This window comes from Salvia miltiorrhiza, chromosome 3 (genome assembly GCF_028751815.1).
Source record: "Salvia miltiorrhiza cultivar Shanhuang (shh) chromosome 3, IMPLAD_Smil_shh, whole genome shotgun sequence".
NCBI lineage: Eukaryota > Viridiplantae > Streptophyta > Magnoliopsida > Lamiales > Lamiaceae > Salvia > Salvia miltiorrhiza.
Genome location: NC_080389.1, coordinates 47,532,205 through 47,603,896, shown reverse-complemented (window position 1 = coordinate 47,603,896; position 71,692 = coordinate 47,532,205). Strand labels below are relative to the sequence as shown.

The 71,692-nt window shown below is 37.4% G+C and overlaps 6 protein-coding genes across 7 annotated transcripts; all 6 read right to left on the bottom strand.

The window, feature by feature from the left end:
- Positions 1-133: 133 nt before the first annotated feature.
- Positions 134-3,312, bottom strand: LOC131018908 (uncharacterized). The gene is made up of 5 exons (XM_057947597.1): positions 3,302-3,312; positions 2,776-3,189; positions 2,530-2,692; positions 1,161-2,141; positions 134-1,081 (listed from the first exon to the last, which is right to left on the bottom strand). The coding sequence occupies exons 1-5, from the start codon at positions 3,310-3,312 to the stop codon at positions 134-136; spliced, it is 2,517 nt and encodes an 838-aa protein (XP_057803580.1).
- An 11,495-nt stretch (positions 3,313-14,807) lies between these two features.
- LOC131016211 (F-box protein At2g27310-like) lies at positions 14,808-19,529 on the bottom strand. The gene is made up of 2 exons (XM_057944851.1): positions 18,022-19,529; positions 14,808-16,251 (listed from the first exon to the last, which is right to left on the bottom strand). The coding sequence occupies exon 2, from the start codon at positions 16,229-16,231 to the stop codon at positions 15,110-15,112; it is 1,122 nt and encodes a 373-aa protein (XP_057800834.1). The 5' UTR covers positions 16,232-16,251; positions 18,022-19,529; the 3' UTR covers positions 14,808-15,109.
- Positions 19,530-20,222: 693 nt separating this feature from the next.
- LOC131016212 (small nuclear ribonucleoprotein SmD1a-like) lies at positions 20,223-22,059 on the bottom strand. Its single transcript, XM_057944852.1, has 4 exons — positions 21,867-22,059; positions 21,692-21,768; positions 20,576-20,767; positions 20,223-20,453 (listed from the first exon to the last, which is right to left on the bottom strand). Exons 1-4 carry the CDS (start codon positions 21,878-21,880, stop codon positions 20,392-20,394), a joined length of 345 nt encoding a protein of 114 aa, XP_057800835.1. The 5' UTR covers positions 21,881-22,059; the 3' UTR covers positions 20,223-20,391.
- An 8,224-nt stretch (positions 22,060-30,283) lies between these two features.
- Positions 30,284-33,058, bottom strand: LOC131016210 (uncharacterized). Its single transcript, XM_057944850.1, has 6 exons — positions 32,863-33,058; positions 32,559-32,756; positions 31,559-31,879; positions 31,190-31,351; positions 30,642-30,725; positions 30,284-30,558 (listed from the first exon to the last, which is right to left on the bottom strand). Exons 1-6 carry the CDS (start codon positions 32,890-32,892, stop codon positions 30,451-30,453), a joined length of 903 nt encoding a protein of 300 aa, XP_057800833.1. The 5' UTR covers positions 32,893-33,058; the 3' UTR covers positions 30,284-30,450.
- Positions 33,059-44,189: 11,131 nt separating this feature from the next.
- Positions 44,190-45,825, bottom strand: LOC131016207 (uncharacterized). Its single transcript, XM_057944847.1, has 6 exons — positions 45,552-45,825; positions 45,280-45,462; positions 44,890-45,168; positions 44,661-44,822; positions 44,502-44,585; positions 44,190-44,436 (listed from the first exon to the last, which is right to left on the bottom strand). Exons 1-6 carry the CDS (start codon positions 45,579-45,581, stop codon positions 44,329-44,331), a joined length of 846 nt encoding a protein of 281 aa, XP_057800830.1. The 5' UTR covers positions 45,582-45,825; the 3' UTR covers positions 44,190-44,328.
- Positions 45,826-60,709: 14,884 nt separating this feature from the next.
- LOC131016209 (uncharacterized) lies at positions 60,710-64,299 on the bottom strand. 2 transcript variants are annotated; one of them, XM_057944849.1, is made up of 7 exons: positions 63,908-64,299; positions 63,680-63,750; positions 63,111-63,219; positions 62,826-62,908; positions 61,807-61,965; positions 61,440-61,541; positions 60,710-61,099 (listed from the first exon to the last, which is right to left on the bottom strand). In XM_057944849.1, exons 1-7 carry the CDS (start codon positions 63,972-63,974, stop codon positions 60,944-60,946), a joined length of 747 nt encoding a protein of 248 aa, XP_057800832.1. In that variant the 5' UTR covers positions 63,975-64,299; the 3' UTR covers positions 60,710-60,943. The 2 variants fall into 2 exon arrangements, with proteins under 2 accessions (XP_057800832.1, XP_057800831.1); XM_057944848.1 differs by having other exon boundaries at positions 60,710-61,541; positions 63,908-64,187.
- Positions 64,300-71,692: the final 7,393 nt, after the last annotated feature.

The following is a 71,692-nucleotide window of genomic DNA, read 5'->3' as shown; positions in this document are numbered from 1 at the left end:
TGATATAGAGTCCAGCACCCCTCATTGCAAATGTCTTCTCCATGGCAATCTACTTTTGCTCTGCCTTTGACATCATAGGCATCTTCCCCTTGTCCTTTGCTGTAGCCTCATTCTTCTTAGGCCTCCCATTTGCTCATTTTTCTTTTGTTGGCTTCTCGACCTTCTCCTTTTTACAGCTCCTTGTGTTATGACCACGCTCACCACAGTTACCACAAGTCATTACTAGCCCTTTTCTTTTAAACCTATTAGGGTTTTTGGGATCAACCTCATGGGGATCCCTAATCCTATTCTTCTTAGGCCTCCCAGGCATGTTCTTCACTGTTGGAGGCTTAATCACACTACCCTCACACTGTGGCCAATGCAATGGACCATTCAGTGGCTCCAATGCATATTTATAAGGTTGCAAATACTTGGAAACTGTGTAATACTCATGCACAAAATCAGATGCATCATCATTCAAGTACTTAATGACAGCCAAACCATGTGTGCAAGGTATACCAGTAAGGTCCCATACTCTGCATGTACATGTCCTCACAGGAATATTGACAACATATTTTTCACCCTCATCATCTACCTCAAACTTATCCCCAAGTGTAGGTATAGTGTTCATGTTCCTAGACTGAAACTTCATTTTCTCAAGTTTCTTGTTGATCATAGGACAAAGCCTATCAGAAACCACTGCCATATCATGTAACTTTTTCATTTGCCTCATCATAAGGGTTGTTCTTATTTCTTCCAAATAGTGTGTCAAGTGTTTTCCCCTAGCACTAAGTATCCAGCCATTGAAAGTCTCACTTATATTATTGTCTACCATGTCCGAACAAGGGTTGAGAGATAGAAAGGCCTTACAGAATTTTGAAGTGTCCCTCTCAATGAAGCTCTGGTAAGCTCCAACACTCTCAGCCTTCATCTCCTCAAACACCTTCTTGTATTGTTGTTCAGTTGTAGCTCTTACAGCCTTCCAAAATATAGTCTTGAGTGTTGCTCCTTTATTTTCTTTCGTCCAATTCATGTAGATGTGGCGGGCACAATTCCTATGCTCTGCCCTTGGAGCATAATTGCTCACAGCATTCATAAGCCCCTGTTATTTGAAAAATACAAGTGTGAATGCATATTACAAGTTGAATGCATAAGCAAAATTAGGTTGAAAGATTGCTTACTTTCTGTTGATCGCTGATGAAGGTGTAGTTTTCACCACTGCCTATCTCTAGATCATCTACCAGATGCTTGACAAACCAACTCCAATTCACCTCGTTCTCAACACTGACCACTCCCCATGCTATTGGGAACATCTGATTGTTCCCATCCTTTCCAACAGCACACATCAAGATCCCACCCAAGTAAGTCTTTAAAAAACATCCATCTAAGCCTATCAATGGTCTACAACTCTCTTTAAAACCTTTCATCAATGCAGAATGACATATGTACATGCCCTTGAATACCCCATCACTGCCCACAACAACATCAAATGTGCCCTCTCCATCTACTCTTTTCAGTTCAGCTATGTATCTCCTAAGATATGCATAGTGCTCTTCAACCGACCCTCTGACAATATTTAATGCATGTTTCCTTGCTTTATGTAACCTATCCCTGCTAACATTGACTGCAAATCTATCAGCTATGTCTCTCCTCAATTCACTAACATCCCAATTAGGTTTTACTCTGAACACTGGCAGGTACTTATTAGCTATCCATTTAGAACTTAGTAACTTGTTCTTTGTAGCCCTCTTACAGGTATGTTCTCCCTTAAGTGACTTAATCATGAATGCCTTATCCTTAGACACAACAAAGGCATACACCCTCCACAGACATGGTGGCTTGCAGATAGCCTCACATTGGTCTTTAGACACTCTTCTAAATCTAATGAACCAACCATTAGCTATTGCCCAACTTGTTAAAGCTGTCTTACATTGCTTTCCATCTTCAAATCTAAGGCCTAGCTTAAGGTCTAGGTCTTTGTCATCTGCCTTTGGATCATACTTACTTTTTTTTTGCTTAGGCTGGCCTTCACCATCACTCTCAGATGAATTAATCTCATCACCAGATTCCTTATAATCCGACTTGTTTTCTTCCTCATTAATAGGATTACATTTTTTAAGTAAATCCTCTACCCATGAGCTAGGACCTGGACCTGTTTCCCTCTGTTTTTTCTTAGAGCATCCGCATTGGGGGTTCCTTGATAGCCTACTTGATAGTGTTTGTGTTATTGAGTAGGTAGTGCTGCATTGGGGTTCCTTGATAGCCTACTTGATAATATTAGTTTTGATTTTATGTTTTTCATTTAAATTTAATTGCTCAAATTTAAATAACACAATTTATTTCAAATTTAAATTGCATTAATTATAAAATCCTAAATATTACATAAAACTTTAATAAAATAAAAAAAATTAAAAAAAAAAACAAAATAAAAACAGCCATTGAAAATTAAAATATATTTTTTTTTATTTGAGGCTCGAGTACTACCCGATTACTCGAGTAGTACTCGAGGAGACATTAGTTGCAACGCCATGCTCGAGGATGGTACATTACTCGAGTGATGCTCGAGGAGCCCGCGATGCGGGTGCTCTTAACAGCCACATACTCTTCATCATCTAAACCCTCCCTGTTATCATCATCATCTGCATCATCACTTTCTTCAGCATTAGAGGGAAGATACTCTTTCTCTGAGTCAGTTGTTAATCCTCCATCATACCTTTCAAGCACCCAATCCCCTCCACTTAAATCTATAGTGGGCAAGTCTGACAATTAGTCCTTAAGAGAAGGCTCATATGTAACCTCTTCAGCCTCATCATCTTCCCCATCATCTCCATGATCATCTTCCCCAGCATCTCCCAGATCAACTGCCCCAGCATCACCCTCGTCAACTGCCCCAACATCACTCTTCCTAATCCCCCCCCCCCCTCCACAAAAACACTAACAACTTTATTAACATCTGTAAGGAAACCCAACATATCCATCACCTCTTTATCAGTTTTGATTACCCTATATATATATGATTTAGGCTCGACATAGACTAACTTAGCCCATCCAGAATAACCCAAACTCTCCACTAAATCCTTCAAATCAAAAAAACCAAACTTATCTACACCAAGGTCATGAAACCCTATCTTTTTACCCCCAGCATAAGCATTAAAGCTCTGAACTTCACGAAACTCTCCACCATGATGAATGAATAGTGAGAAGTTATCACTGCAATATAAAAGCGAAAAAAATTCCTTTTCAAAATCCTAAACGATTGCGAAATACAAAAATTAAGAACTATCTAATATCACACTTGAAATTCACGATTTTACGAACATACCTTCCACCCATGTTATCACACTCTGAAATCCACCTTCTATCTTCCTTCGATTTCAGACGTGCTCTTCAAACATCCTTCGATTTCAGACGTGCTCTTCAAACGTATCTCTTTGCCTTCGTAGCTTGTTCGTTGTCGAAATAGTTGAAGAAATTGCTTGGATTTTTCTTTGATTTGCCTCAAACCCCTTCGACGTTCTATTTCCCTCCAAATTCAACTGTAAGTGTAAAAGGTGGTGCTTGAAAGGAGATGAAAGGTGGTGTTAGAAAAAACGACGACGTTTTCTACACGTATTTTGACAGCGTGTATAATTAGCCACGTACTATGCCATGTAATGTCCACATAGTCACCAGTCAAACTTGGCTCTGATCGGAAATCTCGTCGGGTGAAAATCGCGATTAAATTAAAAGGTCATGTATTCTGAGGCATTTTTGAAGGTCATGTGCAATTTGCAAATTTTGTGAAAGTTCGTGTATTTTTTTGCTATTAACCCAATAATTTAATACTATTAATATAATACTAAATAATAATAATTGTAAAAATAAGAAAATTATAAATAATAATAGAAAAAATAATAAAATAATTTTAATAATAATAATAATAAATAATGATATTAATATAATAAATAATAATTGCAAAAATAATAAAAACAACTTTAGTAATAATATAATATAATAAAATAATAATAATAATAATAATAATAATAATAATATAAATAATAATAATAATAATATAAATAATAATTGTAAAAATAATAAAACAACTTTAGTAATAATAATAATAATAATAATAGTAAAAATAATAAAATAATTTTAATAATAAATAAATAAATAATACTCCCTCCGTCCATGAAAGAACTTCCTAGGAGGGAGTGGCACAGGTTTTAAGAAAAAATATTGTTGAGTATATTGAGAGTGGATAAAAGGTAGTTGCGTGTATTGGGAGTGGTGAAAAAGTGTTATAATTAATATTGAGAGTTGTGAAAAGTGAAAAGTAAGAGGATTATAAGTGGTGGGGTATAGTCCAAAAATAGGTAGGAAGTTCTTTTGTGGACGTCCCAAAAAGGAAAGATAGGAAGTTCTTTTGTGGACGGAGGGAGTATATAGTAAAATAATAAATGATGTTAGATCCGGAGGGTCTCGAATAGATGTATGGGGGGGGAATACACCTATAGGCTATTTTCGATCTTTACAAGAGATCAAAATGAAACTTCAAACACAAACTCTGACACCTGTTTACTAAAAAGAGTTTTGACCAAAACAGGGTTGACGACTGATACTGAATACTCTTCAGTAAGGAGTTATCAGTTAAGCCAAAAGAACTTAACTGATGCACGTAAGGCTTCAGTCGAGTTTGATAAACAGAGATGTTATTAATCTTACTGACTATCAGAGGATAGATCAGTCAAACTGATAACACACGCAGCGGAAAACTTTTGTTTCGCAATAGCCTATGAGTTGAGCACGTTGTTAGTCTTAAGTTTCTCTTTGCAATTAGTCAGTTTTCAGTTTACAAAAGGAAGAGCACAATTAAGAACGTAAATACTGAAAGCTGTAAATAACACATAGATTTTTACGTGGTTCGAAAACACTTCCTACATCCACGGTCGGTTGATCATACCAACAACTTCACTCTGCAAGTGCTTACTGGTGCACTGCAAACCTGGACATGTGCTTACGGGTGCACACAACCGAAACAACTGAAGATCCAATCTTCAGTATCAACACACCTTGTTGGATTTCTCACTCCTAGCACGCTCTGGGCACTAAGATCTCATGGAGACAGAGTACCTTTCTGAACTCCTTTACAATACAAACACTCGATTCACTCGGTTGAAGGGAGGTTTGAAAACTTGCCAACTAAACTTCAAAGAACAAGTTCTTTGCAGTTAATTTGACCTAGGCTTTGGATAAACAAGGTTTGCCTAAGGTCTAAGAGAATTTATGTAATCAGCAGTGACTGATTTTTGGCTTTGGGATTCTCTTCTTCGATTCAAACTTTGGAGAGTTTGGGCTTTAGCTGAGAAACAATTTCGACAGAGTTTCAGCTTATGTCGTTGAATCGGTGAAGATTGAAGTGATCCTCAAGCGCTATTTATAGGAGAAGTCTCGAACAGATCCGTTGGCGGTGAAGGTCTTCAAGATTTCTTCCGTTAGAGAGTAATTTGCACTTGGGCTGAGGCTTCAATCTTCGAGGTTCCTTGTTTGGTAAGAACGGCTATCTTGAAGAGCATGAGATGCGACATCTCTGAAAAGGTACTCACCAAAGAGGAGTTACCTCTGCAGAGAAATGATGATCCTAAGATCTCTGCATTTAATGTGTATGCGGTTGTACTTCTGGAGTGCGTGGTTTCCTTTGAACGTTGGAGGTTCAGTCCGAGCAAGAATGTTTAACTGATACTTAACTTTAGTATCAGTCCGCTGATTCTACGTGGCACACATTAAGTAATCAGTCAAAACTGATTCTTCGACTGATGCTTCAGTCTGCAACTTCAGTCTTCAGTCTTCAGAACAGCAAGCTAAACTAGAAAAAGAACTCTAACACTTGAGTTCGAGCAGTTCTAGTCTATTACAAAAGAAACCTAATGATTTTGGTATCATCAAAATAAGGATTAGGATATTTCATTAAGTTCCCAACAAATGATAATAATAGTAAAACAACAACAACAACAACAACAACAACAACAACAACAACAACAACAACAACAACAACAACAACAATAATAATAATAATAATAATAATAATAATAATAATAATAATAATAATAATAATAATAATAATAATAATAATAATAATAATAATAAAATGTAACTAATAATAATTAATAATTATAAAATAATACTAATAATAATAATAATAATAACAACAACACAATAATAATAACAATAATAATAATAATAATTTAATATTATTATTATTGTGTTAATTTTATTTCATTTCTATCCATTCATTCCTTGTAAATACCAACCATAGGAATCATATATTTCATTCCATTCCATTCCTATTATCATTCAATTCCAAAATCCATTCCATTCTCTTGTAATTACATTCCTGCATACCAACCATCACCTTAGTTCTTAAACATTATCCACATACTATTAGGCCAACATACACACACGATTGTAACTCTATTTCACATTCTTGTTATAACACTAAAGACTAGTATTTCCCCGTGCCCCGTGCTTTCGCACGGGTAATACTATTTTATTTTAATTTTATATTTTTGAAATTAGAAATTGGTAAAATAATTTAAACATTTAAGTGTATTGTAAGAAACAATAATTTACTGAATTTATATTTTAAAATAAATATATGCATCAAAAGTTTTATGTCCTACTATTTACAAATTAGCAAACTTCTAATTTAAATCTAATTAAAATTACATTAAATTATTATATTGTACTATTTGTATCATTAAATTCATATGGCTATTACTTATAGTAAAAGATATGACTCATTACAAACCATTCATAATATATTGTAATTTAATGGTAGGTTCTAGTGAGATTGTTATTTTTCGTGAGACGGAGATTAATGAATAAGACAGTAGTATAAAGTGTTGAATAAGACAATATATAGTGTTCAATAACGATATTCAAAAAATTAGTAAAATTTTTGCTCATTCCAAAATTCGAATCAAGGTAAAATTTCCCTCATTCTAGATAAATATCAACCATATGATACACTAAATCAAGTAATCAACGCCTACAAATCAATCTAAGATCTCACCATATATAAACGATCTCACTGAAATCATTTCCTATGTATAAATTATTTATATATTTTTATAAAGTTAAGTTGTTAAATTTGAGCAAAAGTATAGTTTAATTTAAAAACATAAGTTGGTCTTATGTGAGGCTAAATGTATGGAAAAGACGGATCGAGTCAGGGCTGGGAGCGCGGGTCAGATCAGGTTGGGCGTTGGCTGGGCAGGCTAGGCGTGGGGTGAAAAATAATTATTGTTATGGTGAAAAGTAATAATCAACTTGAAGAAATGTAATGTTTCGAAATATTACATTTCTTAATATCAATGATTATTTTTTCTTACGATAATAATAATTGACCAACTAACTAAAAAATGATGGCGTTTTTTTTCTTTTTCTTTTTTCCTAGAATTTTATTTATTTTATTATATTTATTTATACTTTTGTAAGAACACTACATTTCTTTTCTTTTATTCCATCTCTTTTTTTTATTGGGTTTTTAAATTTTTTTTCTTTTTTTATCTATTTATTTCTGCTTTTGTAAGAACATTACATTTCTTCATATCAATGGTTACTTTTTTTCACGACAATAATTACTTGACTAAATAACTAAACTAAAGTTCAAATTTTCGCAAGTAAAAATAACAATTATCGTAAAAAAAGTAATAGTTTCGAAATACAACATTTCTTCATATCAATAATTACATTTTCTACGACAATAATTACTTAACCAAATAGTTAAAGGTACAAGTTCCCGCGAGTAAAAATAATATTTTACTCCTTCCGCCCACAAAGATTGTGTGTTTATTACTATTTTCGTCCGTGCACAAAGATTGTGTGTTTTCCTTTTTTGGAAACCTACTTTATACTTTAAACTTAATTCACACTCAATATTTACATAATACTCACCCTTTACTTTTACAATTTGGTGGGCTCTATACTACTCTTTAACAATAAAATCACATCTTTCAATTTTTTTATTACTCCCTCCGTCCCACTGTATCTAAGACTCTTTCTATTTGGGCGTCCCACTGTAAGTGAGACTCTTTCCTTTTTGGGTAAAAGTTTTTCCCTTTAAACACCTTTTCACTTTTTCACCTACACACAAAATACAACTTTCTTAATTCCCGTGCCAAAAAAAAAGGTCTCACTTACAGTGGGACGGAGGGAGTAAAACTTGTGTCATCCACTCCACCACACACTCTTTGTGGACAAAGTATTTCTCTTCATATCAATAATTACTTCTTTTTTTACAATAATAATTATTTGATCAAATATTTAAAAATATAAATTCTCATGAGTAAAAGTAACAATTATCGTGAACAAATAAATAAATTTGAAACATTACTTTGCTTCACATCAATAATTACTTTTTATTACGATAATGATTATTTGACCAAATAACTAAAAGTAACATATTTTTTCGAGAACTCGTGCTTTTAATTATTTGGTCAAGTAATTATTATCGTAAGAAAGAAATAAACATTGATATTAAAAAAATGTAATATTTCAGAGAACAAAAAAGAAACTGAAAAGAACGAAAAAAAACGCACAAAACATTGAAAAAAATACTCTCTCCGTCCGCGATATCGTTTCCACATTTTGGACGGCGCATGTTTTAAGAAAATTGGTGGATAGTAGTAGATAGTAATAAATATCGTAGTGAGTGGAGTTTGAGTCCCACTATTATTGTGAGTGGAAGTTTATAGACCCTCCGTCTATAAATGGAAGTAGAAACGATATTGCGGACGGACCGAAATGGTAAATGTTGAAACAATATCGCGGACGGAGGGAGTATAATGTTTCACAAAATATTGAAAAAACAAAAAACAAAAAAAAATATAAATGAAACAGAAGAAAAAAGGCATGCACAAAAAGATTGAAAAAAAAAACACATAAATGTTTTGCAAAACATTGAAAAAGAAAAAAGAGGAGAAAAAACATAAATGAAAAAGGGCAAAAAAAAAAAAAAAAAAAGGCACGCACAAAAAGAGAAGAAAAAAACGCACAAAAAAAAACATAGTGGAAAAAAAAATGTAATGGATGGTTTCAAACCATGGTGAAAGAGTTACTTATAGGGGCGCACAGCACAACCATTGCATCACTCTCTTCATTTATCAATTAATAATAAAACGGTTCTTATATAATGTATTATGGGTCAGGTCAAGAAGGGTCAAACCCATCTTACATATTCATTTAGTCTCACATGAGATTTTGCCTAAAAACTTAATAAGTTATCAAAATGATGTATTGTGTATATTTTTTTTATGAAATTAATTATTATTGAATAAAGTCAAGACAAAGTATAATAAACTATAGTATAAACGAAATAAAATTATAACTACCAACGAAATATAAGAAAATTCGTATTTTTATTGAATTCAAAATTTAAAAAAATTATAATTTACATGTACAAATAAATTTACAGTATTGAATAAGTAAACTAAACTTACTACACTAAAGTTTCTAAATTATTACTCTCCATGTCCCTCGTAAATATGCATAGTTGACCATGACATGAGTTATAATAAAAAGTTGTTTAGAGTATGAATAGTGGAGAAATGGTCTCACATTGATGATATTGTTAAGTAGATTGTGGGTAAATAGTGTAAGTTACAAGGGTAAAATTTTAAAAATTATGTGTGGGTAGTGTCCAAAAATAGAGTGTGCATAAATTTGAGGGACATACCAAAAATATATATATATATATATATATATATATATATATATATATGCGTAAATAGAAGGGATAGATGAAGTAATACTAACAACTAATTCTAAAATAAACCTACTACACTAATAAAATGACAAGGTGGAAAAAAAAATTAACAAAGGGCTTGAGCTCAATTTTTATATAAATATTAAATTGAGTGGCCTACGTATCTTCATTGAATAATGAAGAATGAACTCCGACATAGTTCTCTTACCTTACCTAACCTAATCATTAGACCCATCGGCGTCACATCTGTAGAAGTCGATGACTTCATCATTTGGGCTCTTGTCGGCTTGATCTCATTGGTTCTCTTGAGCTCTTATGTCGGTTTTGGATTAATTATCAAGTAACATGGTGGCCTTCATGTTTGAAATATCCATGTTGCTTCTTCTTTCGTCCAATACAAGCTTACCAATGCTAAATGCTTTGCCATAATTGAGAGAATGGGAAAGTCTTTCACCATGTGCATTGACAGTGTGCCATAAGCTCCACCTGCCGTCCATTTGTAACTACTTGAGCAATAGTTACAATACGTAGTAATTTTTCTAGGGCATTAGGACCTTTATTTGGATCTCTTGGTCTACTCACTTTCCTGAAATGTTTGACAAATATATTAGATGTAAGTGATTTGATACCCTTATCCTCACCTTTAGTGGTGGTTTTCTCCATATCATGTTGTGCTTGATCGGCCTCTTCGCCTTGTAAACTACGTGCAAATTATTCATCCTCATCTTCTTGCAAACGTTGAGTATGTTGTTCACCTATGAGTTCGGCAGTCTCACGGCATGACGATGGAGCCCTTCTCCTTAATGATGGCGAATGAGGAGGAGGATAGGTTGGAATGCTACCAAACATCTTCTCCCTCATAGTCGAGGTTGATAGACTTGCCACGATTAACATGAGACATAATGATAAATATAAGAAATGCAATAGTAGGACATGTAGAGAGTAATTTAGCAAGAGCAAGAGAGAAATTTAACAACTAACAAGAGTAAAAGCACATAAAAGAAAAATGAAGGAGAAATAAAAAGTAAAGAAAAAAGAAATTGTAAAATTGTTAACTAAAATATGATGAATTTGAAGATGGGAGGCCAGGGGTATTTAAAGATAGAACTGAGTGGAAATTTTTTTATTTTTGAATTTGAATTTGAATTTTTTTTAAAAATATATAAAAAAAACGCTGATTTTCAGCGGTTAATTGACAATTTTCAGCCAAAACCTCCGGTTAATCGCCCAAAACCATCGATTTTCTACCTTGATTGCCGCCCCCTGCTACCCGAGCCCGCCCTTACCCCCTTCCAACTTACAAGCCTGGCAATTCAACTCGGTAGTTAATCGCCAATTTTCAATTCAAAATTTCGGGCACATAATTGGATCGACATTTTTGTCAGTTTCAGCCCATGATCAATGATTTCAAGCCCGAACAATTGACCATGGATCCCTTCCGGACCGATTCACCCTATTTCGATTAGCCTTGAACGTCACTAATACACATCATTTATGTCTTCAATTTACTTAACTAAAAAATTATATACGTAAAAAAATTTACTTTGTCGTCTTTACGAAAATGCATGAATTTTTCTTTAGGAAAATACATGAATGTCTTCAATTTTCTTCACGAAAATACATGGAATTTTATTATGGAATGCTTGGAAACAAAATTTATATATTAACTATTAAAAAGCATTACAAATACCAATTCATGATCCTCCAAATTTAATTAAATAACACGGAAAACATTATATAATCATTGAGCAATAACTTAATGAACTCTTAAAAAAAAAATCAACCAATAAGGTAGAAATTAGAAAGAAACAAACATCTTATTAAATTTACAATTCCAATTATAAGTAATTAACTTTACAAAATAAGCCCAGTAGAGGAAACAGTTGAAGAAGTTTATTCGCAATCGTATAAATCTATCATTTTCTTAAGAAACAATAGGGCCGGATGGCCCTATTGGTGATTGAAACTTAAATTTTGTCCACAAAATTTGAAATATCAATATTTGATCATCTTTTATGTGCTCTACCTAATCTACCCTTTAATCCAATAGATCCAACAACTTCCTTTGACCCGGATCCAGATTTAGGGATTAACCCACGCAGCAGCACATACACATGATTCAGCTTTCATCCTCTCTCTCTCTCTCTATCTCGCCTGCGACGTGAACTTTCATCCGGCCAATTCTCCTCTCCGCCTGTTTCATAAGTTGCGACGATGTGAATGAAGCTAATTCTCCTCTCCGCCTGTATCTCGCTCTCGCCAGCACCGACGAAGAGATTAGAGAGACGATTATCCTCTTCTCCTCCTCTATCTCACCGCGATCGACGTAACTGCAATCTCTCTCTGATTGTCCTCTCCGCCTCTATCTCTCTCTCGCAGGCGCCGACGAAGAGACTAGGCGGTGGATCTGATCTGATCGTTGCGGCGCCGCCTCCTCCATCGGCAGATCTGATCTCCGCCTCCTTCGATTTCAGCCATCGACAGATCTGATCTGATCTGTGCTGCACGTATGGCACTTATGGCACTATTAGTGCCATAAGTGCCATAAGTGCACACTTCCCCCTAGGGTTTAGATATTCCATTTAGGGTTTAGATTATCCATTTGGGATTTAGATGTTCCATTTAGGGTTTAGATTATCCATTTAGGGTTTAAATGTTCCATTTAGGGTTTAAATGATGTTGTTGTGTAATAGTGCCATAAGTGCCAACGGAAATCCAAAATAAAACCAAGTAAAATGGTCATTTTGGCACTTATGGCACTAATAGTGCCATAAGTGCCAACGGAAATCCAAAATAAAATCAAAGTAAAATCTTGGCACTTATGGCACTAATAGTGCCATAAGAGCCTAACCCGACCCGGCACGCGACCCGCGTGCCTGATCCTACCCGGTCCGCCTCATTAAGGGTAAAAACGTCCAAATCAATAAAAATGGCCAAATTTTGTGTTTTTTCAATGTGTGGCCATAAATTGTGTTTTATGCTTCATTTTGGCTACTTCAAAATTTTACTCTTTTCTTAAACCACACAAATTAACTGTATCTATCAAATATTATCGCACACAAAATTATATGTCTATGACAGAGTAAACAATGTCTTGTCTAACACAAATATATGTGATGCAATAACTACATAATTTTTTTGTCCTAGCAAAATTATGCATCGATTTTTAAACTAGTTACTTCTTTATTTTCTTAGTTTTTTTAATCAAAAGATTATATCAATTTATATCAACACATTCCAAAATTTTTATTGGTGTAAAATATTTACCATAAAACGAACATAGTCAAGGTATATACAAAAGACAATAACATGCAGTCGCGCGTTGAGCACGTAGCGAACTATTCTTTCGCCTTTTATTAAAAAAAATGACAACAACATTAATCATAAAACACCATATAAATAAATTTGAAAAAAAAGAAGAAGATAAAGTCAGACGAAAATAGTTGCACGATCTTACTATCCGCACTGCTTTGTGCCCTCGATTTGTACCGCAAACATCATATAACTCACGCATTACAAATCAATAAATCTTTTCCAAATCCTCTCAAATTAGAACTCCAAATTTCAAAACAATAGGTTACCTTGTTTGCAAGACACTATTTTTTTCTATAGCATCGTCGTTGAATGACTGATAATGGCAGCCACTTAGTCGTCTATTGAATCAATAAATATTTTATAATCTGCAAATTTGCGACGTTATTGTAGCCAATTTGTAGTAGATTGAAGGCCGCACTACATCAAAGCCACCATTTGTGACCGTTTTTAACGTTCGGCGTGGATGGAACGTCGATTAACCTAAATTTTGGTCGTCCTTTTGGCTTGCACACGAACTATGTAAAGTACTAGACTTTTTTCTTTTACTGATGAAACAGTAGTTATAGTAAATTCAAGAAAAAAATTGCATGAAAATACATAAACTTTGTTCAAAATTCATATTTGATGCGAAGTTAGGATTTTACAATTAAATACACCAAGTTTATAAGTTGTTCAATTTTGACGCCGATTTCATTTCCGTTGATCGGAAAAAATGACGTGGCGCCTACGTGTCAAGCAAATTATCCTGCATGGAAATAAAACGATCACGTTTTATTAGAGCGAAACAAAACGACGGCGTTTTAAACAAGACAAAACGACGTCGTTTTCTTAATTAGATTCAAATTGGGTAATTAAGCATTTTATTCTTTACTGTTCCTTCTTTTCTCTCATGCAACGTTTCCTCTCCTATGCTATTCTCTTCCAACCCTCTCCTCCAATCACCCCTTTTGGTAATCTTCCATATGTTGCTTCTGAATTACATTCACTCATAGGAAGAAATTACACTGACAAGGAAAATCGAGAATTAAGGGGATAATAAAAAATTGAAGGGGAAAATCGAAAATTAAGCTCATAAAGATTCTAACCTCTTGCCGCTGACAACAATAGAACATTTGACCGAAATTTTTTGGGGTTCTTGAGGTCTCCACTTTCGCAGGTTTGTTGCACCGGCATGTAATCCCGTTGCCTTCGGATCCAAATGAAAACGATGCAGAAGATGACATGACGTATAAGTTAAGTTTCTACAGTTGCACAATTGAATTGAATAGCTAAATTTCCCATTCTTGAGAGGGAACAAGAGCTCGACGTATTATTGAAGATAAGGAATGTAAAATTAGGGTTCATGTGAATTATTAAAATGATTATAAAACGGCACCGTTTCATGTAAAAGAAAACATCGCTTTGTTATTTGTCCGACGAACTAAAAGGCTTGTGCCGGCGAATCACATAAGAGCCACGTCATTTTAAAATTTGGGAAAAATAAAATCGAAATCAAAATTTAACAACTTATAAAGTTGGTATATTTAATTTTAAAATCCAAACATATACCGTGTGTGTGTGTGTGTGTTGCCATTAAAATTCGATTATTTCGGTTTCTGGAGAGTTTTACTATGATTATCCTATTCATCAAGAATCTCTATAATCTCATGGGCAGTTTTTCTCTTCTATACACCGTCGATGCTACACCAAGTTCAATTATCAAAAAGCACGTAGAATGTGTGTGACTGTGTGTGCAATCTCAATAACATCAACGTACAAAAACCCAAAAACATTTGCAAGAATTAACAAAGATATAGATAGATAGATGATCAAAACCAAGAACACTATAACGTAGCAGATAAACAGTTACTGCACAATCACAAGCCCTATTGAAGACAATGCCAACTTTAGCAACATTTGATCAACTCTTTGACCTATGTAAGGTAGTTAAAAGATAATTTACTCATCGCCTTACTATACAAGCAACGTAGAAGAACCATCGCGTGCTAAGGTAAGATAAACATACAAACTATATGTGCAAAAACCAAAACTGCGTCGCATAACAAACAAGCCGTAGGGAGATTTGAGGGATTTTCACAAACAGTATAAACAAAATGTGGCGCAAGCAGCAATACTTCCTAAAATCCAAAGTGTATCCAACCTGTTTTCATATCTCATCTTCTCCTCCTTGAGCTCGCTCTGGACTTTTGAGTACAAGTGACAGGACTCGAGGGCCTCGCTGTAATTCTTGCTCCTAGGGCAGTTGAGTGCTTCTTTTAGAACGAGCAAACTGTTTCTCCCGTTGACATGAGAACCTTCCATGTCTCCGAGCTGCATGCTTAGTTCCGACAATTTGATAGTGGTATGGGAGCCTCCATCTTCGGCAACGACCACTTTGAACTTCATGATAAGGATGCACTCCACTACTTGACATGGAAGGATACCTTTAGCAGGGAGAATAGAACCGAATCGTATCAAGAAATCCTTGTCGGTAGGCCAATGTCTCTGCCCTCCTATAGAACTCCAACTTGAGAGATTAGCAGCCTTTTTTGTTTTGATGTTAACTAGAATCCAACTAAGCCTGATTCCATCACGAAGCTCGTGCCAAAGCTTCCCATCTTTTCTTTCTCTTTCAATCGACCAACTTGGAGGCAGGCCATCAGATACTGAGAGCACAACCTCATCTGCTTGCTCGTCATCTCTAGCAGCGTTGGCAAGAAGATCAATTCGAAAAGGACAATTGTAAAACCAACCACTTGAACCATTTGCGTAGGGAATACCCCAGAGGACTTTAGAACAAATTGTTTTCTCTCTAAATCTGATATCCACAATAGACACGAAATCTGATGGTGAAATATTTTCTACTTCATCCTCGTCACCATAATAGTCGGCTTCAGTCCATTCTTGAGGATAATCATAGTAGTCATTGCAGTGAAATTCAGGAACCTCCTTGTTTACTATGAGGGGGAAACAATCAGCATAAAACTTTTTAAATCCACCGACTGAAGAGATCAAAGTTTTGACATCATTGCTGTTCGTTGAAGGCCACATGGAAGAGCATACATTTTCCCACAGCTTCTCTTCTTTTGAGATAGAAGAAAATGCGGCACAAGTACAGGCTGCAATGGCCAAATTAGCACCATCAAGACGCCTTAGTATGTCATAGCAAAGATCGCTGCTTAATGATGCCATACTATCAACTGATGAAACCGACATTTTCAAAGTTCTTTTACCATCTGAAAAAGGTAAGGCAAATTATGGATGAAGGCAAACAAGCGGAGATAATGTATTGTAAATAGCACAAAAGAAATTACTTCAGTGAGTATGCAGGCATTCGACTGTTGTGTTTCATAAGCAATATTATAGAACCTTAACTGAGGTGCAGGGGCATACCCAAGTGGAGCAAAGAGGGGGCTAAAGCCTCCACCAAACATTTTTTTAAGTTTTATTATTTTAAAATCGTCAAATTATCGCCATTTTTGTGTGAATCATTGTATAATAGCCCCCATGGCCATTACCAAATCAAATCGTAAGACAATTATCTTGTAGAAATCTAAAACTCAGTTTAGAAAATATAGTCCCCACCGGAGATTTTTTTTTGCGTCCACCCCTGCTGAGTTATAATTTGGCACCGTGGCAAAGGCCCCACTCGATGCCCCTGTCTCACTTCATACTCCAATAAACAAGTGACTAATGAAGCTATAAAACAGTTTGTTGTTCTAAATTTATTAATGATTAGATAAATATCTTATGTTAATGCATGTTAGGTAGTGACAGTAGTGTTGCAGTTTTTGCTGCATGAAGCCCAAAAAGACCTTCCACAACCATTACCATCTCTTGTTTTGATATGGATAATCAACTCAAAAAATCCTTTAGATTAATCATCTTCAGGTGATAAATTGTTCCTGGGTGATTTTCAATAGCAATCACTCCTAACAGAAAAATCATAGTATAATATTAGGGATCTTCCAGCACCTAGATATTTAAAAATCTCCAGTTGTACAAGAACTACGATGAATCCTGATGTGCATTCATTCAAAGTCTTATACCCCTCGTTCCATCAACAAACTAGCTCAGAGAACAAGTTTTTTGACCTATACATGACTGACTCAGCTTCAGTATTCAAAGCTTCCCTAGAATTCCCGTCACCTATATAACATCACTATAAACTAATAACCCATTATATTATCCTTCAGAGATCTAAAATGAGGGTAGGATTCTCCGTGAAACTTATTATGCACTCTGCTGATTAATACAGGATCAGAAAAGCTACTTTTACATACAAAAACCAAGCCAGAATACCAAGATTTTGAATAATATGTTCATAACTGACCAATCACCAAAAACTTCTCAACTTCCCTAGTAAACTAAGATCATTTTTATTCAAGAAAGAAGCAAATTCTAGCTAGTATTCTGCTCCTCCAGGTAAAGCAATTTAGGGAACAGGTAAGCATCAGAAACCAATCTACAAGAATTCCCATTTTGCCCTCATACATATAACATATGACAGAAAGATTTATACGAAGATAGGAGCAATTTTTTTCACACAGCTACACAAAATCTTAGGGCTTTATCTTGAATCATGACATGTAAATAGTTTGGAAAGCTGTATCCATATTCTTGGCTTAACACCAAATTCCATTATTCTACCAAAACGCAGTATCTTTTAGAGCAAATCATGGAAGTTTGAAAAAGTCTAAGCAAATAAATAGCAACAATTCTAAAAGGGCATAGCTCTTGCAACTTCCTGATTCCGAAACAAAAGGGTTCCTATGTAATACATAGAAAATAGGTCAAAATTCCACTCACCTAACAAACACGATTCTAATGTACAAAATTGGGCCACTTAAAATACTTGTAAAAACACATTTGCGCAATGCCAATAAAACAAGGGAAGCATTGAACTTGGAACATAACCCATAAGAAAATGGAAAATACAATCCAATTAAGAAAAACCCAAAGGAAACATGTGGCTTAGAGAAAGAGGGGCTAAATGAGAAACGCACCTGAAATAGATTAAAACCCTAATTCCGAAATCGCCGTTTACTACTCCTCACGGACAGGTGAGGTAATTGTATGAGCAAGAAATCGGAGAAAGGGGGTTGTATAATATGCGTAGAGGAAGGGTCACTCTCTAAGTCTCCATTACTTTTCTGCAAAAGATCTGATGCTTTGTCGGGTCCCAGATTGATTGTTTCGGATATTGATTTTTGTAATTCTATCCCTCTCTTGCGAGTGTAATTAAAAAACGTTGGAATTGAGAAGATATCTGCTTCTCATCTTAACACGTAAGGCTTCCAGAAGTGGACCCCACGACGACTTTTACTATGCTTCTCCCGCTTTGTCTCGGCGATATTTTTGTGCAACTAGTTGTGTTAGTATTGTCTATCAATGCGCATTCAACCATTTCTTCATGACTCGACAAAATTAAAACCGAATACAGCTGAACAAGTTCACCATATCAAAATTTTAAAATCTTCATTATTTATACTCATAAACTAAACTGATGGAAAGGGAGGCCTGATTGAATTTTCACTACAGTGACAAATTTTTCCATAAAAGGTAGATCACTGAAAGTTCAATTTTATTTTATTTTTATAATCTGCAATTCTTTTAAAATTTTATTATATTGAGTTGGCCTGCAAATTTTCTAATATCAAGCGATAATTATTAAAATGTAAAATGTTGAGGGGGGTTATGGTCAGAAACTATATGAACTTTGAAAAAAAATTACTATAATTTTCACCCAAACTTTCTATTAAGCCAAAAAAATACATAAATTTATAATTCTATTACAATTTTCACTTAAATTTGACTTTCGACAAAATTAAAGCTTAATTAGCAATCAAAATCAAATCAAATATATAAATTTCAATTTGGAGACTACTAACTCTTTGTGATTTCAATTATATTATAAATGTATTCATTTACTTTTAAACTATTAGTGATTTGGTCCCCCTGAGACTCGGTTGTAAAAAACCTAAAAAATTATACTACTATCAGAAATAATGAAGTTACATTTTGGCTCTTGATTAGAAATCTCAAAAGTCAACGTATATCAAAGGATAAATAGCTTAGTTTAACGCAAATAAAAGAGCACAAACTCATTTTGTTTTCTAGAAAGGATAAGGATGCAATAATAGTATGTATATGTTGATCTAATAATAGAATGGTTAGTCCTTTCAAAAAATAGTAGAATGGGTTAGCATCTAACGCAAAAAATCTCATGTTGGAGTCCACCATTCATTACGCAATCATTTGTTTAGTAAAAAAAAAAACAAGCATAACTTTCCTTTAAATGAATTGAATCCAACACACTGGCTTAGATTCCTAACAAAATATCAAGCAAGAAATACGTCAATAAAGAATGTTCAGACAATATCCAAAACCGTCTTACATCTTCCATTCTCCGATCATTTAATAACAAGAAAAGATCTCCAAATGCAAGTTGGGCATGGGCCATGGCAAAGGATAAAGCGTAGGCCTTATCCAAAGCACCGAGAGCATTAATGATGAGACGGTATCATTTTGAAATCCAAAACAAACATATAATCCTAAACAAAGTGTGATGGCTACTCTTGACCAAACAAGAATATCATCATATGATTGACTTACGCATACAACCTGGTCACATCTTACAGCTCACCTACTTTACAATTACACCTCCCTCAAAATTATCTTCGTCCAAATCGCCATATAAATACAATTACACAAAACACATGTGCATCCACTCTAATTGAATCTAATTAGGATTCATTAATCCCTACTTAAGGTTTAATAGTAGTTCTCAACTTAGGGTTTACTAATCCCAACTTAGGATACAATTACACAAAACACATGCGCATCTAGATGTACCAAAGTTTGCCACATACAATTAAAGAGAAGATATCAAATATGTGAACAGAATACGTTCATCTGCTACTAATGCCCTAATTATACTCGGTCAACATGGAATCATATAATTTAGAAATCTAAAAAAATATCACAGAAGACTAGAGTAGCATATGTTCTTCCTACATCTTAGTAGAATGAAATGCTGGCAGCAACAGGCATTTTGGAGCAGTTAGGGAAGAAGGCATTAGACACTCGTGTTGATGGAAGTTGGGGAATTTAAATGGTTATGGGACCAGGACATATAAAATTACGATAAGGATGTGGTAGACATCAAATTATGGAAACAGGAGTCATGAAAAGCAAAAGACATACATGATCTCAATTGGGCCAAACCTGGAATAGGTCAGGTCATTAAGATTGAAATGATCTTTACCTGTAAACAACGCACCGATCATATTCAAGTCATTTAAGCTAGTTCAGTTCTTAATACAGATGTTTACATAACAAAAGGCCAGCAAAAAATTAGATGATGGGAACAATACTTAGCGGCCTCTACCACGCCCGCGCCCACGACCACGGCCTCTACCACGTCCCACAGCTCTTCCTGAAATCACAAAGAATAGAAGATTCAATACACTAGAATAAGAGAAAAACATTGAATATACTAGTAGTAGAATAGAAGATCAACTACAATTGCAAAGAGAGCTTCAATGAGTATGTTCATACCTGCAGTGGGCTTCTTGGGCTTGACCCTAGGAGTCTCTTCCACAAGCAACGTCTCGAGATTCAAGCTATCAGGAAGGATGTAATAACGAATATTATTACCCCTCACACTCAAGTGATCCATAGTCACAGGATTCTTTCCCTTCAAAGTAAGCTTTACTGTCTTTAAGTGAGTATTCATACTGATGTCAACGCCTATAAAAAGTAAAAATTAGAGTCAGAAACTGCAGTTAAATTTCTGTATTTTCTAAACCTGTAGAGCAAGCTTGCATCTGCTGAAAGCCTGAAAATCATTTTTATCTAAACTATCTTCTGTGCAGTGCAGATAAGTCTAATAACTGATATAATGTCTCGCTTCACACAAATACCCAACAACAAAGCATTTCATCAAATGATAATTACATCCCAACTACAACCAATAAAGAGTTCAAGAATGCATAAAAAGATGAACAACTAAGAACATGAAAGGCAATAGAGGCGCGAACAAAATTTGCCAGTGGAACAGCACTGACTTAAATTTGTGATCACTTGACACATCAAATGCGACTACTACTAATGCACTTCTCATACCAGTAACTCAATATATTTTCTACATCAAACATGAGTCATTTCATAAATTTAAAACTAAAGATGTCGCTAAAAGCATTTGGCAACAGTAAGGCAAGTAAGAAAGTACGGCCTATTTGAAATGCTCCCATTTTAGATTAGCCTGCCATCCTTTTACTTCTTCTAAAACCAATTTCTCAGTATTCAAGTTGGTTTAACAGATCACACTACTATCGTACTAAACACAAGAACATGACTCCCACACAAACTACTGAACTTCACTCTAGTCATCTTGCATTTCAACATCAGATACAAAAATTACTAGAACTTTAACACATTAAGACCTACATTTCATTATTGACAAGTTGACCCGAAAACAAAAAGGACCGGTTATTTTGATTTTATAGAGAAAGAAACCGAGAAATCAGTTACAGGAAAAATTACACAACAAATAAAAAATTAGGAACAAACGTAATTTAAAAAAAAGTCTCGACGACGCCATTTTTGAATCAATGACGTAAAAAGAAAAAGAAAAAAAAAAGGAATAATCGAGATACAGAAAAAATGACGAACCAATGATAGTTCCGTGCACAACGGTGCCATTTTTTAGCTCAATCGACACGGTCTCGTTGTTCAATTTCATCAAAAACCTGCTCGAATCATAGCAGTAAGTCATAGATTTCCCATAACTCGACCGTAAAAGAACAAATCAAAGCGTCTTAGCAGAGTATGAGGAAGAAAAACTCACCTGACGAGCTTCATCCTAGCGAGTAAAACGTCGCCGGAGAATTAGGGTTTTGTTCAAAAAAAGTGAGCGCCTTCGTCAGAAGGGGGAGGGTTTTCGCAGTGGTGGCGCCTATACTAAAATCTTGAAGATCGATTGGAATTTGGGTGAAATGGGCCCTCACTCATATATTGGCCCGACTTACTAAGGTTTCCATATTGGGTCAGAATTCTACAGTATTGGGCTTTATTCGTTTCAGCATGCTCTGTTGCATTCACACTAATTAAAATTTAGTTATAATTAATACTCCCTCCCTCCCATGAATCTTGATGCATTTGTTTTGGGCACGGAAATTAAAGAATTGTAGATTAGTGTTTTAAGTGTGCAGGTAATAAAATAAAAAAGTGATTAGGTAATTAGACTTATTTTTTTAATACTCTTTTAATTTCTTTTTCAAAATTATTTTTAATTAATTGAATATAATTTGAATTAAATTTTTGTTTTTCATTTATTTAATACATATATTTTTTGATAGGGTTAAATATCAAATAAGCTCCTATTATTGTGGCCCTTATCACGTTTAGCTCCTTATAGTCGAAGTTGGGCCAACTAAACCCTCATACTACCTAAAATCAAACAATCGGGCCCTCTGCCCTAACGGGAAGTTAACGTCGTCTGTTTTAAAAAGAAAAAATCTTTAATTTTAATCCTCTCTCCCTACCGACCGACCCTAACTAGCAGCTTCAGCACCCAAAACAGCCCCTGCACAAGAATGCACAATCCGACGAACGCTGACCCTCTCCTCCAGCGTGGGTCGCCGCCTTGGGCCGGAGCTCCTCTATCCCATCTCAGTCTTTTGCGGAGCACCCAATCGAGCCCTAATTTCTCTCTCCCTTATTCCCTTTCTCAATTTCAGATTTCAGGGAACATGCATTTTAAACCGAGCCCTAGCCCCATTTTTGGAATCGCCACCGCCGCCGCCGAGCTTTGGGTCTCGGTTGTCGCCGTGCTTATGACTCAGCGGCGAGACGCCGTCCAACCTTTTTGATTCGACAGAGGAATCATCTTGCATCTGCTAGGGGCTTGGCCGTCAGAGGACAGAGAGAGCGGCAACAGCGGCTGGGTTTTTCAGGTGTGACCTAGGTTGTTGGGCGAACGGTGGTCGGAGTGTTGGATTTGTATACTGAAAGCAAGAACTTTATGCCTGTATACAATGATTCCTGTTTTCACTGTTCTTATCTCCTATCTGATTGTGTTCATGATTACATATGCATGTTCTTTATCTCTGTATAAGTAGATTATATGGTGTGTTGTAGATCACAGAAGACCATATAATTGGAATAACCTTAAGAGATATAATATGATCACAGCCGAAATAACTCTAGGACAAGTTATTGGTTTAGGCTGCAGTATAGATGGAAGTAGTTTGTCTTGGCTACTTGTCTATACTGGTACGTCATTACGTATTGATAGGACCACAAGTTTGAGATGTATTCTTCTATCTGACTTAAGTGAAGAATAAAGATCTCGGTGACTTATAAATCTTAATACTAATAAGTATTCAGATATATATATTAATTCGTATATCACTTTGACTTACTATGGGTGAAAGTTATATACTAACTCGAGTACTCTGTATCTTGGGTGATAGCGGTTAATATATGATATTTGATTATCTGTATTAGTACCCGTATCCGGTATAGGATAATGACATCCCCTTAAGGAGCTCAATAAGGTTTATTACGCTAAACCCTGCAGGTTGATTAAGTTCAGGCGTAATAATAAAGTTTGAGTGGTACTGCTTAAGGAATTATTAAGAGATTAATTAATTTAAGCTGTCAGAGCTCTAATTAATTAATGGATGTCGGATATTTTAAATACGGAGATTTAATAAGTCTAAATACAAGCCCCGACTCATCACCGGCAATAAAGGGGTAAGTCAGTATTGGTTCTCTAGTGGAATGAACTGATATTTATAAATTAATTATGGTCTGGGCTGACCATAGATAAATTAATTTATTTGAGGCCCATCTTTATTCCTTGTATCTGGTCCCTGGGCTGGCCCAATGTCTCCTAGCCCAAGAAGACAGATTTTCGGCCCTCACATAGAGATTGGCGCCTCCTCCTCTTTTCTGTATTATTAAATACAGCTGTCAGCTCTCAGGAAAATATACTGATAAAAAAAAAATTAGGGTTTTGAGAGCAGAGGGAGGCGCAGAAAACGTGTGTGGCCATTCTGTCTTGGGAATTTCCATAGCTCGTTGTCCATCCAACGTTGGGAATTGAGCGGGATACAGTCGAGAAGATCAGAGCTGGAGTCAGATTCTTTCGACGCGATCATCAACAGTTTGTGCATCCGATTCTCAAGTAAGTTTTCCTAACACCTATGTGCAGCTGTTAAATTCATAGGAGCATGTTAGGATTTAATCGTTGTATGATGAATTAATAATAATCCAAGAAACGATCATCGGGCAATCGAGTATTAATTCAATTTAATATTCCTTCACGGAGGCCATGCCTTTCGCCGGTTATTCGAGGGAGGAGAAGTAGGGGTTGGTCTGATTTGGGTTTTGTTCGAGAGATCTGACCAAGTGTGGCGATGGCTTCGCCGCCACCACGGAAGGGGACGGCGCTGCGTGGGGCAGCGGCACAACCTAGAGCTGAGAAATGAGGCAATTTGGGAGATATGGCTTTGCAGAGGGCGGCGCCGCTGCTTGAGAAGCGGTCGGCGGTTGGCTGCAGAAATGGGAGTTCTACTTCATCCCCACGCATTATTGAAGGTTGCTGGCGAGTTTCCAGCGAAAAATTAACTGTGTTAAAACCCACGGTATGTTTCCGGCGAGAAATTAACTATGTTAAAAAAAATAGTTAACGGCCGTTAAGTCGTCATTAGGGCAGAGGGCCTGATTGTTCGATTTTAGGTAGTATGAGGGTTTAGTTGGCCCAACTTCGACTATAGGGAGCTAAACGTGATAAGGGCCATTATGACAGGGGCTTATTTGATACTTAACCCTTTTTATATACTCCATCCGTCTCACAAAAACATGAACAAAGAGAAATGCACAGGTTTTAAGAAATGTTAGTTGAGAGTTAAAGTAAGTGGAAAATAGGTCCCACTTTGAAAGGTGTTGTGAGAGTAATGAATTAATTAAGGAAAAGTAGTGGTGGGCCATGATATACTAAAATGGAAAGGTTCATGTTTTTGTGAGACACCCCAAAATGGAAAAACGTTCATATTTTTGTGAGACGGAGGGAGTATATTTCAGCAAACATAAAAAAAAATATAGCCAAAAAATTAAAAAGTGGAGGAGGCGGCAGAGAGCAATATTCCCAATAAAATCTTCATTTCATTAAAAGTCATGTCTGCCAAATTACAAAAAAGGCTCCAAACTTAAAAAAAAATTGGACTCCCACCAAAACTGAGAGCCCTATGCTATAAATACAACAACAGCCGTCAGTTACCATTCTTAAATACATCAACAAAAAAGCAGCAAGAAAATAAAAATGGTGGTGATCAAGGATCTATCCACCTCAAAAAGAAATCAAATAGTGCAATATCTCTTCTCGAAGGATGTGTGAATGGGAAGCCAATTCATGGGAAGAGCAAGGCTGCCACCGAGAAGTTCTCCATCTCCCGGGCCACTATTCACCGCCTATAGAAAGCTGCAAAAAAACAACGACAAGAGGGTGAAGTGATTCATCTTCAAAGTGGAAAGCTAAGTTTTAAAAGGAAAAAGGTGGTGATTCTTGACACTAATTTACTTACCACTTTGGAGTTATTAAAGAGAAGTAGTATAAGAACTTTAGCAAAAGGTTTAGGACAAAGCAAGAGTACAGTGGGCAGATGGGTGCGCACTGGAGCAATTCGAACTCACACATCGGTCATAAAACCCAACTTAACAGTCCCCAACAAGCTGTTAAGGTTCAAGTTTGCCCTTGGAAATCACACAACCACCATTTATTATACATAAATGCAGCACACCATTTAGCCACATAAATGCAACACACCATGTAGGCCACATAAATGCATCATAGAACTCATAAATGGTTATATATGTTCACATAATTGTCTTAATTTCAGATTTTGCCAACCATCATGGATATATGGCCAGCGGGAGCAAGTAAAGACATAAAAATCCAACAAGACAATGCTAGACCGCATATCAATGACAATGATGAAGAGTTCAGGGCTGCTGCAAGCGTGCAACCCAAAATGGGTTCAATATCAGATTAGTACAGTAGCCACCCAATTCCCCTTACTGTAATGTTAATGATTTAGGATGGTTTAGGGTCATCCAATCATTACAAGTGGAGACAACAACTAATTATGTTTTTCAACAGTGATTAACTCTTTCAACAAGCATGAAGCTAACACATTGAATAATGTTTTTTCTAAGTTTGCAGGGATGCATGGTTGAAATCATGAAGATAAGAGGACAAAACTCCTATAAAATCCCACATATGGGACAGGGAGCATTGATTAGAGCATATCAACTACCCAAGAATTTGGAGGTACCAATGGAATTGGTGATTCAATTCATTGATTACCTTAAAGAAGTTGGATGCAACGAAGAGATGGTTGAAATTATGACTATTCTAGGTTTGTAAACAAGTTTTAGGGAGAAAATGAGAGTCTTTTTGTAAAGTCCAGTGAACCTTGGCATATATATATATAGAGGAGAGATCATATAGTACCCTTCCCTTAGATATAATATTTTTTTTATATTTGCATAATGTTAAACACAAAACTACATATGTAAATTCAAAATTGCATAGATGCATTAACATTACTAAATATATACATGTAATGTAATTTTCAAAAAATGCATAATTATATATACAAGATTAGATTGCTTTATACATAAAAATACATGAGCATTAAGGTTAGGGGTGAGCCGTCGGTCCGGACCGGACCGAACCGACGGAGAAATATTTTATGGACCGAACCGAACGAACTGAAACCCTAGGACCGAAACCACCATCGGTTCTCGGTCCGATTCGGTCCAAAACCAACTATTTTCGGCAATTTGCGAAATAAACAAAAAAAAATCACATTTTTAAACATATTTTTTTATCATGTTTAACAATAATAATTCAATACAACAAAAATCTATAAAATAAAATCCATAAACTAACTCCAATAAAAAGCTACAAAATCCATAATCAAGTTAAAACAACCACACAAAGTCTCAAAATCCACAAACAAAAATATTAGAAATTAATTAAAATATTAATAAAAATATTAAATATATTATATATATATATATATATATATATATATATATATATATGGTTCGGTCCGATTTTCGTCGGTTTTGGCCTCCCCGGGACCAAAACCAAACCGAAATATTTTCGGTCCAAGAAAATAGGACCGGACCAGACCAATACATGGACCAAAACCGGCTCGGACCGAAAAATTTGATCGGTTCGATCCGATTCGTCGGTTTTGGTCCGATTTTGCTCACCCCTAATTACGGTATTACCTAAGAAAATGGTATTATCTGATGTTAAACCTATACGAATCATCAATTGTGACCAAGTTAAACAGCATTGAGCATGTTGAACCATACATACACTTTTCACCTGTTGTAAATTCGATTTATCACAATGAGTAAACGCCATATATTAGTATACTTGAAACTGGAATGAATAAGAAGCGTAGAGCTTTGCTTACTAAACAGAATTAAATCATCAACAATTTGCAACAAGCTAGTTTAACATGTGAACAAGCAAGATTGATCAACGAAAGTGTGTGTATGTGTTGGCCTAGTGATATGAGGTTAATGTCCAAGACCTAAGGTCATGGGTTCGAGTCCTCCATATATTGATCAACAAAAGAAATTACAAGCATTGATTGTATACTCCTCAAAGAGTTTGTCTTTATTCCTTTTCACTAAACCCAACCAATGAAAAGTACATCGTCATAACCAACAATTTCGCACAAAATTACACACATTTATGTTTGGGAGATTCACATTTTTTTTGAAGGGTTGGAAAATTACATTGTTAGTCTTTAATTTATTTATTTTCAGCTAGATTTTGCATGTTACATTCAGAAAAAAATTGAAAAAAAAATCGCGTGACACTGCAAGTTGAAAGAGATCGAGGCGGCACTTCACGTTAAGCTTAAGCTAGATGGGTTTCAATTTAGGTGTTAACTAGTATTATACCCGTGCTACGCACGATCCAATTATTCATACGTATTTATCATATAATAACATTAATATATAGAATTGTAAAAAGCAAAAAAAAAAAAAATGATACAAAACATATCAGTGCTTCGCACAACATATATAATAAGAGTAACATACCCGCGCTTCGCACGACGTGAATATTGATACGTATTTGTGAAGTATTGTAATGGTACTATAGAATTGTAAAAAGAAAAACAAAAGTGATACAAAACATAGTAGAAAGTGGTTAAACAAAACTAATCATGTACATTACATAATTCAAAAAATAGGAATAAGAATAATAAATAACTTTCATATCATACAGTTCATATTAAAAGATAGTACAACACAAATATAATGATAGTACGACACAAATATATATTTAGAATTATATTTCGTTACTTATATTACTACATAAAATGATATATGTAAGCACTTTGACTCTACAAAATGATATACAGAAAAACTTTGATATTGTATCGAATATATTCTTTTATAAATATAAAGCATTAAATAATTAAAGGGGTAATTGCATGTAAATCCATAACGTTTACTCGGAATTGGTTTTTGCTCCCATTTTCGAAGGTGTGGCCCCTAAATACATAACCTTTTATTTTGTCTCGTTTTTCTCTTGTCACCGGTTTTTTCTTACGCCGGCGCCGGAAATTACACCGTGGCAGCCGGAATTGACAAGGTGGCTGCCGGAAATTGACACATGGACATATTATTAACATGTGGAATAAAATTTAAAAAAAAAAAAAACAAAATTCTCCCAACTCCATCATCTTCTTCCCCTTCCTCCCCTCCCCCCACCCTCTGCCAGCCCCTCTGCCGCCTGCGACGGCGCCAGCCACCCCCCTCCTCACCTCGGCTCAGCGGCGACTTGGCGGCGACGTGGTGGTTATTTCGCTGGAGGGGAGCCAAGGCAAACGCGCGGCGGCGGCGGCGAACCTAGGCGTCAACCTCACCAAGTTTCGTCAGCCCTTCCCGCCACCACCACCACCAAATTCCGTCAGCCCTTCCCACCATCAAATCCGCCATTTTCGCCTCATTTCCGAGAAAGAGAGCTTCACCCAATTCCCCTTCCGCCATTTCCTTCCAGACCTTGAATCTTCCCCAGATCTAAACCCTTAAATCCGAAGCCCTAAATCCCCAAATCCGGTCTCCACCCGACACACCCCTCATTCTCAAGTAACGTCTTCCGCCGCCGCTGGAGTTCCGGTGGGGAGCAGCCGCCTCCCTCTCTACTGATTTTCACAAATTGACAGCGAAGTATCCTTCGCCTATGAACTACCCTTTCACCTGCTATGCTACTAAAAAATATCGTTCGTGAACGGAGCTCGCGAGAGAGGTGAACAGACGAAAGGGGTGGCGTCCTCGGCCGGGCACGTCTTCGTCGGCGTGTGGTGGAAGCGGCAGGTGGGGGGGAAGGAGAAAGGGGGAAGAAGACGATGGGGTGGGGGGGAGGGGAATTTTGTTTTTATTTATTTATTTTATTTTTTTATTCCACATGTTAATAATATGTCCATGTGTCAATTTCCGGCTGCCACCTTGTCAATTCCGGCTGCCACGGTGTAATTTCCGGCGCCGGCGTAAGAAAAAACCGGTGACAGGAGAAAAACGAGACAAAATAAAAGGTTATGTATTTAGGGGCCACACCTTCGAAAATGGGAGCAAAAGCCAATTCCGAGTAAACGTTATGAATTAACAGGCAATTACCCCATAATTAAATAAGTAACTTATGTACTAAAAATATTTAAAAAACATAAAAAATCTATGTGCATATAAAGTAATTCTACATATGGACCAAAATCCATAGTTTCTTTTATTATTATTTTAATTTGGCCCACAACAAAATATGAAGGCCCAAGAGCAAGTAAGTAATCGGACTAAAAGCATTAAATAAGTATTGGGCTTACCAAAAAAAAAAGTTTATTTAGAAATTGGAAAGCTGCTTCAAGCATCATATTGGAACTATTTAAAAAGGCTTTATATATGTTTCTGAAAATGATATAACTTCGTACAAATGCGTCGGCATCGTATAACCTAGGTGATCGCGTTTCTCGCCCAATTCACATATATATACTGTATATTCAAGAAAAACATCTCACTTTCTCAAATATGAATATCAAATGACACAAAACTAAAGTGCAGGTAAAAACTTGACTTAAGCAGCACATTGGACTAGAAGCCTAGAAATGTTGTAAATGCTACTCCAACACTAGCCTATAGCACTTTCAATTTACACACAACACACAATTATGTGGATATGGGAAAACTGAAATTCTGTTATACTTCACACAAAAATTAGCATAGAGTACAGACCAAGAAACTTATTCAGTGGCCTTCTCTGATTTAAACCAGAAGAGAGCCTTTCATCACACAACAATTAGCATAGAGTACAGACCAAGAAACTTATTCGGTGGCACTCTGATTTAAACCAGAAGAGAGCCTTCCATCACCGCGACGGCTTTGCCTCGAAGCAACACCCTCTGATTCTTCTCATCAAGATGCAGATTTAGAATGCCACTTCTTGGTGATGCCTAATTCAAGAGCACCGGATTAGTATGGTGAAGGTTGTTTTTTATGTGACTGTATGTTATGGCGACAAATAGCTTATATTTACTTGATACGCGATGAAATCGCATTTCCCCAGCTTCTTGCTCCAGTAGGGCACCATAGCACAATGTGCGCTTCCACATACAGGATCCTATAAAATGGACAAAACATTCAATCAATCTTTAGGAAAAAAGAACTAAGAATGCTAAAAAAAATGTTGCCGTAAGCATTATGATGCTGTTTATTCCTGAATAGTAGGTATAAAATTGCAGCACTTAATATCTGTGACATCATGTAACAAATACAAGCTTGTCATAACTGCAATAACTAAGCAGTGATATTTCATTATTACCAACAAGATGGAGAAAAACATCTCAGAAGATGCGTATATCATTATAACATACTCCAGTTCCACGTGTTTGTGCTCAATTCAATTCCATATCGTTGTGGGAATATAGTTGATAATGAAACATGAAGGGGGATAAATTTTTCATTTGTTGATTTCCATTAAGCCCCCGAGCTTCTTAAGTGATCATAATTGCAGATCCTCAACTTTCAGAAAATAAACATAGAAGGATGGAGATGAAGATGTTTGCAATGAGTTAGGCATATTACCTCATTCACCCCGAGCTTAGGGCAGAAAAAGCGACTGAAAAAATCAAATCCTGAGCCTGTTGGAGCAAGCCCAGTAACAATTATTCCCTTGCCAGGACATTTTTTAATCTCATCAAAGTTGGGTTCTATTTCTACAACCGCCTTGCCAGATTTTAGCACAACCTGCCAAAACCAAACGAGGTATACACTCTACAGTCAAACTAAATCAATCTTTACAATCATACCTTCCAACATCTTCAAGGTTTAATTGAATTTCATTTTAAGAAATTCACTTCCATATTAACTCTTACCGATAGGGAACAGAAGCAATTACTTCTCAGTGCAACAAAAAGAATATATATCAATACAGCAACGAAATGGAATACATACGAGGAGATCATCTGACGTAGTTGTTTTGTGGATCTCATCCACAGAAGCAATGTTGATGCTTTTACAAATAGTTGAAATCTCAGCAGCACCATCACCATCATATTCCTCTATGGGGACAACTGGAAAATCCAGTTCAATGAGGAAGTCATTAGGCGTGTTACCATTCACCGATATGGATGAATCTGACAATTTGGTGTCAGCTACTCTTTTTGCTGTCAGAATCCCAGACAGGGTTGAGAACTCAATCGTATCAGAGTTCACCAAGTCATATGCAAAGAGAAAGTGAGCCGCAGCTAATGTTGCATGTCCACAAAGATTGACCTGCAAACAAACAGCTACTTAACAGTCCATTATTGCTTCCCCATTTATAATCACATTCAAAGCACCATTGGTAACTCAATTCAATATCTAACATTCAACTAAAACAAAAGAGTGCTGATATTGGTATCCAAATAGTCATCACTGACTTCTTCCAGTGCATACATATCACCAGTCGAAGAAAAATGAAACTCTTAGGTACTTATTGGAGTTTGAACTTAAACAACATTCCATTGTTACTAGGCACTTGAGCTACGGGAGACAAATCAGCTAAGCACCATATTTAAGTCCTTTAGAACCAAATGAAGAGCTCTCAGAATTTTTTTGAGAGTGATTATATGAATAACCTACCTAAAAGGCATTGGATTTTCAATAATCTCATCACCAGCTTGTGGAGCAACCATATTTGCAGCTAGGGTTACTGATACAACCAATGCTCAAGATCAATTAACACGATAAATCTCAAAATGCAGCAAACCTCATCCACATAATATAACAATCAAACTTGATACACTAAACAATTACAAGATCAGCACATCAACACTGCTTGGAAAACCTTATAATCAGTAAATCGATCTGGCAATATATGTTCAAAACTTGTATTAAAAAAAATATATATGTTCAAAACTGGAGGAATAGTTGAATTAACAAAAACAGTATGCAAAAAAGCGAAAGTATGAACCTCAGCAACAGGTGTGAACCAGCGGAGACGGAACCCCGGGGCGCCACCAGCTGAGTCGGAGAGGCGAGTCAAGTAGCAGGTCTCGGATATGTTGAACTCACGCGCCACCGCTTGCAGCCACTCCTCCTCTCTCTCCTCCTCCAGCAGGCACACTGCTGCCGGATTACCCTTGAATGCCGAATCAGTAAATGCATCGACCTGTTTTCAAGCACCAATTAGTTTCAAATTTTACACTCAAAACAGAATCAAATGTGTTTGATGATATTATGGATGAGCTGGAATGAAGATTTGATAGTTACCATACCACGCAGTATCTGACTGGTTTCTTCGCCATGGCTAAACTTTGAGGAATGAATCAGCAGCAATTGAAATACAAATAACAGAAAGAAAAAATGAGCTTATTATATTGGTCGATTATTTAAGTGTAAATCATTTGTGGCTAGATGAGAAAGGGTGACAGAAGTCCATTTATCTAACTGGTTTATTCGAAAATTCAAAACGTTTTACTAGAACCAAAAAGTCAAAACCTATTTAGGCCTCGTTTGACTTTTGACTAGCGGGTAAGGCCTCAGTGGTCCTTTGATTCAAGCAGAAGAATGAAAAAATGAATAAAATCAAATAAATGGGTGGAATGATAATAATAATTATTATTTTTATTAAATACTTGGTTTAACCTCGAATAAGGATAATGATTATCTCATTACCTAAATCAAATAATAAGTAATTGATTCAATTCCCTTTCCAATCTCTAAAAGTACCCAACAAATGTGGGTTTGGTGGAAACCAAGGAAAGGTGGCTTGGGTGGCATGGATATGTTTTATTAGCCAGGCATTTAGTAGCGCTTGCTTGAAAGCAAACATTTCTTTTTGTGTTTGGTAAATATGGTTGGAATCGTGATTATAAATTAAAATATCCAAAATAACCTCCATAATTTCTGCTTGTGATTCACACACAAGAGAGCATAATCAACGCAACATAAATCAATTGCTCATCACACATTTCAGCTAATCTAACACACAGAACCTCAACTCAAAGCACAAACTAACACAGAGCATCAATACCCCAATTCGAATGGAGTGGTAGCAATTACCGATTGCAATCAAAACCCCAATTCGACACACACAATATCGATTGCAATCAATACTGTAACAGTCCGGCTTCAAACTTGACGGCTATCCCCACAAATCAGGCTTCAAACTTCCCCACAAATCAACACATATCTTTTCTAGCGTGTTTTGTCCTTATTTGCACGCTTCCCGAAACACTTCCCAAGGGATTATCCATCTCGAAATTGCTCCAAATCAAGCACGCTTAACCTTAGAATTTTTTCCGCGTGGGCACCAGAAAATAAGATACATCTTGTTGATATGAGTAGCACCTATCAAATCATTTAAATTCTCCTCGAATATGCAGTGTCGTACCTAGGGGTGAGCATTCGGATTTCGGATCGGATTTTTGCCTCATCCGATCCGATCCGAAAATCCGAAATTTCCCTAAAATTCAATACGATCCGAACCGTATTATCCGAAAATCCGAATCCAAAAAACCGAAAAATTTTGGATAAAATCCTATCCAAACTGAAAAATCCGAAATGTGAAAAAAAAAATCGAAATTTTAGAAAAAATCGGAAAATCGAAAAAATCCGAAAAATCCGAAATAGATGTCAACCTAACCTATTAGATAATTACAATCAAATTAAGGTCATAATTAACAAGACATTAATTATAATCAACCAAAATGAGAGTATAGGGTTAGAATTTAGAAATATTTAACTATTTAAAAACTAATAATTATATATATATATAGTTATTATATTATAATATTAATTATATTATAAATATAATTCGGATTTCGGATTTTTAAAATGCCGATCTGATCCGATCCGAAAATCCGAAATTTGCTTAAAATTCAATCCGATCCGATCCAAAAATCCCAATCAAATTTTAAATTTCAGTTTGGTTCGGATCAGATATTCGGATTTTGAATATTTTGCTCACCCCTAGTCATACCTGCATATTCTCAGGTGGGCTATCTTCCCATGATACAACGTAGAGATTTCCTTGCCTGATTCCTCTCAGCACCACCTTCTTCTGGTTGTTTCTTACAGCGAATTCATCCTTCTTGATTTTCACTGCGAATCCGCTGTCACAAAATTGACTCACAGAGAACAAGTTATGTTTAAGACCAGAAACATAGCTAACATTACTGATACTGACGTTACCCATGTTGAGTACACCATAGTCTTTTGTTTCGCCTAGTGAGTTGTCTCCGAATGCAACTATTGATCCAACTTTTGATAATTCTCGGATAGTCAGTAAGATTCATAGCACTTCTCTGTTCAATCCAAGATTGAAGCTCTACGAGTGTATCAGTTGAAGTCTTGACTTTAACTGATATCTTTACTTAAGTGTTTTTCAGTATCAGTCTTCAACCTTTCGTTAACTGGTTCATCAGTCATACTTTTCAGTATCAGTTAACTGTCAAAGGTTGTATTGTGTTTGATTTTGAAAAACTGCCTATAGGTGTATTCTCCCCTTCCCCCAATACACCTATTCTAGACCTTCCGAGACCCAACATAAACATATTTGGATTCTTGACAGTTTTGATTTTTATTAATCAGATTTATTTATCCTTTTTATGTTCTTGTGCCTATTGTTTGCTTTATTGATTGGCCACCATTTTAACATAATCATAGGTTTTAATTTGAGATCGGGAGATGATAATTATTACCTGAACTAATAATATAGAACACTCTTATTTAATTCTAAAGGGAATTTATATTTGTGAGGACATTAATCCTAGGAACCTTTGAGAGTTGCATGTTAGAAGAGTGATTCGGGGACGATAGCCTTGCATGTAATCAACTGTTTGTATGCCACGAGAGTGGGTATAAACTAACTCTGAGATTGTCCTAGGAGAATTATCTTGATTGTTGAATTGAATCTGTTGAGATTTCCAATCCGTTGAAACATTTACCTTGGATAATTTAATTCTTCCTTGATTCTTCCCTGCAACTTGATTTATTTGTTTTCTGGTATTTATTTTTCTTAGTTTTAAAATCAAACTTTCAATTATGTTGTCCAGATAGAGAATAATAATTTTGGATATAAATTAATATTAATTGGTCTCTGTGGAATACGGCCTTACTTGCTACTGTACACAATTGCACCTGTACACTTGCGGTGTGTTAAAGAAATTAGTGAACAAGAGGGCGGCGGCGACGGATGGGGTAGAGGGGAATTAGGGTTTGGAAGTGAGGGAGGTTGGGGAAGATTCGCGCATCTCACAACCAGTCGAATTCATAACCATGATTTATTTTGGTTGTGAATTCAAGTAGTCGTGAATTTGAATTTTAAAGTTTGAATTCACAAGTAAAAATAGTGTTAGTCGTGAATTCGCGTGAATTCACAACTAGAAATATTGTTAGGCGTCAATTCAAGCTTTAAACCTTGAATTTAGGGATGGCAGTGGATCCTGGACCCGGTCCAGATCCGTGGATCCAGATCCTCAATTTTTTGGATCCGCAGATCTGGATCCGGATCTGGATCTCATTTTCTAAAACGGATCTGGATCTGGATCTTGACATTTGAGATCCGGATCCGACCCAGATCCGACCCGTGGATCCGATTTAATTAAAAATATATTATTTATTTTTTATATTTATTTTATTAATAATATTAGATATATTAAAAAATAAAAAAAATAGAATTAATTTGGATTGGGGAAGACTTGTTCTCGACTTCTCATAGACTCATGCATTGAGATTTGTTTATTTTGATATTTTGATAACTTGATTTTCATGATGGATATTAAATATTGTTGATTTTGTACAATATTTTTCATGATAGATATTAAATGTTGTTGATTTTGTAAATTTATTTTTGAATTTAATTTGAAAACATTAGATCCATGGATCTGGACCCGCGGATCCGTGGATCTGACGGATCTGGATCTGGATCCAAAATTTTCAGATCCGCGGATCTGGATCAGGATCTGGATCTGGTATATGCAAACGGATCTGGATCTGGTATTGGCCAAACTCGGTCCAGATCCGGCCCGTTGTCATCCCTACTTGAATTCACAACTACGAATATTGTTAGTCGTGCATTCAAGATTTAAAACTCAAATTCATGACTACTTGAATTCACAACTAGCAATAGAGTTGGTTGTGAATTCAAGATTTAAAACTCAAATTCACAACTAACATTAGCAATTCAGTCGTGAATTCATCAAACTGGTTGTGAATTTTAATTTTAAAACTTCGAATTCACAACCAAAACAATTAGTTATGAATTCAAGCTTTAAAACTCGAATTCACAACTAAATAGCTAGTATTCAGTTGTGAATTCATCAAACTGATTGTGAATTCTAGTTTTAAAACTCGAATTCACAACCAAAATAACTAGTTGTGAATTCGAGTTTTTAAACTTGAATTCACAACCAACACTAATGATTTAGTTGTAGTTTATTGAGGTGATTGTGAATTCTAGTTTTAGTTGTGAATTCATAGATCTGATTGTGAATTCAAGAACATTTGTACAAAGTTGCGTAATTTTCATCAATTTCTTCATTACTTGTATTTTTTAATAAAATCAAATTGAATTTAACTTTTTCTCAAATTCCTCTTAAAAACAAGATATGTTGACATTGGCTCGTGAAAATTGTAGATGATTAAAAAAATCGAAACATGCCATCACTTTCTATAAATTCCTCAAATTGTGAATGAAAAAAAATTCAAATCGCAGAGCTCGCCGATTCATCGCGACCTTAAACTTAGTTTCATGGCGGCGAGCTTCCATCCCGATTAATCTTACCCAATTAATTCATCTAAAGAGAGAGAGAAGAGAAAGAGAGAGGAGAGAGAGAGAGAGAGAGAATCCATGCTGGCTGAAGTTGAAGTCAATCCTGTTCGGAGTCTTTGCAGGATCCTCGTATCTGCTTCTTCTTTGAAATTGAAATGTGACGCTGCAGAATTATACCGTGTGCTTTTCAGTAATTCAAGATAGAGAAAAGAGAGAGAGAGAGAGAGAGAGATAAGAGAAAGAGATGGGAGAGAGAGAGAGAGAGAGTATATGTCTTACCACCAAGAAAAAGAGAGAAAGAGAAGAGAGAGAGAGAGAGAGAGAGAGAGTATGTGTGTGCGTGTGTATCGAGAAAAAGATAGGAGAGAGAAAAATGAGATCTGTTATTTTTTTAAAAAAAAATATGTAGTGTGTTTGTGATGATGTATTTGGTGGGTAGTTTTTTAATTTTAATCTTAGGGGCAATTTAGTCATTTAATACAAAAAATGGGTAATTTTAAAAAATTTATTTGAGTGGGTAAATTTTAAGTTTACTAATAGAAAATGGCTACTTTCATATGTTGACTCTAAAAATAATACTATGTGAAATTTATGCTAAATTTTATAAACTCCTTAATAATATTTAGTCTTAACATAAAATTAAGTATTAATTAATTCAAACGTAAGTTCTATAAAGTTAAAGAAAAAAAATAGAATTACAAATACTTAAATTTATCTATCGACAATCGATTTTTTTTAATTTTTAGGAAAGAAGTGTATATCCTATGGAACTAAATATAGGGCTGGTAAATCGGTGCCGGTTTTTTCAGTTAAAACCGTAACCGAATCGAAAAAACCGGTTATCGGTTAACCGAAAACTGATTTTTCCTGATTCGGTTTGGTTATCGATTAATACTCTCATAGTAAACTGGTTAATCGGTTTAACCGGTCGGTTAACCGGTTAAACCGATTAATCGATTTTTTTTAAAATTAATTAATTTATTCACATTAGTCATTAGGGTTCATGTTCCTGTTCCATTCGGCCATTCCACCCGCCTCCACCCCTTTCTTTCTGTCTTTCGAGTTCCGGCCTCCCATCCCTGCCTTCCACTGGCACCGGCGCCGCTGCCTCTCCCACCGGCGCCTCTCTCCCTTTCTCCAGTCTCAGTAGTACAGCTCATCCCAGCAGGCAGCAGTAGCTCGTTCATTGCACCGGCGCCTCTTTCGCCGGTTTTTCCCTCCGCCAACGTTGCTCTGCCGGCAACACTCACTCTGCAAGCGTCGCCCCCTCCGCCAGGCTCGCCTCCTCCGCCATTTTTCCCTCCGTCAGCAGCAGCTCGTCCATTCAGCAGGTTAACATCTTTTCTTTTCTTCCTTTTTTAGCATTTTAGCATTGTTTAATTTGGATTTTGGAGATGGTGAATTGGTTGGTGGTGACTTGAATTGGTGAATTGGATTTTTAGGCATTACTGCATTACAACATTAGTATATAAAAAATTGTTTGCATTTTGTATTGCTTGAAACTTGAAAGTTGAAAGTCGAACGAATCTTATGTATATTGATGGCTTTGAATATGTATGATGTATTTATGTGTTGGTGATTTGATTTCGCAGTTATATAGTTTTCTGTTTGTTATGAATTATCATGTATTCATGTTGGAGATGGTGATTGGTGGTGAGTTATCATTTTAATGATGGTCTTTTAATACTGATGAATGATGATAAATCGATAATGATATAAATTGATTATGGTCTTTTAACTCTTTTTTATTATATAAATTGAGATGATGATAGGCAATGTGGTGGAAATTAAGTTTCTGTATAATGATTAGTGATGATAATGAATTGTGTTTAATAATATTTGCTTTGTTAATTAGATACACACGTAATATGTAAATTGTGATTAAAATAAAATAGAATGGTGGATTAGTTTGGACAATATTTTTTAGTATGTTGTCTTGACTCTTGATTAGGTGTAAATTAAGTTTTTTATATGAAGTTTAAAGACAAAGTAGTAAGTGATTTATAAATTGACTAACTTGTTTGTTTACTAATAACTAATAAGTAATAAGTTAACTAACTTCTTGATTAGATGGAGAGAATTGAAGATTGATCACAATCTATCACACAACAAACTAGCAATAGGCTTGGAATTGAAGACGATGATATGTTTGAAGAGGTTGAAATACGTGAACTAGAGGGTGATGATGAAGAACCAAAGACAAAAAAAAACTAGAAAATCTTCTGGGACAAGGTCCACTGTTTGGGCTGATTATATTCAGGTTATGGACAGAGAAGGGGAAAAGATTAAGAAAGGGCAATGCAAGCGTTGTGGCAGACTAATAAGGCTGATCCGAATAGAAACGACACCACTGCTTTGAAGAATCATACTACTTCATGCTTGAAGAAGCATCAAGCAATAACTAGTCAATCAGTTCTCAACTTACAACCCAATAGTGATGGAACAGGGTTGTCGACAAGTTGGAAATTCGATCAAAATGTCGTTAGAATGGCATTGTGTCGGATGATCATCATGGATGAACTTCCATTTAGATTTGTCGAGCGTGAAGGGTTCAAGATGTTTATAGAGGTTGCATGTCCTATGTTCAAGATCCCGGGCAGACAAACAGTAAGAGCTGATTGTATGAAATTGTTTTTGGAGCGGAAGGTGAGTTTGAAATCTTTTTTTCAAGCTAAAGGCATGGGACGAGTGTCGATCACGACTGATTGTTGGACAGGAATTAACAACACAAATTTTATTTGTGTCACAGCACATTGCATTGACAAGGAGTGGAGATTGAATAAATAGATAATAAGTTTTCGCAAGTGCACTAGTCACACAGTTGATACAGCAGTTGCCAATGCACCTACTTCGGTTCAAATTGAATCTCGAGTTAGTGGTGCTCGTGGTCGTGTTGATGTTATTTCTGATGATAGTGAAGATGAAGATTCAGGCGATATGTCAGAGATTATTGTGTACTTTGCTGAAAAGAAATACAAACACAAAGCTACCGAGGGTAATCAGTATTATATCCTACAGTGGTGGTCCAAAAATAGCCCGCGCTTCCCTATTCTATCCGAGATGGTGAGGGACATCTTGGCTATCCCTATATCGAGTGTTGCTTCTGAGGCTGCATTTAGCACGGGGGGTCGTATTTTATCTCAATTTAGAAGCTCGTTGACTACTAATACGGCGGAGGCTTTGATATGCGCTGAGGATTGACTCAAATCTAGTTCATCGGATAAATTTCTCCAAGATGAAGAAGATGTGTCCGATAATAAGTTAGAGAAAGAGTTTGAATCGGGTGAGTACTTTAATGTCTTATAAAGTATAAATTATGTTTAATCATACAAATATGCTAATTATTATTCTTGTTAATTTCAAAAAATAAACAGTTTTGATACAACTTGGGATGAATGGTGGTGGAGGACATGAAGATTGTGGAGGAACTAGTGGAGATGTTCCTAGTCAGACAAGCCAAGTACTTTGAATACGTTTTTTCGTTATTGTTGTGGGACTTTAGACTTGTGTTGCTTTATGTTTTATGTTATGTTTGTTGGTGGAGTTTAGACTAATTTCATTAGATTTTTTTATGGATTGAAAGTAATTGACTTGTTATTGTTGCTTTTGATTGTAATGTGTGTTTATTGTGATTTGTGGTTAAATTGTTGCTTAGGTTGAGAATTTATTTATTAGAATTAGAATTGTTCTTTTTTTTTTTAATATAAAAATATAACCTTACAAGTCTTTATAAAATATTTTTTTGTTCTTTGAAAGGATAAGGTCTGAATCCCACTTCCTACAAATTCATTAATTTTGAATTTTTTGGGATTAATTCGGTTATTCGGTTAACCGGTTAACTGAATTAACCGATTAATTCTGGGCGAAATTGAAATCACCGAATTAATCGGTTGACCGGTTAACCGGACCGGTTATTCAGTTAACCGGTCCGTAAATCGGTTCGATTTCTGATTACTCCACAGGGCCTAATCCGGTTCCGGTTAACCGGTCGGTTCGGTAAAACCGAACCGGTTTACCAGCCCTAACTATATATTAACATCCACAAAATTACCATCTTAATTTAAATTTTTACAAATATTTTTCGTAAAATACATCAATAAAATATTTATCTACTCAATTATATTTATAATTTTTATACTTTAAAGTGATGTAAAACGTAAATTATTACTCCCTCCGTCCGCGAATTAAAGCCCCATTTACTGTTGGGCACGGAGACTAAGAAAGCTGAAAAAGGTGTTGTAGGTAAAAGATAAGGGTAGTTGTTTACTTTTTGCTAATCTTTACTTAAGAGAATGCTTTTACTTTATTGACTTTAAGCTTTCCATTTAATTTTATGTTTCAATTTAAGTCTTAATTTTATGTTTCATTGATTAATTAATTTAATAGGCAGAATTCGAAATTTAATAGGCACCACATAATCTGTTCGATCAACAACTGCACCACATATTCCGCTAAAGACAACAGAAGAACACAAACAGAGGCACCAACGCAGTGTAAAAAAATCGAGATCATCAAAGCAACTCGACGATCACAAACAAATTCTTCAAAAAAACACTGAAAAATAAAATTCATGAAATTAAGTCAACCAAAAATAAATGGTCCATCTACGTACAGAAAAATACTTTAATCACTAAATTCTCACATCAAAAAACAAAGAAGAAAAGGAGGAAAAAACTAACCGCGTAAGGCAAGATGAAACGGAAAAAGAAAAGAATAATGATGTTGAATTATGGATTGGCTGGTGTGATAAAAACAAGAGAGACAGTAGAGAGGGAGACGAGCCGCTTCAGTATCCGGCATCAACCATGGCGCCGCTTCAGCTACCGGCGAGATCTGCTCCGATTCAGAGAGAGGGAGACGAGCCGCTTCGGTATCCGGCAGCAACCATGGCGCCGCTTCAGCTACCGGCGAGATCTGCTCCGATTCAGAGAGAGGGAGACGAGCCGCTTCAGTATCCGGCAGCAACCACGGCGCCGCTTCAGATACTGACGTCGTTTTCTCCGATTCAGAGAGAGGGAGGCCCGGCGGCTCGGTTTCAGCCATCAACCACAGCGCCAATTCACAGAGATCAGAGGCCGGGGTTTCCGGCACAATCGATTCAGTTTCAAAGGGATGATCCATGGAGTAACACAACAATGGTAGATTTAGGAAGAACAAGAGAGAGACGATGCAAAGAGAGAAGAACCCGATGAAAAAGATAAGGGTTTGGTAGAGAGAGAGAGGCAACTGCGAAATGTGGAATTCTTTAGAATTCCATTTGATAGACATAAATTTAATGGGGCTTTAATTAAGGATGAATACTTAATGAATAATTAAGTAGGTTAAAAAATTAGGTGGGATAATTAATGGCAAAGGGTAGTAATTTAAAGTAAAGAGGGAGGGTAAAAGGGTACAAAAAGGCAAATGGGGCTTTAATTCGCGGACAAATATTTAGAGGCAAATGGGGCTTTAATTCGCGGACGGAGGGGGTAAAATAAAACAATTTCATTTCATTCATAAACTTTATTTGTAGCTATGAATCATAAGAATAGAATCAAATAAAAAATCACAATTCCATTCATTTAAGGGGTAATTGCCTGTAAATTCCTAACGTTTACACATAATTGGTTTTTGCACTTTTTTTTATTTTTCTTCTTTTAAATACCTAACCTTTAGTTTTTGTCTGAAATTTATCCGATCACAGGATTTTTCTTACGCCGGCGCCGGAAATGCCACTTTGGCAGCCGGAATAGATGAGATGGCAACCGGAATTGACACCTAAATATAATTTTTACATGTGGAAAAAAAAATTAAAAAAAAAAGAAGAAAATTTCCAACTCATCATCTTCCCCAACCTAATTCACATCTTCCCCCTTCCCGCCACCCGCCGGCGCCGCCCGCCGCCACCATACGCCAGCGCCGGCCACCCCTTCCCCCATTCCCAGACCCATTGGCTATCTCTCATCCCCAAACCCATCGGCCCCTCCCCAAAATCCCCAGATCCCGTCTGCCCCTCCCCAGTTCCCAACCCGCCACCGCCCATGCCGCCACCATTGCCGGCACCACCCTACACCGTTCTCACGACATTCGCAAGCACAGACGGCAGCGCACAAAGGGCAACAGTTCGTGCCCTAGATCCGCAATTCTCCACCAATTCGTGTCGCCCCCTGTTGCGCCACCACCACCATCGCCACCACCAATTCCCCGCGCTTCGCCGCTTCAATTCGGAGAAATTGGAACTGGTGAGATGTGAAGGGAGAAGGGGAAAGTCAGGTGAGAGGGGGAGGGGGCGGCAGAGGTCGACGGGATCTAGGGATGGGGGAGGGGAAGGTCGCTGCGGTCTGGGGAGTGGAAGACCGACGAGATCTGGGGAGGGGGAGGCCAGCGAGATATGGGGAGGGTGAGGCCGGAAGTCGGAGGCTGGTCTGCTGCTCCGCCGCTTGGTCGCGCACCTTGCTCGTGCATTACCACGAAGTGGAGGCTGGTCTGCTGCTCCGGAGGACGGCGACGGCAATCGACTTCCTCAGCTGCTCCAGGTGGTGGAGCGTTGGTGGTGGTATCGGTGGGTGGCAGCGCCGGCGGTGGTGGAGGTGGCAGGGGGCGGCGCCGGGTGGGGGAGGGAGAGTTAGGGTTTGGGGTGGTGGACTTCCATATGTATTTTTTATTTCAATTTTTTTTCAGATTTTTTTGCCACATGTCACAAATGAGCCAAGTGGAGAATTCCGGCTGCCACAGTCTGAATTCCGGCTGCCACAGTGGCATTTCCGACGCCGGCGTAAGAAAAAACCGGTGATCGGATAAATTTCAGACAAAAACTAAAGGTTAGGTATTTAAAAGAAGAAAAATTAAAAAAAAAAAGTGCAAAAACCAATTCCGTGTAAACGTTAGGAATTTACAGGCAATTACCCCTTCATTTAATATTCTTTGTACATACCAAGCATATGAATCACTCCTAGTTCCATAACATCTATTCCATCATACCACAGTTTTAGACCAAAATGGAGCCTTCCATCACCGCGACAGCTCTTCCCCTGATCAATACTCTCTCATTCTTTTCATCAAGATGCACATGAATCACTCCACCTCTTGTCGATGCCTGATTCAAGAATGATCATGAGAGAGAGAGAGAGAGAGAGAGAGAAAAGAGAAGAGAGGTCTTACAGTATACGACACAAAATCATTTTTGCCGAGTCTTTGAGACCAGTAGGGTGCCAAGGCACAATGAGCACTTCCACAGACATGATCCTAATTAAACAACCAACAATCAATTAATCACTCCTAAAATTTGCCCAATAACTAAATTAATCGATGATAATTCACCTCATCGGCGCCCAGATTAGGGCAGAAGAAACGGTAATAGATATCGTATTCCGACTCAAAAGGCGCTTTTCCGGTGACGATGAGCCCTCTCACAGGATACTTTCTCACTGCACCAATATCTGCATCCACACCTCTAACAGCTTCCCCAGATGCCACAACCACCTGAGCAAATCACACTTGAGATTCTGCAATCATGAGAGACAAATCCAGAGAGAGAAAGAGAGAGGACCAAGAGGTAATTTTCACGGCTTGTCTTCTTGATCTCGGTGATAGAATCAGTGTTGAGCATTTTCTCGATCTGCGATAGATCGGGAGGGATAAAATCCTCCAACGGCAGCACGGGGAAGTCGAGCTCGATCGAGAACGATGGCGGAATGGAAAGTTCTGGAACCTTCCGGGCGATGATGATTCCGGACAAAGTTGATAGTTGGACGGCGTCGCCGGTGGGCAAGAGGCGTAGTAAAATATAATAGGCTGCTGCTAGAGTTGCATGCCCACAAATTGAAATCTACACCCAAAAAAAAAAATTCAACATTTTGAACAACTAGATTTGAGTGACAGTTATGTAATCAGATGCAGAAATCTAGTGATAAGTATAGTGAATTAGCTCATCTCTGACCTCATCGCCGTCGCGAGTGAACCACCGCAGCTGGAAGCCGGTGGTGGACTGAGTCAAGTAGCTGGTCACAGCCTGGTTGAACTCGCGAGCCACATTCCGCAGCCACTCGGGATCTTTCTCCTCCTCCACCACGCATACCGACGACGGATTCCCTTTGAACGCCGTCTCTGCAAACGTATCCACCTAGTATATACATTTCACAAAACAAAATCAAGAAAAAATTTCAAGTTTTTCTTTCTAAACTCAGAACGCCTCAATTTAGGTTAGCATACCAAACAGTACTTCACTAGCTTTTTCGCCATTATTCTCCAACAGAAATGCAGATGTATGTGTGTTTAAATTCATCCCCACAAATTGTGTTGAGCTATTTCCACTTCATGTGGAATGGCCCCACGAAGCCAACATTTTTTTACCTTAGTTGTGCAGATGAAGTGTTGCATCTATTGCAACAGTTGCAACATTAGATTTGAAGAGATTTGGCAGCAAAGTTTTACTGCAACCCACCTCAACTCTCACTATAAGGTTGTTCTATCCTGCGACTGCTTTAATGCAACTCGCCGTTGAGATCTTGCCATGTGGCAAATATTTTTAATTTCAATAAAATTTTTTATTTAATAGAGATATTGGCTCTACCTTAGTTACTTTTTCAAACTATAGTTGCACGTTTGTCGAGAATTGCCTTTTGGCTGATTTTTAATTCATTTAATTTTATTTTTATATTAGTATTAACTGTAAGATTTAATTATTTTAAAAAAGATTGAATTACTTTATAAAAATAAGAAATTCAAAGATCCTATTTTTCAAATATTTCTCATCTATTATCTTTATCTTAATTGCATCTATTAAATATTTAAATATGTACTTCTTTCTCTTGGTTACATTGACACTTTTTTATGCTTTACCAATTTAATTTAAAAAATTTACACACCACCACCGCCGCAGGTCACTTAATAAAAATATTAACCCGTCGAAATTCGACGGGGAACCACTTTATACTATATTTTCTTCGTTCTTAAAAATTGTGGTTTTATTATTATATTGAGACGTCCCTGAAAATTGTGGTCTTTTTTTATTTGGAAATGACCCCACAAATTTTTCCTCTCATTATTTATAAAAAAGTGTGGAACCCAATCTCTATTTAAACATAACTATCATACTTTATCTTAAAACTCATGTCATCTCTTTTAGTTCACAAATTTTAGGGACAGAGGGAGTAATTATTATTGTATACTCCCTCCGTCCCCAAAATAAGTTCCTCTTTGGGGACGACACGTGTTTTAAGGAAAAATGATAAAGTGTATTGATAATAGAAAAAAATATGTTATAATTAGTATTGAGAGTGGTGAAAAGGTGAAAAAGTGTTATAATTAGTATTGAGAGTGGTGAATAAGTGAAAAGTAAGAATAAATAAAATATTATTAGTGGTGGGGTAGTTGTCCAAAAATGGAAAGAAAGAAATAGGAACTTATTTGGGGGACGTCCCAAAAAGGAAAAAGATGAACTTATTTTAGGGACGGAGGGAGTATTATTTTTTATTATAGCATATGAAATGATTTTCATATAAATTATTTTTAAATTTTAATTTTATTTGACCATAATAAATTGCTGGTACAGTTCAAGTTATAATAATCTCAATAATTTTTGTCAGTTAATTTTTGGTGAAAGTTAAAATAGATTGTCTTTTTTTATAAATTTTTATTTGATGAAATTTCATAAAAAGTTGATGTGAGGTTGGAGATTTAGAAAAATAAGAAGAAAAAAAATTAGGTATATTTGACATATGATATGATGAAGGATTGACACATCGTATTTTTTATTTATAATGTATAGGAAAGATTTACTAATTTTATAGGAGTATAATTTTTATAAATTGATAAACAAAATTTAAGATCACATCTTATATATGAACGTCATCTCGAATCTTACAAGACTTTGAGCATCATCTTGTTTGTGGTTTGAAATATCACATTTGACTTTTGTACGTCGAACATCTAATCATTATCTTATCTAAAGCTTGTTATATGAAATTTGTCTATATTTTGAGAGACCTGAGCCGGGTTCTAAGCATCACTCATTTGGAGCTTGAAAGACCGGAGTTGAGTGTTGGGCATTATCTCATTTGAAACTTCAAAGGTTGAAATTAAGTTATGAACATCATTTCATTTGAAACTTGACAAACCACTGCTAATTTTGTGAGCATCATATTGTTTGAAACCAAAATACTCGTAAGATCATAACTGGCTTGTGAGAATAATTTTGTGTGGAGCTTGAAAGACTATAACTGATTTGTAAGTATAATCTCGTCCATGGTTTGATAGATTGGAGTTGAGTTCTAAGCATCACTCATTTGGAGCTTGAAATACTGTAGATGAGTGCTAAGCATGATCTCATTTGAAGTTTAAAGAATCAGAATTTAGTTATAAGAATCATCTCGTTTGGAGTTTGGCAAACCACTTCTAACTTATAGCAACTTATTGTTTGGGGCCAAAATTAAGTTTTGAATACATCTCGTATGAAGTTTGATAGACCACCTCTAACTTTTTAACACTATCTCATTTGGAGTTTGAAAGATCAAAAGTGAATTTTGAGAATCATCTCGTCTACAGCTATAAAAAAAACATATATTTGATAAAAATGCTTAGTGTTTATAATATAAAGATAATTTGTATTGTCATTAATTTAATACAAAAGATAATTTTTCCACGTTGAATAAATAAAAAAATTATGCAGACATATCAAGATGAATTAGTTCTAAATATATTAAGCCAAATTTTACTATATTTTAATTTATTTATATAAATATTAGTGTTTAGAAAATCATCTTATATTTAACAAACAATTAGAACTTTCAGTTTTCTCAATGTTAGTAATGTGGTAAACTTGTCAATTTTTTAAAATTGAATTAGATAATAATATTTAGAGTTTTCACATTTAAGCCAAATTGAATTTCCTCGAACCTACATCGAATAATTGAAATTTTCAACCCCATTATTGGTTAATCCAACTAAACCAAGTAACAAATTGAGGGGAGTTGGGCTTGCCGCTGCCGCTGGTTTTGGAAGCTTTCTTCATTTTTGGAATGGCGATCGAAACTGTCGCCGGTGAGTTACTCCACAAACTGATTTGAATTGGCTAGGAATGTTTTGGTTTTGAATTATGAACGATGATGATTCGTTTCTGAGTTCCTATGATTAAACCTGCTCTGATACCATGTTGAAACATTGTATCATCATAATGCATAGAGAAAGAGAAGCTAAAGATTGTAATTGTATTTCTTATTTTTTCTGCTGATACACTTCCCCCATTTATAGTGTTGGAAGGGAGATCATATTTAATATTTGCTGATACAAAGTCATATAAGGATCCCTTTGATTAAGGGATCCTTTGTTTTCTTTTGACTAACTTTGTATTTATTACTTGCTGTTTTTTCTGACTTCTAATTCTCAACACTCCCCCTCAAGTTGAGTGACGGGATTTCCGATACTCAACTTGGAAAGAACTTCTGAAAAGCTTTTGAAGTCCACAGCCTTGGTTAGGATATCAGCGAGCTGATCTTCGGACCTCACAAACGGGAGCTCCACAATCTTTTCTTCAATCTTCTCCTTGATAAAGTGTCTATCCACTTCGACATGTTTAGTTCTATCATGTTGAACTGGGTTCTCGGATATGCTGATGGCAGCCTTGTTGTCGCAGTACAATTTGCACGTCTTCGTTGGGTGAAGGCCTAATTCCATCAACAATCTTCTTAGCCAAAGGACTTCAGTTAACCCACTCTTGATCCCTCTGAATTCTGATTCTGCACTTGAGAGAGCAACTACCTTTTGTTTCTTGCTTCTCCATGAGACAAGATTTCCTCCCACAGATGCAAAGTATCCAGCTGTTGACTTTCTGTCATTCGGGTTTCCTGCCCAGTCAGCATCGGTGTAAGCTTGTATCTCAAGGTGTCCAGCCTTTTTTAACAGCACTCCATAGTCAAAAGTCTTCTTCAAATATCTCACAATTCTGAGCGCAGCTTCCATGTGGTCAGCCTGTGGTTGGTGCATGAATTGACTAACAACACCAACAACATAAGCAATGTCAGGTCGAGTATGGGAAAGGTAGATTAGTTTCCCTACCAGACGCTGATATTGTCCTCGATCGGCTAACTGAGCTCCTTCCACAATTTGTAGCCCATGATTTACGATAATAGGAGTTTCTGCTGGCTTGCAATCTAGCATCCCAGTTTCAGCTAGGAGATCTAGAGTATACTTCTTCTGGTTGATGAAGATCCCCTTCTTTGATCTGAGAACTTCAATTCCGAGGAAGTATTTTAGTTTTCCTAAGTCCTTCATTTCGAACTCTTTGAACAAGCTTTCTTTCAACTTTTGAATCTCCTCTGTGTCATCCCCTGTTATAATCATATCATCAACATAAATGACCAAACAAGAGATCAGATCACCTCGTTTCTTTAAGAATAAAGTGTGATCTGAGTTGCTTTGCTGGTATCCAAACTTCTTCATGGCTGCGGTGAATCTTCCAAACCAAGCTCTGGGAGACTGCTTGAGCCCATATAAGGTTTTCTTCAACTTGCAGACTTCACCCTCTCCAAAATCTCCTGAAAAACCTTGAGGCACCTCCATGTAGACTTCTCTCTCTTCTTCAAGCTCTCCATGAAGGAAAGCATTTGTAACATCGAACTGATGAAGATCCCAGTCCTTATTAGCAGCAATTGAGAGGAGCACTCTGACAGTGTTCATCTTTGCAACAGGTGAGAAGGTCTCCTCGTAGTCGATCCCATACATCTGTGTGTATCCTTTTGCGACCAATCGAGCCTTGTAACGCTCAATAGATCCATCCGGTCTCCTTTTGATTGTGAAGACCCATTTGCATCCTACCGTTTTCTTCCCCTTTGGTAGTCTACACTTCTCCCATGTATGGTTTCGATTCAGTGCACTTATTTCTTTCTTCATGGCATCTCTCCAATGTGGAATCTTTAAGGCCTGTTCCGCATTCTTTGGGATCTCTTCGTCATACAAAGCTACTTCATAGGCAGCTGCAGTTTTGGATAGGTTCCCTTTGGCGATACCCCCAATAGAATACCGAGAGTTCTTCCCAAACTTTTCTGGTGAATAACGTTTAGGAGGAATTCCTCGAGTACTTCTAGGGGGTAACACATATCTCCCCTTGTCTGCACCCATTGTATGCTCCTCCTGTACTTCCTGTTCTTCTTCTTCAACCACTTGAGAAACAGGATCAGTAGAACCCGAAATCATAGTAATAGGTTCAGAATCTCTTACCTCAGATATCAGTGGTGAAGAAGATATTTGGGGCGGCGGTGGATTGGATTGCTCAGATGTGGATGAAGTAAGCTCGGTGGCTAGGTTAACCTTTTCTGTTGGATCTGCTTCCGGGACTGGCATTGGTAACCAACTTAACAAGTCGATCTCACTCTCACTCTCTCCCTGACTGGTAAGGTGGTTATCGTAAAAATACTCAGTTTCAAGGAAATCACAGTTCATGGTGGTGATGATTTGACGGGTTTTGGAATTGTAACACCTATATCCTTTTTGATTAACTCCATATCCTACAAACACACACTTGACTGCACAAGGAGAGAATTTGGTGCGTTCATGTTTAGGAATGTGAACGAAAACAGAGCACCCAAAGACCCGTGGTTGAAGTGTAAGGGCAAGAGGTATGGAGGCCAGAGTAGACAATTTCTGTAATGGTGTTTGAAGTTTAAGAGTCCTAGTAGGGAGACACGGTTAATAAGGTAAGCCGAGGTTGCCACGGCCTCGGGCCAAAACGAGGAGGGAACATGAGACTCAATCATCATAGAACGAGTCATTTCAAGTAAAATTCGGTTTTTTCTTTCGGCAACTCCGTTTTGTTCAGGAGTGTGGGGGCAAGTAGTTTGATGAATAATCCCTTTTGTTTGACAAAATATTTTCATGGAATTATTAACAAATTCCCCTCCATTATCAGTTCTAAGGGTTTGGATGTTTTTCTGAAACTGAGTTTGAACCATAGTATGGAAATGAGTAAATTTTTCAAAAACTTCAGATTTGTGTTTTAAAAAATATACCCATGTCATCCTAGTGCAATCATCAATAAATAACAGAAAATATTTAAAACCTTGTCCCCCTACCACGGGTGAAGGACCCCAAACATCAGAATGAACAAGAGAAAATATGGAGTTTACTTGTGTGTCATTAGGCTTAAAAGATTTTCGGTGGCTTTTAGCTAAAACACAAGTTTCACAAGATAAATTCTCACCATTTTTTATTAATTTAGGAAATAAAAGCTTAAGATACCCCATGGATGGATGCCCTAACCGACGGTGCCAAAGCCAGATTTCCCGGTCAGCAGTTCCGTGAGCCAGCATCACCTTGCCTTGTTGAGCTATCTCATCCACATAGTACAATCCATCCCGCTCAGTGCCACGCCCAATAATCTCCCCCGTCCTGATATCCTGAAGTAAACAGAAGTGAGGATGCATTATCATGGTACAATTGAGTTCTTTAGTAACATGACTAATTGACAACAACTTATGAGATAGGGACGGAACATATAGACAATTGGATAATCGCAAGGTTGGGGAGATTTCTATAGTTCCGGCCCCTTCTACTTGAGTTAAGTCACCATTAGCAGTTTGTACATGAGTTCTAAAGGATTTTGATGACTCAAGTATATCTGATTTGTCAAAAGTCATAGTGTCTGTAGCCCCACAATCAAAAATCCAATTTGTTTTTCTACTGACTTGTTTATTTGACACTTGACATGCAGTGGGGATTATTTTCGAATTTTCAGATAGTTTTGGGTCAAAATTTGAGTTGGGCATAACTATTGGGCTGTTTTGAATAACATGGGGTTCATTTTGGGATTTCCATAAACTTGAGGGACTAGACTCAAAAGAATGGGGTTTCTTTTGTAATTTACTGAAAATAGGGGACTGAATTTGAGATAATGGAAAAGTGGGAGGGTTTGATGAATAATCATCAAACCCTATACCTAAATCATGCGCCTCTTTTTCCTTTTGACCAATTCCACACGCCTCTTTCTCCCTTTGACCGATTCTCTCCACCTCTTTCTCTCCCTTGGTTCCACCTTCACCATTTTTCTCGGTTGTTCGGCCATTAACGCCGGCGGAGAAGCCGGCAGCGGTCGAACTGTTGCGTCCTCGGCCATCTACACCGACAGAGGCGCCGGCTGACGCCGAGCTGTTGTGTCCTCGGCCGTCTACGCCGGCAGCCGCGCTTCTCGCCTCCGTTCTGTCGTTTTTCCGGCCGTCAACGTTAGTTGCCGAGCCGGTAGTCGGGTAGCCGGTTGAGTTTTCTCCTCTTTCTCTCTCGGATCTTCCTCGGCCATCAATCGGTAAGATAAATCCACCGTCGAGGAAATCGTCGGAGCCGCCTCCCACGGCAGCGCACACCCCGTAGTCACCCTCCTCCAGCTCGAATATCGGCGGCCACTGCAGCGGCATGTAGGAGAGCTCCTCGGCAGGCTTCTCGCCGTCGCTGTTGGAGGCCAAGCTGTCGTAGCTGTTACTGCGGGAGAAGGCCGACGACACCCTGATTGGCTTGGGCAGGTAGACCTTGATCTTAGGCGGCGGGGTAGGCTCGTCGGCGGCGCTCTCGTCCTTTAACGGCGAGGGAGGGGTGGGCTTCTACTTGGACTTCTTCTTCTTGGGCTTGGCGGCGAGGTTGGGGAGGTCTTTGTGAGGGGAGTTGGGCTTGCCGCTGCCGCTGGTTTTGGAAGCTTTCTTCATTTTTGGAATGGCGATCGAAACTGTCGCCGGTGAGTTACTCCACAAACTGATTTGAATTGGCTAGGAATGTTTTGGTTTTGAATTATGAACGATGATGATTCGTTTCTGAGTTCCTATGATTAAACCTGCTCTGATACCATGTTGAAACATTGTATCATCATAATGCATAGAGAAAGAGAAGCTAAAGATTGTAATTGTATTTCTTATTTTTTCTGCTGATACACTTCCCCCATTTATAGTGTTGGAAGGGAGATCATATTTAATATTTGCTGATACAAAGTCATATAAGGATCCCTTTGATTAAGGGATCCTTTGTTTTCTTTTGACTAACTTTGTATTTATTACTTGCTGTTTTTTCTGACTTCTAATTCTCAACACTAGTTAACGGAGTAAAATATCACCGTTAGCAAGCACGAGACAGCAGTTAGCTGTACTGATTCATCCGGGTCATCAAGTAAAGCAACAGTAACACTCAGAATCTGAATGGTATACTATTACTGGATAACACGAACTGGTGGCATCTGCATGAAATGCAGGCAAGTGATCCTTATAAAAAAATCCAGAAGACTAATTGTAAAAATCACCAATAATCTCAAATCATGTCCATATAGCAGCATGCATCTCGATTACTTGATTCCAAAATAAGAGGCTTCAAAATTAAAAGGGCAAAGGAGAAGTTTGCAAGATGCAGCGCACTAGCATTGCCTACATATATGCGAAAATCTATACAATTCAAAAAGAGGCAGGTAGCTGGTTACTGCTAAGGTGGATTTTTGGGTACCAAAAGTACTACACATAGCATATCAGAAAAGCAATTGACAAGACCCAAATGAGAAAGGAATGGATATCAAGAAAAGTACGCTTGCCAAAAAGATTGATACCCTGCCTCCCTCGACACCCTTCTATAACTACAAAATTGTATCTGCTGCTATCATTAGCATCCCCAACTGCTTATGTGCAAAAAGAAACATTGAGTGCACAGCAATTGTTAAAATCTGTCAAACTTCTAGTTTCCATTGCTTGCATAAAGGATGAAGACTTTTTAGATCAAAAGGCATGCAAACAAGCAGCAAAACTTCAAATTTCATGAGACAAAAGTTGTTGAAAGATGGTGACCTAAGAAAGAGTTTTGAGTTTATTCTCAAGACGAGGGACTGAGAATTGTGGATCAGTCAAAGTTGAAGCACCATAAATTTGTAACCTTTTTTCAAGTAATATGGTTATTACTATGATCAACTACCTAAACAAGTCCTCTTAGACAAAGGCGTCTAACATTTGGAGAATCATCTGAAACATGTCGAGTCAATCCTTCAACCAGCTGCTCCAACAAAGGACCAAAACTCTCACTGCAGAATGATAAACCTCAGCAAGAGATGTTGATATTTGAGAGCAAGAAAAAGTTTAACTTGAGCTAGACCAACAACCATCTACTCAAGAAACATAATTTAACTCTAAAACCAGGGGGAGGGGAAGAAAAAACATTTGAACCATAGTTATAATGAGGCTAAGTAGGACCAACAATCTCTATTTTTTCACCAAAACAGAAAGAAAAGGAGACAGAGCTTTTATGAATACGAGAACAACAGGTCATTACTCATTACCATTGCATGACAAACTTCGTGTACTAGGATTCTAATAAGAAAAACTCAGTTCAAAATACGAGGGATGGAGCATTCTTTATTGGTAAAGGATCGAGCTGTCACCTTATCCTGCTCAGGTTTTGATTGGTGAAAATTTTCAGTTGAGGGGCTACCCGAAGGCAACTTATCTTAGTTGTGCTCTCAAGTTTGGTAGTGGTTTGGGATGTAGGTTATGTTATTTTTATTGGACTGGAAGCGTCTCCACTTGTTTTCACCAAACTATCTGGAAATTATTTGTGATTCAGCTGTTCCTTATCTTTCAAGTGATGGTAATTTGATATGGTGGCAAGACCTTCCAGATCTTTCATAGAACCATTACTATGTTGAATCATCAATGTTGACAGCAGGTCACTCGTAACATTTCCAGTAAATCAGTTTCCAAAATGTGATCAATAAATTAGTATCTAAAGAAAAGGTATAACTAAATTTAGATTTATTTCTTAATCCCTGAAAGTGACACAAGGCAATTTGCTCAAAAAACAGCAATTGCATAAGATTTCATAGCCTAGTTCAATACAAATTTGAGAAAGAAATGCTGCTAGCATGCTATGAAGCTTGCAATTGCCAAGCCATATAAAGGGTACACCAACCAAAACTTCCAGAAGGAAAAAAGTATTATACTACTAATAAAATTGTTAGGTGCACAAAAGCTTAAGTCTTAAGAAAACATATTTCACTGTTGATCATTTTCGGATAACTTGTATACACAAATCATCTCTTACAACCAATACAAATGGGAGTTCAAAAGACACCACTCTTACTAGCAAACTGAGAATCAGTAATAAGAGACATAAAACAAAGTCCGAGCATCTCATAGAGAGAGAAGGAGTAGGGGTCCTGAACATACCTAAACCTCACAAACTCTGACAGTGCAGCAGCTGCAGCTTCCCTCAGATACCTTGAGGGTCGATCCAGTGATTTACAAAGAATCAAAGAAATTATAGGGACCTGAGTCATGATAAATAAGTGAGGGTAAGAAGTCATAAAATAAAGAAGCAACTAGAAATAATCACTTCTGTATGAAATGTTTGTAACATCACAAAGAGGAAACTGAAACTTGAGGCACTTAAATTTCAAAAAGTTATAGGAATAACAAGAACAGATCCAGACATCAGGAAGGATTTCAAAATGTGATCCAATCTATTATATCTTTCTAATAAGCCAGCATCTTTCAAGAAATGAACTCCTGGAATTCTTTTCCTTTGAACTGTAGCCTATTGAGTGTTGGAAATATGGTTTTATGCCATATCTGAAAATTATTATTTAATTAAAATAATGATTGTATGTTAATCTACATCTCGAGTAGATCAACGTGATATACTTGAAGTCTCAAAACCGATTTCCGATGAGTGAGATATTGTATGTCAAAGTTTGGATGTTGAAGAGGGAAAATAACATTTGTTATGTTATCCCACATTGGAAAACATAGAGATGTTTTTCATGTATAAGAATAGCAAAGCACATGGAGTTGATAAATTGACTTGTGGGCTTGCTAGTGGGCTTGATCTAAGTACTAGCCTCGCGCACACACGCGCGCCGCCGCCGACGATCGATCGGACGGACGACGACGCCGCCGCCGGACGGGCGGGCCGCGGCCAAGGACTTGGATCTTGGTGTTTGGGGCCCAAACTATTTTTTGGACCAACTCCACTGGGCTTTTTATTTATTGGCCCAACAGAATTTATTATTGGCCCAACTGTAAGCCCAGCCCACACCACAGCTCCAGCCCACATCAGCAGCAGCAGAAGAAGCAGTAGCAGAAGCACGCCAGCTACGACTTCTGCATGGCAACTTCAATTTTGCAGCTTAGTTTCTTCAATGACTGCGCTCACCGGCCATCATCTTCAACATTTACGGCTTCCAGCCGTCGGAGTAGAATTCAAGTTCTTGAATTCATACTTACCACATGCCTATAAATAGGCCTCTGGAGAGCTTGCAGAAAAAACACCAAGAAATACTGCATTCTGCCAATTCTACACACACACCCTCAGCACAACGCTTGTGCTCAGTTCTTGATCCTATTCAGTTCACCGGAGCTCGCCGGATTGTGGTGCTACATCCAACGAGACGAAGTCGTTTTACCTTTGGGGAAGATACGCCAAACCGAAGAGCACTACCGGGGCGATAATCTTCTTGCGGGAAGAGATTCATCTCGACTCGACTTAGTTTATACGTATAATTTATTTATACAGTATATTTCTGTTGTATACAATTATTTGAGTTGTAATTTCTCAAATTATTTTCTTTGTAATATTTTCATTATTTTGAGTTGTAATATCTCAAAATATTTATTTTGTAATATCTCGATCGTGTACCCGGTTATAACATTGAGATGTATTATCCCGGGAAACTACTGGTCAATCGGACCAAAGCGTGCCCATAGATGCTCAACCAAATCATCGCGGAGGCGAGCATGCAATCGTGCATCCTTCAAGAATTTGAGGAAGAATTATTGTTGGAAGAATTGGTGGATGAAGACATTTTCTTTAAGAATTGAAGAGAAAATGAGTAGTTTGATGTAGTGTTTGTGATTGAGGAAGGGGATATGTGATTATATATAGGTGAAAAAGAAAAAAATGGCCGAATTCGACCGTTGAGAAGCCAACGGTCATTTGACCGTTTAATTTTTTTTTATCCGTTTAATTTTTTTTTTTAATTACGGAAATGAGCGCGTGCACTACTCCCATTTCCTTCGCTCCACCTTTGCAGCAGGTGCGTTCAGTCGCCCCACCTCCATTGCACCCGGGTGCAACAACGGTGGCGGGTGCGATAGACCGGGTTCGATCCCACCATTGCACCCGCCGTTGTTGATGCTCTCATTAATGTTCGGCACAATTATTAAAAAAATAAGTAATTTAAGAATAAAAGTAATAGAATATACTCCACTCATCTCATTTCAAATATCTCAAAACTATAGAATTCATATTGTTTTAAGAGCATCTGCAACGGTTACACGATAGCAGCCTACTCGTGTAAGGCTGCTATCGTGTAACCGATGCAGCAAACACTTACACGAGGGCTACACGTTCTATCGTGTAGCCCTCACAACCGTTGAAAATAGGCGCGTGTTTTACACGCGCCTTAAAAAAAATCAATTTTGAATTCTTGAGGCAGCTTTGACTCCTCGGTTTCCGTGCCAAATTTGACCGTTCGGATTTTTTTTTAAAATTTTTTCTTCTCTTTATATTCCATCTTCCTCCTTCTTCTTCCTCACTTTCACTCCACAATTCTCCTTCTTCTTTCACTTTCACTCATTCTTCTTCCTCCTTCAAGCCTTTTCTTCTTTTTTCTTCCGACAATGGCGGAATTCGACCACGGTTCTTCGTCTGATTCATCCGACGGTGTAGCTCACGCGATCATGGAGGAGATAGAGTTGCAGAAACAACTGCTTGCTCGCATCTACGCCCAGCCAGTGCTGGAGGCGGGACGTGCGAAACATCCCCGGTCTTACGTCCACCGTGATAGAGAGGAAGCCCATCTACGTCTTATGCAAGACTACTTCAACGACAATCCGACGTATGGACCTACATTTTTCCGACGGTGTTTTCGAATGCAGAAGGAGCTGTTCTTGCGCATCGTCGAGGCTGTTCACGATGAAGATACTTACTTCCAGATGACCACTGATGCAATAGGTCGGGACTCTCTTTCCCCGTTGCAGAAATGCACGTCGGCTATCCTCCAGTTAGCCACCGGCGTCAGTGCGGATACTTTTGACGAGTATCTCAAAGTCGCCGACTCCACCAGGCGTGTATGCCTCAAGAAGTTCTGCAAGGCGGTCATCCGGGCTTTTGGAGCCCATCAACGTTCTCAACCAGTCGCATCTCTTCGTCGATGTGTTGGATGGAACGGCCCCGCCTGTGCTCTTTCAAGCGAACCATCGCTACTACCAGATGGGCTACTACTTGTGCGACGGCATATATCCGGAGTGGCGTTGCTTCGTCAAGAGTCCACCGATGGCGACAAATCAGAAGGAGGCGAGGTTCAAGAAGATGCAAGAATCGCCACGAAAGGATGTCAAACGAGCCTTTGGAGTCCTTCAAGCTCGGTGGGGAATTATTCGCAGTCCCGTGCGGAATTGGTACCTGGAGCACCTCCGGGACATCATGCTGTGTTGCATCATTCTCCATAACATGATTGTGGAGCACGAAGGTGAAGAAGCAACCAATTGGAGAGATGACGACGCGGGACATGGGACGTCTAGCAGTGACTCGACGGAGAGTGGTCGAGCAACCCCAGTTTCATTCGAGGAATATGTGCAAAGAGATACCCTTCTCCGAGATAGGCAGTTGCACGCCGCGCTTCAATATGATTTGATGGAGCATGTTTGGGCACGTTTCGGACCTCTAGGGCCGGAATAGTTATTTGTAGGATTTGTTTTTATTTTATTAAGTTTTATGTAATTTTTAGGATTTCAAAATTAATGCAATTTAAATTTAAAGTAAATTGTGTAATTTAAATTTATGAAATTTAACTTGAATGAAAAATGGAAAAATCAAAACTAAATCTATCATGTAAGCTATCATGTAACCCCAATGCAGCCTCTTTACACCATGTGGTCCCCCCTCATAAAGTAGACTATCATGTAACCCCAATGCGGATGTTCTAAGACATTTGAAGTGGGACTGATGAAATAATTTTTTGTGAGATAAAAGGATTTCCCTTTTTAAAATGAGCCATCATTCATGAAATGGAGGGAGTACTACAATAAATATTATGCCGACAAGGGTTAAGCACAGTTTAATTATGATTGAAATGTTTAATATTTCAAAATTTCGAATCAACTTGTTGGATTCTATTATTTAATACAATAAATGAATACAAAATTACATTGATTGAAATGGAAGAGCATTCTTACGAAATCAATTTAATCTACATCCCATTTATCGCATGTGAGAATTCGACAAACAAATTCAACTTTCTAATGCGCTCGGGTCATTTCTATAAAGAGCTTTAAAGTTCAAAGCATAAACTATAAGATGAGAGTCGTTTCTATAAAAAATTCTAAAGTTTTTGGTAGATAACGAGGGTGTTTGATTAAATTTATTTCACAGAGTTTATAAGCTCAATAACTTATAATATAATATTTCAAGTTTTTTTTTTAAATTATGAAAGTGTTTGGATAATTAAATTTATACTAAAAAGATAATTATGAATCAAAGAAAACAAAAAACATAGTTAAAGAAAGAAAATTTAAATAAAGATAAAACTGAAAGTATGTACGATAAAAATAACAAAGGATAATTAGATTATTATTATAAAATTGTTATTACTTATAAAATTATGAAAAAATAAATTAGAGTTAAGAAATTTATTTTCGAGGGTGCTTAGAAGCTATTGAAACTTATTTTTATAAATTACTTTAAGGTGATGGCTGGTATGCAGGAATGAAATTAGAAGAGAATGAAATGAATTTTGGAATGGAATGGAATGATAGGATTATCATGGTTGGTATTTACAAGGAATGAATGGATTGGAATGAAATAAAATTAACACAATATTATTATTATTATTATTATTTGTTACATTTTATTATTATTATTTATTATTATTATTGTTATTATTATTAATTTATTATATTATATTCTTATTAAAATTATTTAATTTTTTGACAATTATTATTATTATTTATTATATTAATAAAATTAATTTTTTTACTATTATTATTATTTAATTAAAAATAAATAAACTTTTATTTTTGAGTAATATTATATCCGTGGGAATAGACAATACCACAGGAGAGAAGAGGAATGACTAATCTCATATAAATGAGAATAGACATTCCATCGAGAATGACGATTCCCATCACAAAGACTGTACCAGCCAATTGGATTGAGAATGGACGCAATCACCATTCCATTCTCATTCCATTTCTGGATACCAAGGATCAAACACCTCTCAATATTTCGCAACGAAATCAAATGACGTCTGGGAATTGTTTTCGCTTATTTCGGATCTAGGCGTCTTCCGTTGAGAAATGAACCTATATAATAGTGCCAAAATATCAGAGAGATTATTTATTATAATTTGGTTAAAGCAAAACAAATTAACAATTAACAAATATACAATATGTTGAATGAAATAAAGTGAAGTACAGAAGGCCCGAAGCCGGTCAGCCCGTGTGTGTGAAGAAATGAGGCATTTCTACACAACAAGCCTATCTAGCTTAGGGCAATTATTACAACGGTTAAATGGAAACACTTCCAAATCTAAGCACCTTGTTGTAGTAGATATAATTTACAAGCTAGTTATTATGGTACACTTCCACAGATACAAGGGATCACCAGAACCCTTCTTTTGCCATTTTCAGGAAGTTACACAGTGTTATCTTGGGGAGCTCCGACGACGGCGACTGCTTCTTCTTTATCCTAGTCGTCTTCACGGGTGCACTGCCACCTTTCGACTGGGCCACCGTGGTCGAGATGAGGTTGTAGAACTGTGGAAAAGCATTCGTGTCAAGTTATAAAATCTGATGTGTAACAAATTGGAAGCAAAATATGCAATTTCTACGTTAAAACTTGTGTAAGATTGTCTGATGAGTCCAAATTCGTCACGGATATCCAATGACATATTTGTAATTTTGTTAACGTTTTATAGTGTTTGGGTTGGGGTTAGGACATGTTCGACGGTCTTACACAAAACTCCCTCTTGTCTGAAAAAAAATAATTTGTCAAAACGTCGTGCTCGTGGACAAATATACAAGCCTGGTGATCCATTGGAAACCTCCAAAGAGGGGAATCAAGGCGTGATAAAATAAATAGTATGGAAGAAAATACCTCACAAACGCCATGTAGTAGTAACCGGTGGAAAGGATCTTGAACGCGCAGGACTAGAACATCTTTGTTCCCACTGTCCTTGACGAACGAACGTACACATTCCTGAAACGACATATTTCAGTGCATCAGAAATCACTTGCATGAAAGAATAATATGATTAGTCTGAAAAAGAAATGGTTTACGAATACAAGAACAAGAGCATGTATTACATAATGGTCACAGAAAATACTAGCACAAATAAGTTATGAGAAGATATGTGATTAATATAATCGCCAATAATAAGCATGGAGGATGGAGATTGAAGAATCCTCACCATGAAAATAGTGGAAAAGAAGAAAACATTATATTTCATCAAACAAATATTTACCTCATATCCACTGACCAAGTCCGTAAGATAACAACGACGAAGTGCCTCCCTAGTCCTACCATCTACACGGTGCCAGGCAGTCAGTACAGCAACTTTGTCAGCATCTTGGCGATCTCTCCTCTTTGATGATGAGTTTTCAAGCGATTCCATGATTGATGCCTAGAAGAAGGGGAAAAGTAGAAGGCCGATAATTACCACCCCTCCAACACCCCAATAAACGAGAGAGAGAGAGAGAGAGAGAGAGAGAGAGAGAGAGAGAGAGAGAGAACTCTCCACATTTCCATCTAAATGTCAAAAACATATCCAAGCATATGGTCTTTACAATTTCTGAGAAAGGGAAGCAATGCCTCGTAGAGAAGATCATAAAATTTGACAAAATATTTGCTCTGCATGCAAATACTTACTAATAAATGCTCCCTCATGATTACGCACACACAAAAGCAGTGAAGTCTTAGAACAAACTTTTTTTAAAACTAACAAGAATTCTATAGGAATAATTGTTACTTAGGTAATCTGAATACATCATGATGAGGTTGCTGCTATCCTGATGACTGGAAGCCTATTTTCGGAACATTTTGTGACAACACATATACAACAAAACAAATAAAGGGAAAAATGTGGTAAAAAACCTCATCATGATCAAAATTCTGATTCCGGAGAATCACCTCATCTTGAGAACAAAACATGCAAGAATCAGTGCGTGCTTGCATCTAACTAAGGATTTTAATAGAAAAAATCTGAATAGTACCCCATCTCCGATTCATAAATTGGTTGGTGAGTTTTTAAGCCAATGAAAGCAGTTTCAGGACGCCACAGCAAAAAATTTGATACACGGTAAAAACAAGGCTAATCGGCCCACCAGTCAAGATAAGTTTTTTCACAATTTGACAAGCTCGTAGATAATCAACCTTCTAAATTTTGTACTCATCTAAAGTAAAAAGCTACTGATATCAAAATTTTGTCTGTTCTTGAGAAATAAAAGATAAACCCAACTTCATGTGCAAGGAACATGAAAGAACCTCCTTATCCATGTCTATGTTTCTGAAGTTATCCCACTCCCCCACATTTGTCATGCAAAATGCTGAACGAGGCACATCCTCACCTGAAGAACAAATTTGTAATATATCAGAATTATACGTGTACACATCCAAGATGCTTGGATATTCTGTTGCTCAAAGCACGTGCATAAAGTAGGCACCGCTCAGCTAATGGAAAAGACTTATATGAATAATCTGTCAACATACAACATCTCATGTCAAGAACTCGATTTTTAAACCATTAATGCATTCTCCAAATAAACATACCCCATGGCGGTGGAGCAAACAATCCTCTAATCTCCTCAGCATTCAACCGAGGAACGAGCTCCATCAACAAGCGATCATTTAACCATCTGCGAGATCTCCTGTTCCTAACCTACAAAATATAAAATAGCTTCTCATCAACTAGTTCGTGTAATCGAGCAACTAATATCAAGTAAGAGTTGCCATATTTGCAATGATCTTTCCCGTTATCCAGTTTCACATTTACAGCTACCTCAGATATTAATAGTTTCTTTTCGTTTTTAGAAACAAACCCACTGAAGAAAACAATAAAAAGATTCAAGCTACTATGTCATTATACTCCATCACGAATTTAACCAACTTCTATTAATTTAACAAAGCTCCATCCTGTTCATTTTATTTCAATCTCGTAGCTTCAGCAATAGCTAGACTTAATTACTTCAAAAACTGAACTTGTTCACAAACCTTCCAGATTCAGATTTCGATGACAAAGACCAATGAATTACCATAGAGGATGCACAAATTGCATTTGATTCCAACATACCCAAAAAATAACAACAAACAAATAAATGAAACAGAATCAGAAAAATTACATTTCCGGCCAAGTTCTCGAGATACTCAATCTTCTTCTCGATTTCCACGCCTCGAGGTCTCACATTTTCATCTGCAGCCATATTCAACACAAAAATTACCGCCTTTCCGAATACACAAAATTAAAATTTATTTAAAAAAATTGAAGTGACAAAAGGATATAAATGAATACGAATCAGATCAAATCACTTAAAATCGATTCAATAAAAAATTAATTAAAAAAAGCGAACCTTTGGGAAAGAGGGACGCATACATAAGAAGATCCTGCTCCGTCTGCAAAATTTGTGGGGTCGCCATGATTCTTTTCGATCTTTTGCTAGAGGGAATGTTAAATTTTTGACGATTTGAGTTGTTGGAAGAGAGATTGTATGCAGCTGAAATTTATCTGAATGTTTGGAAGTTGAAGTTTTGAAGGCGTATGCCAAACACGGTCTTAAGCGTGGACGCAGTGGATAGATAACTGGGAATATGCTTTCTATGCATCTTATATGCTAAAACATAGGGCTATTTTCTTTTTTTGACTTTTAAGTTTTAATCCTTTATAATTATATTTTATGGCGTCAATTATCCAGAATTTTTTTTTGGAGAGTCAATTATCCAGAAATTGGTGAAGTGTGGAGCACATTTTCGTGCTTGTTCGTCACGTAATAAATTTTAATTAACAATACAAAAACAGCATCACACTCCATATTGGATAGGGTTAACTCATAAAAAATCATTGGTATTGAGTACGACAAATAATTAAAAGGATTAATTGTTGTTTATAGCTCAAAGTTTGGAGTAATCTGTAAAAGTAATCTGAAATTAAGATATATAAAAAAATAGCTTAAATTTTGAAAATATTTGTAAAAATTGCCTAAATTTTTAAGAAGATAAGAAAAAATTAACTAAACCTCCTCTGAGCAACAAAACAAGATGGTTGCTCCGTATAGACATCCTCAATGAGATCATCATGAAGAAATGCATTCTTGATATCAAGTTGGTGAAGAGGCCAGTGATGACGGGCTGCCAACGAAACAAGAAGTCGAATGGAGGTGAGTTTGGCCACAAGTGAAAAAGTCTCACAGTAATCAACACCATAAAGTATGAGCATTGCCTTTAGCAACAAGAATAGCTTTGAAACGATCAATAGAGCCCTCAACATTGACTTTGATCGTGTGTGATGCCCCGCTCTTTTAAATACATATTAGATTAAATATGTGCATTAGTTATAAAATTCTTTTAATTATTTATTGTGATTATTTTGTTCAGATAATATTATTTCAGCAAAAGTCTGTATAAGAGTATAAGAGATACGGAGCTGCGATTTAATATTCAGTCATGAATCAAACCAATAATTAAATTATTGGTTTAGCTACACATTTGAAACTTTGCATTACCAGTTGATTGAATCAATACCATTAGAAATTTTAGATTTATAACCGATTTCATAAATCGTGTTATTTAAATCAAATTGCTAGAATTATAATTTGAGATCATATGTAACAACCCGCTCTTTTATTATATTTAAATCCAGTAATATGATAATTATTATTTCATCTTTCAGTAAATCAAGCCCAGTAATTATTTATGATTTAAATTCAGCTTATGACACTGGATTATATTCAATTAAGCAGGATTATTATTTTATTACCAAGTCAGTAGTTTCGCGTAAATAAAATCGCAATGAAAATTATTGAGTAAGCCAATAATTATTTCAGATTCATAACTGACTTAGCGAAGTCATGTTATTTATTAATCACAATAGAATTATTTTTCTATTTTTATTATTATTTCTTGAGTCGTGAATTTATTCCGGTTTATGAAGAATTAAATCTACGGATTTAATTTAGAATTTATTCTAGCTAAGAAAGGAAGCAGATATCGAGTAGTTTCATAAACACGCGATATTAACAAAACCCGGTAGTTGGATTTTATTTAAAAAAAAAATGCAATACAATATTACAGATATAGAAATTCCAAGACAAGAATTATTGCTTCTGTTTATACTTCACTTTACAAACCCCTATTTTTCTATCTATCTACCAACACTTAAAAAAAAAAAGGAATAGTGTATGTGTGTGAAAAAAAATCTGCAGCTATCCCTTAAGCATGCTCAGCCATCTATTCTGGACATTTTTTTTGACTCCAGCTCCACGCCTATGTAATATTTTTTTTTTACTCCAGCTCCCGCAGCATATTTTGCAAAATTTTCACACCCGAACACCTTCATTTGGTTTCAGATTTCAGCAGCTATTAATCTTCATTTCATTCCCATTCCACACTGCACTGCTCTTCATTCGGTGCTCTGCCAAGTATCCTCAAGCCATTCCAGTAACACCTTAACACTTGAAGAAGTGAGAGAGAGATCGTTTATTCATTACTCTGCCAAACTGCCAGATTATCTCAGTTCATTCAACAACCAACACAAACATTCAAGGTATTGATTCTATCTCAAATATCCATTCCAGTAAAGCATTCATACCAAAGCATGATCAGTTTCACAATGATAGAAAACCATTGTAGGCATAATGAACTTAGCAAAGTTACACTCTTTATAGTGCAAACACCAATAACTCTTATGCAAAGCAAGAACAGGCTGCACTCTTTCACCACTAGGAAAATAAGAATTGTAGAAGATGTACCCCTAGACTGCCTTTGTTCGTATGTTGCTAAGACAAATACAGTAAAACCCCAAACTCCAAACCACACGCCATTTTCATAGTAGAGAAGAAACTACGCTAAGGATGAAGGAAGAAGAGAGAGCTTAGCTTATGAAGGAGGAAACAGCTGACTGCTCTGCTCGACGCGGCTTCGAGTCAGCGGCGGCGAGCGAACGAGACCAATCGACGGTACACATAGGCAGCAGAGCCCGCTGCTCGTCGGAATTAAACAGCAGCGGCGACCTTCGGCCCCGCCGAAGGAAGCCTCGGACTCGAGTCGAGGAAGGAGAAGGCAGAGGCCGTGGCGACAAGCGGACGAACCCTGGCGTGCGACGGCGCGGCGAACCTCGCCGGTCATCCAGAAGCCGCAGAGACCAAGCGCGGCGGCCGCTCGCCGGTTGCTCAGCGACGGCGGTGGAGGCGGATTCAAATGCAGGGAGGAGAGCTAGGGTTTCCTACTTCTGTCGACCTTGAGGAGGGAAATTGAAGAGAGAGAGGAAGACGCCGGACCTTGGCGAGGCAGAAGCTGATACGCCGACGGCTGAAACGGCCGGAGCAGGGGCGGCGAAATGCCCGATCGGACTTGAGAGAGAGGAACCGAGCGGATGTTGAGAGGGACCGAGAGGAAAGGGAGAGATGGGGGCTTTGTATTTTGATTCATTTGGGCTTCTCCCATTTAATTAAAATTGGGCCTAACTTATTTTATTTTTTTGTATTCGGGCTGGGAATTCTATTAATTAGGGCCTATTTTATTCTTTTGAGCTAAAACCTCTTTGAGCCCAATAAGAGTTATTATTTTAGGCCCTCATTATTAATCCTAATTATATTTAATTAGTGATTAATTTTAAGACTTACTAATTATTAATTAGTAAGTGAATTAGATTATTTTTAAGATGAGTAGATTATTAAATATTAATAATCCGACCTCATAAGACGAGCTTTATTTCCTTAAATAGGATTAGCATCTCATAATTTAATTAAAGGAATATGAGTCATGCATAATCATTTCACGCATCCTCATTTATTGAGATTTTTTTCGAGAATTAGAATCTTATTTTGTTTTCTCGGATTAAAGGTCAAGCACCAGAGTTAGAGCTAAACCGTGAGTCTACTATTCAGGTGGGCTTTCTACGTATAAACTAAAATTATATATTAGAATTGTTAAGACTTTATGCTTATGAATTTAAATGATATTGTCAATGCCTAAATGCTTTATGTTTTATTATTAATTGCCTATCTGATGTTAATCGAATTCGGATTCTGGATGGGACCGCAAATCCCTTCGGAATTAGTGTACACCTTGTGATCGTGAGTCATCTAGCGGGTTGGCCGATCATAGTGTCCGTAGAGGGAGGCCTCCCTCTCGGCACGAGTTACTGATATGGTGATTAATGATATAAAATACCTGCGCGGGTTATTGATGAAAGAAATGATATTATGTTTGGTAAATACGAGTCTTTAAAGGAAAACCCTCGTATATTACTGCTATTGAAAGGCTTGACAATAAAATATTATGCATGTATGTAAATTTCGGCAAGTGTCCACTAAGTACTTTTGTACTTAGCCCTGCATGTATTTTTAAATGTGCAGGTTGAGCTGTGATCGAGGATGTAGTGTGCAAGCGGAGCTTTTGTCGATCTAGGATGATTACCTCAGAGTAGAGTATATGTCTTCATACATATACTCAAATTGTTATTCCGCTGCGAACACTGATTATGTTAAGATATTATGTCATTTGTCAAACAATATGTATTATTTAATAATGTACTAAAACCATTGAGTACCCGTTTTGAGATAATATTATGTACGGTCCTCTTGTGGCCTTCGTTGATATCTAGATATTTCGATTGAATTCTTTATACAAGTCGAGTCATCAAGAAATCGAATATGCCCCTTTCTAACTCCCGCTCCTAAATCCCCTCCCTTAGTCGCGGTTTCCCCGAAATTGCTATCCTTAGCAAGTGCGGTCGTGACAGAATGGTATCAGAGCATTTCTTTTGCTCTGAGTACTACTCATTCCTTCTAAGTTGAGTCTAGATTAAGTAAGTAAATACACTTTGAACTAGTTGACAAAAGCTTGGCACTACATCTCGTCACGCTCAACGGAGGTTATGGTAAGTACTTTCAAGTTTTAATTAAGTTAATTTCTTGAAATGTATGAAGCATGAATAAGTATGACTATTGTATGAATCACAAGAACTTAGAACTGTTAAGTTATATATGCTCACTCTCACGACGGAACATAGAAGAGAACTTAGGGAGATGCCTTAACTTTTTCTTCATGTTACGATGACATCGACAATGACGGTCGAAATAGAGAAAGAAAAATCACACGAAGGGTCGCATGATGAAACCACGAGCATGAAGATTGGGCAGCGTAACGAACGCCAATAGTACGTTGATGGCATGGGCATAACTTAAATATTCGAGTGTTTTTCTACGATGAGATCTCGAATTAGCTTGGCCTTTTGAACTTATTTTGTTGAAACTTTTAGTGCTCGTTGCTAGATTTAAGAAAATATCATCATCACATAACAAGCCCTAAGTTCGGAAAACAACGACACTAGAACTATACGATAGTCGAATTGGTAATCTGTGATTAAGTATTAAGAACCTGTATGGCTTGTGTAAATGCTAGATTTAGATGATGAGGTGTTTTTGCACGTTATGGTTATTGAACCGAACTTGTTTTCCGATTTTAGATATTTAGAACCTTATCGCCTTAAGTTACTTGTCGTGTGCTACTTTTGACGATAGAATTTCCTTTGTTAGATGGCGAGGACTGTTTTCACCCGACGACGACCACTGCCCCCATGGGCTAGTCCAGAGGAGGTCGAGCAGTCCTACCGCACCTATGCTCCATGTCACGGGGATAACCTCGGACAGTTCCTCGCAGGTTTTCACAGACACTGGGTCGAGGCGAGTGCACATGGAGTATCAGGTTATGACGGTATCCAGAGGTTGATCTTACTGTTACCTTCCGAGTGGCAGGGATGGGCTAAGCAGATCTCTGCCCACTACATCTTTCGCCGAGAAGATTACCACGACCTCATGGGAGACTTCCCTAGCTTTATTGCGGAGCTTCAGATCTGTTTCACTTTGTGGGGCCGCGCCCCTCTAGGGCCCTACATCCTTCCGGGAGACTACGTACAGGTGGGGACGCCTTTGCCAGCGGAAGCACCCACTACTACTCCCGAGCCCTCGATGGCCTTGCCACGAGATTCTCCACCACGTGCCTCAGTTCTAGGGCGCCGTGGTAGGCACGATGACGAGACAGGCCCTTCTCGTCCACGGGCTCGTAGGGATTTCCCATCGCCTCCTGACTCAGTGATCCGAGCTACTACTCCTCCACCACCACTGATACCTACGATAGACGCAAGGTTTGAGGCTGCCATGGCAGATGTCGACAGGGTCATGGCCAACATGAGGGAGTTTCTAGATAGGAGCAAATACCCTATGCAGGAGGATGACGATACAGCGCAGTATGGTACGATAAGGATTACTCGTCCTGAACCCGTGCCAACTCCAGCTCCGATCAAGCCTCGTACCACGGCCAGGATCCGCACCAGAGACGATCCGATCCGTGAGATTATGGACGACATCTTCCGCTCAGCCCAGATCATGCAGGAGACAGGCGAGGGCCAGAGAGAGACTCTGTTGCCCAGCTGGGAGCTGGGCGAGGATGAGGAGGAGGACCCCGAGGAGGATGAGGAGGAGGACCCCGGGGAGGATCCGGAGGAGGACCCCCTGGCGTCACCGAGGAGCAGTCGTACCGCAACTCAGGATTCACAGATTTGATAGTTTTTAGCTTGTGAATGTACTCCGGAAACGATGATTCGTTCCAATGACTATGATTTTATTGTTGTCTCTAGCTAGCATTAGTACGGAAACGTTGGTCTCTAGGACGTTCCGTGAATAAGTACCCTTTTGTGATTGCTTAGCTAATAAGCCGGTACATCATAGGAAGTACTGGATAGACCTTACTTACGTTTTGGTTGACGATGTAAAAGCCTCGATGAGACAATTTTCCATGATATATATATGACCCTAGCATGGGCTTTCTGCGACGATCTCGTATATGTTTTATGTTTCTCTACGGGTTTTATTCTTCACGAGTCAGTTAAGAATATAGTAATTTTGAAAAAAAAATGTGACTTGTGCATGCAACGGTTCCTGTTATATTTTAGTTTTGGAGTTATGATAAGTTAAATTTGACAAACAGTTCTTTATTAATTACCTTAGAGACTCCTGTATAGAATGCGTTAAAATGGGTGTTTGTATTGTACAGAATGCCACCTAAACGAGGTCGCCCCGCTAGGAGGAACATTAACAACAATGGAAATCGTGATGAAATACCTGAGGGACGACGAAACGACAGGGAACCTACCCCACCCCCTCCACCCCCTGCTAGAAGGACTGAAGAACTGTTTCTTCGACAGAATCCGCCCACATTCACTGGGACAGGCGACCCAGCCGAGGCCGAAGCTTGGATACGCGCCTTGGAGCGTATCTTCACCTTCCTACACTGCACAGAAGAGGAGCGACTCTCGTGTATGTCTTTCCAACTAGCCGGATCGGCTGACTTTTGGTGGGAAGCCCGCCGAAAGACTCTGACTCCCGAACAATGGGCAGCATACACTTGGGAAGACTTTAAGACGGGATTATATGATAAGTATATTCCCAAAAGCTACAGAAAGAAGAAGGAGGCTGAGTTCTATAGCCTGAAACAAGGGAAGAAGACGGTGACAGAGTATGACAGAGAGTTCTGCGATCTATCGCGTTATGCTCCACAACAGGTGGATACTGATGAGAAAATGGCGGAGAAATTTTGTGCTGGTCTGAGGCACGAGATTCGGATGACTCTAGCTAGTCATGGTGGACTCTCATACACTGAGTCTTTGAACAGGGCACTGGACATCGAAGCTGCGATGCCAGTAGAAAGGTTGGCTCCGCCACAGACCTCAGCGCCAGCCAACCCACCTGCACGCCCTCAGAACTTTAAAGGAAAGCGCAACTGGAACGACCATGGAGGAAATGAAAACCAGACTAACAAGAGGCCATGGCAAGGAAATGCGCCGTTGAGACAATATCAGCAACAAGGACAAGGGAAGCAACAGGGTCCTGCCCCGGCTGGAGGCAGCCAAAGACAAAATGAAGTTCCCCTTTGTCCAAAATGCCACAAACCACATCGTGGTGTCTGTAAGGCTGGAACTGACAGTTGCTACACGTGTGGCCAGAAGGGCCACTACTCCTCACAATGCCCCAACAAACAGCAAGGCGCGGCAATCAGGGCCACTTATGCCCAGCCCCTGCAAGCAGTTCAAGGGCAATACCAGCCCCGCCAACAACAGCCATACCAGCAGCAATACCAAT

What these genes read in the sequence shown, in the direction of transcription:
- LOC131016207 (XM_057944847.1), bottom strand. Translation starts at nt 45,581, where the DNA reads ATGGCGAAAAAGCTAGTGAAGTACTGTTTG. An exon ending in AGCTAGTGAAGTACTGTTTG is followed by an intron (nt 45,463 to 45,551) that starts GTATGCTAACCT and finishes TGTATATACTAG; the next exon opens with GTGGATACGTTTGCAGAGAC. An exon ending in CTAATCTGGGCGCCGATGAG is followed by an intron (nt 44,586 to 44,660) that starts GTGAATTATCAT and finishes TTGTTTAATTAG; the next exon opens with GATCATGTCTGTGGAAGTGC.
- LOC131016212 (XM_057944852.1), bottom strand. An exon ending in TGTGCACGGAACTATCATTG is followed by an intron (nt 20,768 to 21,691) that starts GTTCGTCATTTT and finishes TACTTTTTATAG; the next exon opens with GCGTTGACATCAGTATGAAT. An exon ending in GCCCAAGAAGCCCACTGCAG is followed by an intron (nt 20,454 to 20,575) that starts GTATGAACATAC and finishes TTGTGATTTCAG; the next exon opens with GAAGAGCTGTGGGACGTGGT.
- LOC131016209 (XM_057944848.1), bottom strand. Translation starts at nt 63,974, where the DNA reads ATGGCGACCCCACAAATTTTGCAGACGGAGCAGGATCTTCTTATGTAT. An exon ending in TGCGTCCCTCTTTCCCAAAG is followed by an intron (nt 63,751 to 63,907) that starts GTTCGCTTTTTT and finishes ATATGGCTGCAG; the next exon opens with ATGAAAATGTGAGACCTCGA. An exon ending in GTTTGCTCCACCGCCATGGG is followed by an intron (nt 62,909 to 63,110) that starts GTATGTTTATTT and finishes TTTGTTCTTCAG; the next exon opens with GTGAGGATGTGCCTCGTTCA.
- LOC131018908 (XM_057947597.1), bottom strand. An exon ending in AAGATGATGAGGCTGAAGAG is followed by an intron (nt 2,693 to 2,775) that starts GTTACATATGAG and finishes GGTGCTTGAAAG; the next exon opens with GTATGATGGAGGATTAACAA. An exon ending in TCATCAGCGATCAACAGAAA is followed by an intron (nt 1,082 to 1,160) that starts GTAAGCAATCTT and finishes TTCAAATAACAG; the next exon opens with GGGCTTATGAATGCTGTGAG.
- LOC131016210 (XM_057944850.1), bottom strand. Translation starts at nt 32,892, where the DNA reads ATGGCGAAGAAACCAGTCAGATACTGCGTG. An exon ending in CTACGTCAGATGATCTCCTC is followed by an intron (nt 31,352 to 31,558) that starts GTATGTATTCCA and finishes TGGTTTTGGCAG; the next exon opens with GTTGTGCTAAAATCTGGCAA. An exon ending in GCGATTTCATCGCGTATCAA is followed by an intron (nt 30,559 to 30,641) that starts GTAAATATAAGC and finishes CTCTTGAATTAG; the next exon opens with GCATCACCAAGAAGTGGCAT.
- LOC131016211 (XM_057944851.1), bottom strand. Translation starts at nt 16,231, where the DNA reads ATGTCGGTTTCATCAGTTGATAGTATGGCATCATTAAGCAGCGATCTT.